The following is a 66,134-nucleotide window of genomic DNA, read 5'->3' on the forward strand; positions in this document are numbered from 1 at the left end:
GGAAAGGGATTAATTGATTCATCCAAACTGCAGACACACCAGCGAGTTCACACTGGGGAGAGGCCATTCACCTGCTCTCAGTGTGGGAAAGGATTCACTCAGTTATCCAGCCTGCAGAGACATCAGCAAATTCACACTGGGGAGAGGCCGTTCACCTGCTCTCAATGTGGGAAAGGGTTCCGTGATTCATCCACCCTGCTGAGACATCAGCGAGTTCACACTGGGGAGAGGCTGTTCACCTGCTCTCAGTGTGGGAAGGGATTCATTGATTCATCCGCCCTGCGGAAACATCAGCGAGTTCACACTGGGGAGAGGGCATTCACTTGCACTCAGTGTGGGAAGGGATTCCGTGATTCATCCACCCTGCGGATCCATCAGCGAGTTCACACTGGGGAGAAGCCATTCACCTGCTCTCAGTGTGGGAAGGGATTCACACAGTTATCCCACCTGCAGACACACCAGCGAGTTCACACTGGGGAGAGACCATTCACCTGCTCTCAGTGTGGGAAAGGATTCATTAATTCATCTGTCCTGTGGAGACACCAGCGAGTTCACACTGGGGAGAAGCCGTTCACCTGCTCTCAGTGTGGGAAGGGATTCACTTGGTTATCCAACCTGCAGACACACCAGCGAGTTCACTCTGGGGAGAGGCCATTCGCCTGCTCTGAGTGTAGGAAGGGATTTATTGATTTATCCACCCTCCTGAGACACCAACGAGTTCACACTGGGGAGAGGCCGTTCACCTGCTCTCAGTGTGGGAAGGGATTCATTGATTCATCCAAACTGCAGACACACCAGCGAGTTCACACTGGGGAGAGGCCATTCACCTGCTCTCAGTGTGGGAAGGGATTCATTGATTCATCCACCCTGCTGAGACACCAGCGAGTTCACACTGGGGAGAGGCCGTTCACCTGCTCTTAGTGTGGAAAGGGATTCATTGATTCATCCAAACTGCAGACACACCAGCGAGTTCACACTGGGGAGAGGCCATTCACCTGCTCTCAGTGTGGGAAGGGATTCATTGATTCATCCACCCTGCTGAGACACCAGCGAGTTCACACTGGGGAGAGGCCGTTCACCTGCTCTTAGTGTGGAAAGGGATTCATTGATTCATCCAAACTGCAGACACACCAGCGAGTTCACACTGGGGAGAGGCCATTCACCTGCTCTCAGTGTGGGAAAGGATTCACTCAGTTATCCAGCCTGCAGAGACATCAGCAAATTCACACTGGGGAGAGGCCGTTCACCTGCTCTCAATGTGGGAAAGGGTTCCGTGATTCATCCACCCTGCTGAGACATCAGCGAGTTCACACTGGGGAGAGGCTGTTCACCTGCTCTCAGTGTGGGAAGGGATTCATTGATTCATCCGCCCTGCGGAAACATCAGCGAGTTCACACTGGGGAGAGGGCATTCACTTGCACTCAGTGTGGGAAGGGATTCCGTGATTCATCCACCCTGCGGATCCATCAGCGAGTTCACACTGGGGAGAAGCCATTCACCTGCTCTCAGTGTGGGAAGGGATTCACACAGTTATCCCACCTGCAGACACACCAGCGAGTTCACACTGGGGAGAGACCATTCACCTGCTCTCAGTGTGGGAAAGGATTCATTAATTCATCTGTCCTGTGGAGACACCAGCGAGTTCACACTGGGGAGAAGCCGTTCACCTGCTCTCAGTGTGGGAAGGGATTCACTTGGTTATCCAACCTGCAGACACACCAGCGAGTTCACTCTGGGGAGAGGCCATTCGCCTGCTCTGAGTGTAGGAAGGGATTTATTGATTTATCCACCCTCCTGAGACACCAACGAGTTCACACTGGGGAGAGGCCGTTCACCTGCTCTCAGTGTGGGAAGGGATTCATTGATTCATCCAAACTGCAGACACACCAGCGAGTTCACACTGGGGAGAGGCCATTCACCTGCTCTCAGTGTGTGAAGGGATTCATTGATTCATCCACCCTGCTGAGACACCAGCGAGTTCACACTGGGGAGAGGCCGTTCACCTGCTCTTAGTGTGGAAAGGGATTCATTGATTCATCCAAACTGCAGACACACCAGCGAGTTCACACTGGGGAGAGGCCATTCACCTGCTCTCACTGTGGGAAGGGATTCATTGATTCATCCACCCTGCAGACACACCAGCGAGTTCACACTGGGGAGAGGCCGTTCAACTGCTCTTAGTGTGGGAATGGATTACATAGAACCATAGAAAATAAGAGCAGGAAGAGGCCATTTGGCCCTTTGTACCTGCTCTGCCATTCATTATGATCATGGCTTATCATCCAACTCCATTGCTTAATCCCGCTTTCCCCTTTGTATCCTTTGATCCCCTTCACTCTAAGTGCTATATCCAACTGCTTCTTGAAGGCATACAATGTATTGGCCTCAACTATTTCTTGTGGTAACAAATTCCACAGGCTCACCACTCTGGTTGAAGAAATTTCTCCTCATCTCTGTCCTAAATGGTCTACCTCGTATCCTCAAACTGCGACCTCTGGTTCTGTACAGTCCCACCATCGGGAAAATCTTTCCCACATCTATCCTGTCAAGTCCTGTTAGAATATTTTAGGTTTCTATGAGATGCCCCATTCTTCTGAACTCCAGCGAATACAATCCTAACTGATTCAATCTCTCATACGTCAGTCCCACCGTCCCAGGAATCAGTCTGGTAAACCTTCGCTGCACTCCCTCTAGAGCAAGTACATCCTTCCTCAGATAAGGAGACCAAAACTGCACACAACATTCCAGGTATGGTCTCGCCAAGGCCCTGTATAATTGCAGCAAGATATCCCTGCTCCTGTACTCGAATCTGCTCGCAATGAAGGCTAGCATATCATTTGCCTCCTTTACCGCCTGCTGTAGCTGCATGCATACCTTCAGTGACTGGTGTACAAGGATACCCAGGTCTCGTTGCACATTCTTCTCTCCTAATTTACGGCCATTCAGCTAATAGTCTGCCTTCTTGTTTTGAGTCCGTGTGGAGACAAATTCTCCCCGTGCCTGCGTGAGTCTCACCCCCATAACCCAAAGATGTGCAGGGTAGGTGAATTGACCACGATAAATTGCCCCTTAATTGGAAAAAAAGATTGGGTAATTTAAATTTTTTTAAAAATCATTAATATATCTTGTGAATATCTGGGGTCTGAGCACTGATCCCTGCAGTACCCCATTGGTCACTGCCTGCCAATTTGAAAAAGACCCATTAATCCCTACTCTTTGTTTCCTGCCTGCCAACCAATTTTCTACCTATCTCAACACACTACCCCTAATCTCATGTGCTTCAATTTTACACGCTAATCTCTTATGCGTGACTTTGTCAAAAGCCATATGAAAGTCCAAATATACCACATCCACTGGCTCCCCCTCATCAACTCTGCTAGTTACATCTGCGAAGAATTCCAGTAGATTTGTCAAGCATGATTTCTCCTTCATAAATCCTTGCTGACTCTGCCCGATCATGCCACTGTTTTCTTAGTGCTTTGCTTTAAAATCTTTGATGATGGATTCTAGAATTTTGCTGATGTCAGGCTTATTGGTCTATAATTCCCTTTTTTCTCTCTATCTCGCGTTTTAAATAGTGGAGTTACATAAGCCAACCTTCAATCTGCAGGAACTGTTCCAGAGTCTATAGAATCCTGGATGATGACCACCAATGCATCCACTATTTCTAGAGCCACTTCTTTAAGTACTTTGGGATACAGATTATCAGGCCCTGGGGATTTATCAGCTTTCAATCCCATCAATTTCCCCAACACCATTTCTCTACTAATATTGATCTCCTTCAGTTCCTCCCTCTCACTAAATCCTGCATTCCCCAACATGTCTGGTGTCTGATTTGTGCCCTCATTTGTGAAGACAGAACCAAAATATGTATTTATTTGCTCAGCCATTTCTTTGTCCCCTATTATACATTCTCCTGTTTCTGACTGTAAGGAACCTACATTTGACTTCCCCAATCTTTTTCTCTTGACGTACCTGTAGGAACATTTACAGTCAGCCTAATTTCCTGTTTTAGGCCATTCCCAACATCACCACTGCAGTTTGGGCGTCTATATACGATGCCCATTAATTTCCGTGCCCCTTGGTGTTCCTCAGCTCTACCCATACAGATTCCACGTTGTTGGAGCTAATATCCTTCCCCACTATTGCATTAATTTCCTCTGCCACTCCACTGCCTTTTCCTTTTTGTCTGTCCTTCCAAAATACTGAATATATTCAGTTCCCATCCCTGGTCACCCTTGGGCCATGTCTCCACAATCCCGATTATCTCACACCCGTTTATGTCTGTTTGCGCGATTCACTCGGTTATGCCGTCTGCAGTCACAACAGGGAGTTTATACTGGGGAGAGGCCATTCACCTGCCCTCAATGTGTGAAGGGGTTTTGTAATTCATCGCACTTTTTTTTAATATATAAATTTAGAGAACGCAATTAATTTTTTCCAATTAAGGGGCAATTTAGCGTGGCCAATCCACCTACCCTACACATCTTTGGGTTGTGGGGGTGAAACCTACGCAAACACGGGGAGAAGTCCCCAAACCCCACATGGACAGTGACCCAGAGTCGGGATCGAACCTGGGACATCGGCGCTGTGAGGCACCTTGCTGCCCACTTCATCGCACTTTCTGAGACGCCAACAAGTTCACAACTTATTACAGGGATTGGATTCTGCTGTTATTGTTTCTGTTCTCAATTACATCCAGGACTGCATTTTGTTCATTCTGTTGGTCAATGGGGATGGTCAGAGGGTTTCTTTCTGCTGGACTGACCAGTCGCACGACTTCGCCTCCAGTGGGCTGATTCTCTCTGAGCCTTCTTGCGAATATCTGGTTTCGCATTTCACAAGGATCAAAGAGTGAAAGGGTGTTTGGAGATTAGAAGATGTTGCATTACTATTTCTGTTTGGAAACCCCAAAATTCATGACACATTGCCATGAAGATGGGCTATGGTGGTTACATGGTTCTTTTGTTTAATTTATCTTGGTGCTTCTCACAGAAGGAAACTATCCGGGTATGAGGGGCAAGTTGTCTGAGGTGCACTGGGAAACTACATTAAATAGTATGGTGGGAGACAGACAATCAGTAATATTTAAGTAATTATTACAGATTTACACGGGGATCGGTTAGCTCAGTTGGCTGGATGTCTGGTTTGTGCTGAGTGACACCAACAGCACAGGTTAAATTCCCATACTGGCTGAGGTTAGCCATGGTCTGTCAGTATTTGTGCTCCACATGATCCTCCACTCACCCCTCTACATCTCCCCCATCAGCATCTCCTTCTATTCCATTCTCCCCCATGTATGTATCTAGCTTCCTGTTCAATGGATTCATGCTGTTCACCTGAACCACTCGCTGTGGTAGCAAGTTGCACATTCTCACCACTCGCTTTGTAAAGAGGTTTCTACTGAAATTCCTGTTGGATTATTGAATCCCTTCACAATCTTAAAGACTTCCATCAGGTCACCCATCAGTCTTCTCTTTTCCAGAAAAAAGCAGCCCCATCCTTTCCTGAGTGTTAAATGCTCTCAGTTCTGTATATTTTGAACCTTTGTTGCACCTTCTCCAGTGCCTCTATTTCCTTTTTCTAATGGAGATGACCAATGTTGACAGAGACTCTCAGTGTCCCCAGTGTAGTCTAACCCTGGCTCTAAACAGGTTGAACGTTTCCTCTGTGTTTTTCAATTCTATCCCTCTGGAATGGAACCTTATATATGGGCCCCACACTTTAGGAAAGATGTGAAGTTCTTAGATTGTGGAGGACATTTACAATAATAATCCTTATTATTGTCACAAGTAGGTTTACATTAACACTGCAATGAAGTTACTGTTAAAATTTACAAGAATGGCACCAGGGATGAGGGACTCCAGTTAGCTGGAGCGACTGGAGCAGCTGAATTTCTCTCCTGAGATCACAGCATCTGGACGGTGGGGAATGGGGCCATTCAGCCCTTTGAGACCATGTCGGCTCTCTGTGGAGCAAGCCAGTCTGTCCATTGTCCCGGTCTGTCCCCGAATCCCTGTAGGTTTATTTCTCTCAGTGCCCATCCAATTTTCTGTTAATCCTTTCCTCCTTTCTGCATCTCCCACCCTCATAGGCAGTAGGTTCCAGGTAGTTACCACTCGTTTTACATGTACACAAGGCTCCTAGAGCACGGAGGAGTCTATTTGGCCCATTTTCTCTATGCCAGCTCTTTGTACAGCGATCCATTTAATCTCATTGTTCGATTTTTTTTTTCAGAATGCATCAAATTCCCTTTTGGAAGTTACAGTGCAATGAGATTTCAGCACAATTTATAGACAGTGCATTCCAAGTCACAACAACACGCTGTGTTTCACAACAAAAGCTGTGCATATGATGTGTCTGGGGTTTCACAGAGTATCAAAATGGTGTCAACGATGTTATTACACAAAATTAAGACTCAATCTTTATCAATGATTTTGGTGAGGACACCGAGTGTAATATATCCGAGATTGCAGACAATTAGAACAAGTGTACATTTCTATAAAACCTCTCACTACCACTGGACCTCCAAAAGTGTTTTAAAGCCAATGGAGTACTTTTGAAACATATTCACTGTTGTAATGTAGGAAGCTGTAATCACATTTAGTTTCAAAATTGTTATTTTCATAGTGTATTCACTGTCATTAGTAACAAGGTCAAGACAGCCCTTTTATACCTCTAACACGTGGCTTCCTGCAGCCATTTCACCTTCTGTACCTTTTCTATATTGACTATGTATTGATTTCATAGCAAAAAACAATAATTAAATTAATTATTATTCAGTAGTGAAGATTGATTATCATTAGTGAATTGGTGTATTAATAAAGACTAGGGGCGAAATTCTCCGGAAACGGCGCGATGTCCGCCGACTGGCGCCCAAAACGGCGCAAATCAGTCGGGCATCGCGCCGCCCCAAAGGTGCGAATGCTCCGCATCTTTGGGGGCCGAGCCCCAACCTTAAGGGGCTAGGCCGTCGCCAGACGAATTTCCGCCCCGCCAGCTGGCGGAAAAGGCCTTTGGTGCCCCGCCAGCTGGCGCGGAAATGACTGCATTCCCGCGCATGCGCAGTGGAGGGAGTCTCTTCTGCCTCCGCCATGGTGGAGGCGGAAGGGAAAGAGTGCCCCCATGGCACAGGCCCGCCCGCGGATCGGTGGGCCCCGATCGTGGGCCAGGCCACCGTGGGTCACCCCCCCCGGGGCCAGATCGCCCCGCGCGCCCCCCCCCCCCCCCCCCCCAGGACCCCGGAGCCCGCCCGCGCCGCCTTGTCCCGCCGGTAAGGTAGGTGGTTTAATCTACGCCGGCGGGACAGGCATTTTAGCGCCGGGACTTCGGCCCATGCGGGCCGGAGAATCGAGCGGGGGGGGGGGGCCGCCAACAGGTGCGGCGCGATTCTCGCTCCCGACGAATCTCCGGTGCCGGAGACTTCGGCAACCGGTAGGGGCAGGATTCACGCCAGCCCCCGGCGATTCTCCGACCCGGCGGGGGGTCGGAGAATCTCGCCCTAGATCTTTATTTCAAAACATAACACCATCGACCAAAATGTTTCCAGAAACTGCAGAGCTATCAGAATTTGTTTGAAAAAATAAATTACTTTATAATTTTGAGAATTTACAAGACATCATATTCTGCCAAGTCTATGTGGGCTAGGCAGTGGTGTAATGGTATTGTTACTGGGCTAGTAATCCAGAGACCCAGGTTAATGCTCTAGGGATCTGGGATCGAATCTGGCTACGACAGATATTGAAATTGAATAAAAGCCTCAAATTAAAAGTCTAATGTTGACATTGGCGATTGTTGTAAAAGGCCGTCTGGTTCACTCATGTTCTTTAGGAAATCTGCTCTCTTTACATGGCCTGGCCTACACGTGACTCCAGATCCACTGTAATGTTGTGGTTGACTTGTAAGTGCCTTCTGAAATAGCCTCGCAAGACATGCAGTTCAAGGGCAATTGGAATGAGCAGTAAATGCTGGCCCAGCCAGTGACACCCACCTCCCATGAATGAATAAGTTTTAAGAAGGCTCATTGTTCAATCTGAAGACTAGGAAGAAACTGTCTCTTTGATTGGATTTAATTTATTGTCACGTGTATCGAGGTACAGCGAAAAGTATTGTACTGCGTGCAGTCCAGACAGATTGCTCCATACATGAAAAAACAGGACATTCAATAAATACACAGACATAGACACCGGGTGAAGTATACGGAGTGTGGTACTACTCAGTAGAGAACCAGTGTATCTTGCATTAATTAAATATATTAATTAGCTATGAGTCTGCAACAGATGATGAAATACGTGGTGATCCTTAATTAAGTTACAATTAATGAAACAATAATGAATCAGTAGTTATAGTAAAAGCCTGAGTTTTATTTGTTGTAAAAATGTAAAAGCTTAATTGCTGTGTATATAAAGAATGTGCAATGAAGATAAATGTACTGGCAAGAGAGACCTTCCAACTCTGATTAGCCTCAACATTTGAAACTGTATGAATAAGGAATTAAAGTAACTGTCTGAAACAGTTCAATTGTATTCCTGTCTAAGGTAATAAGAGAAGATGGTGTCAGTAATTGGGGTTCCAATTAAATGAAACTAGTGCCCAATTGGCCAATGGTCATGTTACAACAGGCCCAACGCCGACATGAGGTAATGGTCACTTTGGGGATAAAAGTCGACATTCCGAAGGTCTTCCTTGCTGGCCAAGTACTGAAGACTCTCGAGGCCGAGTTCCAAGGAAATTACTGTCAAAGAAGGAGCCAGGGAGGGTTACGCTTCTGCAGACTGATCACCTGCATAAAGTTGTAAACGTGTCTTCAAGTTGTTCAGTAAAACATTTTCTTTTAATAAACTTTTTAAATTTAATATCCAGAGAATTCTGCTTTTTCTTTCATTGGTTAAAATTCTTGTCCGAACCAAAGCAAATTTATTAAATGGTCAGTTGGGGATGGCTGAAATCTATTAAGGATCAGATAACATCAATTTTCAATTTAAAACATTGACCTGTCGCGCCTTTCACAACCACAGCATGTGCCAAAGTGTTTCTGAAGTGTCGTCACTGTTTTAGCAAACGCAGCAGCAAATTTCCACAAAGCAAGATCCCACACACCGCAATGTGACAATGAGCAGATGATCTGATTTTGGTGATGTTGATTGAGGGATAAATATTTGTCAGGACACCGGGGATAATTCCCCAACTCTTCACAATAGTGGCTGTGGGAACTTTTACAGGACCTGAGAGGGGCAGACACGGCTTCAGTTGAACATCTTATTTGAAAGAAGCTCTGACAGTGCAGCACTCCCTCAGTGCTGACACGAGTATTGGATGTGCTTTTTGTCCTCAGGTCCCTGGACTGGGACTTGATTAAATTGATTTGATTGGGACTTTAATGGGGATGGTTAGGAGGGGTTGGTTTGAGAGGGGCTGTAGTTTGTATCTGTTGTATGTTTGGGATTGAGGTGGCTATGGTTGGGGGGGGGTGGGGGGGGGGGGGTGTCAGGGCAACAGAATGGTGAATATATGATCCCCTGGGGGAGTTTTAAGTGTTGTCAGGGTGTTGGGTTTTGGTTGCTCATCCGTAGCCGGTATGGGTTGGAAGGCGTCATTTGTTTTTGTTCTTTGAGCATACACTGTGGGTGGGGGTTACCTTTGCTAGCTGTCAAGTTTCAGCTAGTGAACGGAGTGAGGTGGGGAGAGGGACTGCAGCTTGTTGTAATTAAAATATTTTTGGAAAAAACCTGTCCTTTAAGACCTCAAAACTGTGGACTCCTCAGTTCATGTGTGGGCTTCACTGCCTTTTGCTGAGAGATTTAAACATGAGGAACATCCCCGGCTCCTCCAGTCTTATAAGAACAAAGTAAATTACAGTAAGAAGTCTTACAACACCAGGTTAAAATCCAACAGGTTTGTTTCGATGTCACTAACTTTCGGAGCGCTGCTCCTTCCTTACAGCACAGGAACAGGCCCTTCGGCCCTCCAAGCCTGCACTGACCATGCTGTCCGTCTGAACTAAAAACCCTAATGCTTCCGGGGACCATATCCCTCTTCCCATCCTATTCATGTATTTTTTAAGATGTCACTATCGTATCTGCTTCCACTACCTCCCCCGGCAGTGAGTTCCAGGCTCCCACCACCCTCTGTTCAAAATGCTTGCTTCGTCCATCTCCTTTAAACCTTGCACCCCGCACCTTAAACTTATGCCACCGCCTAATTGACCCTTGCACCCTAGGAAAAAACTTCCATCCGCTCTGTCCATGCCCCTTATAATCTTGGAGACTTCTATCAGGTCGCCCCTTAACCTCCGTCGTTCCAGTGAGAACAAACTAAGTTTCTCCAACCTCTCCTCATAGCTAATGCCCTCCATACCAGACAACATCCTGGTAAATCTTTTCTGTACCCTCTCCAAAGCCTCCACATCCTTCTGGTAGAATTGATCATTATATTCCAAGTGCGGCTTAACTAAGGTTCTATAAAGCTGCAACATGACTTCACAATTTTTAAACTCAGTGCCCCGGTCGATGAAGGCAAGCATGCTGTATGCTTTCTTGACTTCCTTCTCCGCCTGCATTGCCACTTTCAGTGACCTGTGTACGTGTACACCCAGATCCCTCTGCCTATCAACAGTCTTAAGAGTTCTGCCATTTACTGTATATTTCCCACCTGTATTAGACCTTCCAAAATGCATTCCCTCACATTTGTACGGAATAAACTCCATCTGCCATCTCTCCGCCCAAGTCTACAACTGATCTATATCCTGCTGTATCCTCTGACGGTCCTCATCGCTATCTGCAATTCCACCAACCTTTTGTCATCCGCAAACTTACGAATCAAACCAGTTACGTTTTCCTCCAAATCATTTATACAATTACAAACAGCAAAGGTCCCAGCACTGATCCCTGAGGAACGCCACTAGTCACAGCCTTCCATTCAGAAATGCACCCTTCCACTACTGCCCTCTGCCTTCTATGATGGAGCCATTTCTGTATCCATCTTGTCAGCTCACCTCTGGTCCCGTGCGACTTCACCTTCTGTCCCAATCTGCCATGAGGTTCCTTGTCAAAGGCCTTACTGAAGCCCATGTAGACAACATCCACTGCCCTCCCCTCATCAATCATCTTTGTCTTCCTCGAAAAACTCGATCAAGTTCGTGAGACACGACCTCCTCTTCACAAAACCATGATGCCTCCCACCAATACGTCCACTTATTTCCAAGTGGGAATAAATTGTATCCCAATGAATCCTCTCCAATAATTTCCCTATCACTGACGTATTGCAAACCGGCCTGTAATTACTTGGATTATACTTGCTACCCTTCTTAAACAAAGGAACAACATTAGCTATTCTGCAATCCATTGGGACCTCCCCTCTAGCCAGTGAGGATACAAAGATTTATCTCAAGGCCCCAGCAATTTCCTCCCTTCCTCTCACAGTATTCTGGGATCGATCCCATCAGATCCTAGGGACTTGTCTACCATCATGTTTTTCAAGACCCCAGTACCTCCTTTTTGAACTTAATATGACCCAAACTATTTACACACCATTCCCCAGACTCATCACCCACCAAGTCCTTCACTTTGGTGAATACTGAAGCAAAGTACGCCACGCATAGATTTCCTCCCCTGTCCTTAAGTGGGTCAACCTTCTCCCTGGCTACCCCTTTGCTCTTTATATATGTATAATATATGGGGAGCATGGTAGCATAGTGTTAGCACTATGGCTTCACAGCACCAGGGTCCCAGGTTCGATTCCCGGCTTGGATGACCGTCTGTGCAGAGTCTGCATGCTCTCCCTATAACTACGTGGGTTTCCTCCGGGTGCTCCGGTTTCCTCCCACAAGTCCCTAAAGATGTGCTGTTAGGTAATTTGGACATTCTGAATTCTCTCTCTGTGTACCCGAACAGGCGCGGAATGTGGCGACTGGGGGCTTTTCACAGTAACTTCATTGCAGTGTTAATGTAAGCCTCCTTGTGACAATGAAGATTATTAAAATTAAAAAGCCTTGAGATTTTCCTTAATCCTGCTGGCCAATGACTTTTCATGACCCCTTTTAGCCCTCCAGACTCCTTGCTTAAGTTTCTTTCTACTTCCCTTGTATTCCACACTTGCTTCGTGTGTTCCCAGTGTAGAGTGAGGGATATGCCGGCCTATAAGGTTAGGTTGTGATTGAATATTAAGCTGCTGATGGCCCACAGCACCTCATGGGTACCCTGTTTTTATCGAGATGTGATCTGAATGTACCCCATTTAGCACAGTGAAAGTGTCACACAGGACAATGGAGGGTATCCTCCGTGTGAAGATGGGACTTCGTCTCATAAGATCACAAGAATATTGATTTTCTATTCTTCTTGCCAAAGTGGACAAGTGAAATACATCACATGGCTTGAGACCAGGACAAAGTTACACTTTAACGGTCTAATTACAGAGCAACTGCTGCAAATCCCATAAAGGTTGGATGAGCTAAGGTCTGGAACCGTTAGCTCCCCAGCCATTGAAAATTAAGTTACACTTCAGTTCGAGGCACTGTTGTGTGAAGAAAACAACTGAGTTTTCAAACCTTCAACCGTGTGACTTAAATTAGTTTAACCTTTAACTTGTAGTTTCTGGAAAGAAGCAGTCACTTTCTGTCACAGTATATAACCACCTTTGGTTTGTGAACTTAAAAGAGTTTAAGTTCTCCAGTCAGTTTTCATAGTTCTTTAGTTATTTTAACTCCTATTACTTACAAACATGTATTCATTGAATGTGTCATGCTGTAATTCGCTCTCTCAACATTTACACCCTGATCATCTTTATGCACTGAATTTATACATACGGATGATAAATTTTAATCTGAAATGACTGTAATTGCTGTATTAGTTTAAGGCTATGTGTCAGTTTGTGCCCATTTCATTAACTGTGTTGCAAGCTTTTGAAGCCACTGCAAAAACATAAACAAGTAGCTTATTTTTTCAAACCATATTAATAGGTGCCTGTCCCAGTGAGAACACCACAGGATTTCTATAAATCAATTCGACACTTGGGACAATGAGCCCAGTGATGAGTGTATTTCAGATATATTGTATTATAGGTATTTGGTGCAGTAAGGGTTAAAATCCTGGGTTAATGTTGTAATGATATGCAAGGAGTGTAAAGGGTTAACAAGATAATGTTCATGTATCTCAACACTAGATGGCACCAGAGAAGTCATATAAAAGGCGGTATCGCCAGGAATTCTGGGAGAAGGTTGAGAAGGTTAGTGAAAGGTCGAGGTAGTGTGTTAGCTGTATTAGAAAGATATAGATTTCTGTGCATAGATTTAATACTGTTGTTTTATTAGCTGTTGTAAAGTGTGTACACTTAGTAAAGTGTGGGAACCATTTGAAGTAGTGTAAAGTAAACTAGTTTTGTTTCAAATACATAGCCTGATGTTCTTTGTCAACACTATGACTTTTAGTCATCTAGGAGGACTACACAAGGATCATCACCGTAGAGTGGGGGCTAAGCCGGGCCATGAGGTTGCAGATTGTGGTTGAATGTAATTCTGCTGCTGGTGATGGCCCACAACACCTCCTGGATGCCCAGTCTTGAGTTACTAGATCTGTTTAAAGTCCATTCCATTTAGCACAGTGGTAGTGCCACACAACACAATGGAGAGTATATCCTCAATGTGAAGACGGGACTTGGTCTCCACAAGGACTGTGTGGTGGTCACTTCTACCGATACTGCCACGGACAGATGCATCTGCAGCAGGCAGATTGGTGAGGATGAGGTCAAGTATGTTTTTCCCACTTGTTGGTTCCCTCACCACCTGCTGCAGTCCCAGTCTAGCAGCTATGACCCTTGGGGCCCAGCCAGCTCGGTCTGTGGTGGTATTACCAAGCCACTCTTGGTGATGGACATTGAAGTACCCCACCCAGAGCATATTCTGGTTTAGCACAGGGGCTGGTTTAGCACAGTGGGCTAAACAGCTGGCTTGTAATGCAGAACAAGGCAGCAGCGCAGGTTCAATTCCTGTTCCAGCCTCCCCGAACAGATGCCGGAATGTGGCGACTAGGGGCTTTTCACAGGAACTTCATTGAAGCCTACTTGTGACAATAAGCGATTATTATTATTATTCTGGGCCGATGCCACCCTCAGTGCTTCCTCCATGTGGTGTTCAACATGGAGGAGTACTGATTCATCAGCTGATGGTAGCTGGTACGTGGTAATCAGCAGGAGGTTTCCTTGCCCATGTTCAACCTGAAGCCATGAGACTTCTGCCAGGTCTCCCAACCACGCCGAGGCCCTGGGCGGTATCACCGACCTCCACCCAAGCAGGACTCGCCTCTGAGCTATGAACAAGGAAATGGCCAACACGTCAGCCCTCTCCCTCAAGGAGTTCTGGGGAGTCTGACACCCCAAAGATCGCCTCTAGTGGACTCGGCTCCAGCTCCATCTCAACAATCTCCAACATGGTCTCAAAAAATTAGATCCAGAACCCAATTGTCTTGGGGCAGGACCAGAACATATGTGAGTGATTCGCTGGCCCCCTGAACAATGCTCACACCGTCCTGCACCCCAGGGAAGAACCCCCTCTCATGTGCATCTTAGTTACTCTCTAACTATTGACTTCCGGTTGCAGCTATGCCTAGTTAGGTCGCACGGTCGGCAGCTCCCACCGATCACAGACTTTTGGGCCCTTTTAAGGAGCTCCAACGGCACTTTGACGACAATTCCCGGTGTGGGAAGGAAACAGTGAGGGTCCCCCAGCACTGTATGGAGTGGACCAGGAGTGGGGCGGTTAAAAAAGCGGCTTTGGAAAAGAGAGAACGGGCGCGAAAAAGCAAGATGGCGGCTGGCGGGGATCAGGCAGCATGGGCCCAGTGGTCACGGGAGCAGCAGGAGTTTTTAAGAAACTGCTTTGCAGATTTAAAGGCGGAGATGCTGGCCCCCATGAAGGCGTTGATTGAAAGGTTGGTGGAGACACAGAAGATGCAGGGGACAGCGATCAAGGAGGTGCAGCAGACGGCCTCTGATAATGACGACGAGATTCTGGGCCTGGCGGTTAGAGTGGAGGCGCACGAGGCGCTGCACAAATAATGGCAGGAGAAGCTGGAGGACCTGGAGAATAGGTCGAGGAGGCAGAACCTGCGGATTCTGGGTCTCCCTGAAGGCGTGGAGGGGTCTGGATGCTGGGGCGTATGTGACCACGATGCTGGGTACGCTGATGGGCGCGGGGGCTTTCCCGCGGCCCCTGGAGCTGGATGGGGCGCACAGAGTCCTGGCAAGGAGGCCGAGAGCGAACGAGCTGCCGAGGGCTATGGTGGTAAGGTTCCACCGCTTCACCGACAAGGAGTGTGTCCTGCGCTGGGCGAAGAAGGAGCGAAGCAGCAAGTGGGAGAACACCGAGATCCGTATCTATCAGGACTGGAGTGCAGAACTGGCCAAGAAGCGTGTGGGATTCAACCGGGCCAAGGCGGTCCTCCACGGAAAGAGGGTGAAGTCCGGGCTGCTACAACCGGCGAGGCTGTGGGTTTCATATCAGGACTGACAGCACTATTTCGACACGCCGGATGAGGCGTGGACTTTCATCAAGAATGAGAAGCTGGACTCGAGTTAATGGACTGCAGTATGTTGTGGGGGTTGTTGGTGGGGGGGGGGGGGGGGAGGGGGAGGAGGAGGCGGTCTTATGTTGGGGTTTTCCCAGTGTTTTCTTGTGTTTTTGTGGCCCCTTTGCCCTGGGCCCTCAAGGCTTTGGGCGAGGTCGCAGTTGGGAAGAGCTGCGTCACAGGAGGTGGGGTCGGCCCAGACAGGGAGCGCGGTTTACCCGCGAAATGGTGGGGGTGGCACCTGAAGCTGGGGGTTTGGGTGTATGGTACTTTGTTTTGTTTTTCTTTCTCTGTTCACACGGGGTGTAGGGGGGGACTCTCTCTACCCCACTTACGTGGGGGGGTGGGGGTTGGAGATTGGTAAGGGGAACTCACAGGGGGATTGGAGGTGGAGGCGGGAGCGGCCAGGGTCAGCATGAGTCAGCTGACAGGAGTGCAATGGGGGGGGGGGGGGCTGGGATGTTGCTGTGCTGACTGAGGGGGAATAGATGTTAAAGGGGAGAGTCGGGGCGGGGAGCCTCTGCCTGGGCGGCTGGAGTGTGCAGGAGGCGCATGGCTGGCCTAAAAAAGGAGATGGCTAGTCGGCGGGGTGGCGGCACGGGGGCGGGGAGGGGGGGGGGGGGGAGGTAGCCCCCCGACCAGGCTGATCACGTGGAACATGAGAGGCCTGAATGGGCCGGTCAAGAGGGCCCGTGTATTTTCGCACTTAAAGGGGCTAAAGGCAGACGTAGCCATGCTACAAGAAACGCACCTGAAGATCGCGGATCAAACCAGGCTGAGGAAAGGATGGGTGGGGCAGGTTTTCCACTCCGGGCTGGATGCGAAGAACAGCGGGGTCGCAATCTTGGTGAGCAAGCGGGTGGCATTTGAGGCGGCGGGTATTGTGGCGGATAAAGGGGGTCGATATGTTATGGTGAGTGGCAGGTTGCGGGTGGCCCGGGTGGTGCTAGTGAATGTGTATGCTCCGAACTGGGACGATGCTGGGTTCATGAAGCGGATGTTGAGTAGGATTCCGAATCTGGAACAGTTACCATGTTGAAATCAGCAAATGGACATTCATAAGCTTGCAGAGATTCACACACATCCTGCTGTGATTGCAGCTTCTCCAAAACTAAAATCAAACCAAAAACCCACCCTGCCGCAAAAAGCCTAAAGCGAAAGTAAAAAGCTGACAGACAGCCCAGCTCCACTCACTCTCTGACATCACTGCAGTAAAACACCCATTTCTTAAAGGTACTCTCACTGCAGATATTTATGTACACACCCATTTATAAACACCCATTTCTTAAAGGCACTCTCACGTGACACATTCCAGATTCCTACCACCCTCTGGGTGAAAACTGTTTTTCTCAAACCCGTTTGAAACCTCATGTCTTTCACCTTAAAATTTTGCCCTCTTGTTATTGACCCTTCAACTAAAGGGAACAACTGCTTTCTATCCACACTGTCCATGTCCCTCATAATCGTATACACCACAATCAAGTTCCCTCTCAGCCTTCGCTGCTCCATAGAAAACAACCTGAGCTTATCAAGCCTCCCTTCATAGCTAAAATACTCTATCCCAGGCCACATCCTGGTAAATCTCCTCTGCACCCTCACTAGTGCAAACACATTGTTCTTATACTGGGGTGAGCAGAACTGCACACTGTACTCCAACTGTGTCCTAACCAAAGTCCTATACAGCTCCAACATAACCTCCTTGCTCTTATAATCTATGCTACAACTGCAGGGCAGCATGGTGACACAGGCATTAGCACGGCTACCTCACAGGTTCAATTCCAGCCTCAGGTGACTGTCTGTGTGGAGTTTGCACTTTCTCCCCATGTCTGCATGGGGTACCTCCCACAGTCCAAAGATGTGCAGGTTAGGTGGACTGGCCATGATAAAAAAAATTGCTCCTTAGTGTCTGAGGATGAGCAGGGATGAGGAATGGGCCTAGGTAGGGTCTCTTTCAGAGGGTTGGTGCAGACCAAATGGCCTCCTTCTGCACTGTAGGAATTCTATACAGGCCAGTGTCCCGTGTGCCATCTTAACTACACTATTAACCTGCCCAGTGTCTTCAGGGATCTGTGAACAAGCGCCCCAAGATCCCACTGAACTTCCTAGTGTCCTGCTATTCATTGAATGCTCCCTTGTTATGTTACTCCTTCCAAAGTGCATCATCATGCACTTTTCACGGTTAAATTCCATCTGCCATTGATCTGCCCATCTGACCAATCCGTTGATCTCCTCCGGTAACCTAAGACCTCCTTCTTCATTGTGAAGCACCTGGCCAAATCTGCCCCACATTTTCTTCTATTTTGTTTATATATAATCACAAACAATAAGGGACTCAGTATTAAGCCCTGTGGTACACTTGCCACCAGCCTTCAGTCATACAAACAGCCTTCTACCACCACCCTATGTCTCCTATCACTAAGCCAATTCTTTTGATCCAACTTGCCAAGTTACTCTGGATCCCATGTTCTTTTACCTTCTTTATCAGTCAAAGAGAAGGTGCAACAAAGATTCACAAGAATAATACCAGAACAGAGAGCATTTCACCCCCAGGAAAGGCTGGGGCTGCTTTTCTCTCTAAAAAAAAAGACTGAAGGGTGACCTGATGGAAGTGTTTAAAATGATGAAGCGTTTCAATAATCCAATAGGGATTTCATGAGAAACCTCTTTACCCAGCGAGTGGTGAGAATGTGGAACTCACTACCACAGCGAGTGGTTGAGGTGAACAGCATGAATATATTGAAGGAGAAGCTAGACACATACATGAGGGAGAAAGGAATAGAAGGATGTGCTGATGAGGGGTAGGTGGAGGCTCATGTGGAGCATAAATACTGACAGAGACCAATTGAGCCGACTGGCCTGGCCCTGTGCTGTAGACTCAATGGAACCGAGACAAATGTATTTATTTTAGATCTACTTGTAGTGGTAGAGAAACACTATTTAGTATCCAGGATAAAATAAATGTACTTCTTCACCATTTGTAGATCTTTTCCATGGAAATGTACTCTCCCAGGCTCAAAGAGCATCAGCCCACAGGAAGCAAAGTCGTGAGACGGGCCAGTCCAGAAGAAAGAAATCCTCTGACCCTCCCACTTCACCAAGTGTCAGAATGAAAAAGGTTCAGTCCTGGATGTGATTAACAGCAGCAATATCAGCAGAATCCAACCCTTGTCATCAATGTGAACTCAATGGTGTCTCAGCAGATGGGATGACTTAGTGAATCCCTTCCCATAGGTGAGAGCAGGTGAAAGGTCTCTCTCTGGTGTGAACTCGCTGATGTGCATGCAGATTGGAAGAATCACTGAATCCTTTTCCGCACACGGAACAAGTGAATGGCCTCTCCCCTGTGTGAACTCGCTGGTGTATCAGCAGGTGGGATGACTGAGTGAATCCCTTCCCAGTCAGAGAAGGTAAACGGCCTCACCCCGCTGTGAATTTGCTGGCGAATCAGCAGAATAGATACCCGAGTGAATCCCTTTCCACAGCCAGAGCAGCTGAACGGCCTCCCCAGTGTTTTTCCAGCACTGATAGGGACTTTTTACAGTCCCCACACTTCCATGGTTTTTCTATGATCTGGGTGTCTTCATGTCTCTCCAGCATTTTCCACAGTAAATGCACTGGAACACTCACTCAGGAGTATGTAGCAGGAGCTGTTTAGCACACTAGGCTAAATCTCTGGCTTTGAAAGCAGACCAAGGCAGGCCAGCAGCACGGTTGAATTCCCGTAACAGCCTCCCCGAACAGGCGCCGGAATGTGGCGACTAGGGGCTTTTCACAGTAACTTCATTGAAGCCTACTTGTGACAATAAGTGATTTTCATTTCATTTCATTTTTCATTATCTCATGTTTTTCCATTAACACCATGTTTCAAGCCATTTGAAGAGGACAAACTTTTCTTCCTTGTGCGTCAAGGCCGATGATATTCAGCTCCCAAGAATAATAATCTAATAATAATCTTGATAATTGTCACAAGGAGGCTTACATTAACACTGCAATGAAGTTGCTGAGAAAATCCCCGAATCGCCTCACTCCGGCATCTGTTTCGGTACACAGAAGGAGAATTCAGAATGTCCAATTCACCTAACAGCACATTTTTCGGGACTTGTGGGATGAAACCGGAGCATCCGAAGGAAAGATGCGCAGCCACAGGGAGAACGTGCAGACTCTGCACAGTGACCAATTAAGTGACTCTGTCACATCTTGACATTTTGTCTGTAAATTCTCCCCCTCTAATATCCTGTAAAAGGAGTTTACCAAAACCATCTCTATCATTGCAAGATAGAAATTCAGAACAGATTATTCTAGTAACTATGGAACACTGCAAAGGATGTCAATGTCTTTAAGAGAGAGAGAGACCTGGGCCAACCTTTCCAGAGTCTGCACCATCCCTGGAGTCACTTCCTTTCCCTTCAGTTGTGCAAGTCACCAATGTCCTCCCAGACTAAGAGAAAAGGAAAGGGGGAGAAAAGATGTTGCACAGAGGAGGAAGTTTTAGTCTGAAACCTGGTTGTTTGTTCCCTTCCCCCATCTGGACCAATAGGACGGAGGGGTGGGCCTGGAGGACTAAATCAGGCGGCTGGTCCTCCAGCCAATCAGAGTGAATGAGGGGCGAGACGTTTCGCCATTGTTTATTCCCAGCCGCCATCCTCCGTTCGCTGAATAAAGATGGCGATTGTTAACCTGGGCCTGGTACCGGGTGGGAGAAGCCCCGCAGCTGCGAACCAGGAAGTTGCCAATTATTAAATTGCTTTTGCGGAACTGTTTCCAAAGTCTCCCACCCACCTCGCCGCTGTCCTTCGATATGTCCGGGACGAACAGGCCCAATGTGCATGATCCAAACAATTCGACAACAGCGCTTGCGCACTCGTGTCCCAGCCCAGAAGCAGTGATGCGCATGTCCAAGGGAGGGATGAAGCTGCGCATGTGCAGGTATTAGCCCACCCCTGATCTTTCTGCTGAGGTCTTGACCAGTGGGAAAAGTTGGAGGTCCAGAAGGACTCTGGTCCTCCAGCCAATCAGCGTGGACGTTGTGTGAATGCGAATGTGTCACAGAAACTGAAACATCCTCCTGTCTCCAACATCTGTGAGTAAAACACTTTCCTTTCTCCCCCTTTCCGTTTATTTTCTCATTCTGACCTTTAATTGGTGACTTGCAGCAACTGAAGGGAAAGGAAGTGAATCCAGGGAGGGTGCAGACTCTGCAAAGCTTGGCCCAGGTCTCTCTCTCTCTCTTAAAGACATTGACATCCTTTGCTCCCTCAGCTTGACACATTTATTTGTTGGGCTAAAAGGATGATCTCTTTGCTAATGTTCAATGAAAGGGCTGATTTCCCCAGGAGATAGAATAGAACAGAACCATTGAATTCCTACAGTGCAGAAGGAGGCCATTTGGCCCATCGAGTGTGCACGGACCCAATGAAGAGCACCCTACCTAAACCTACCCCCCCGCCCTATCTCCTTAAACCCAGAACCTTACCTAGGGGACAGTAAATCAATATTGGACGGAGATATGTCCAGTGTTATATTGTACAAATGAGATATTTATGGTTGTGTAATAAAATATATTTATTATTTCGTCTTGTAATATAGTACTGTAGCTGCGTTATATATTTCCAGTTATAGAGTAATTGAAGAAGTCCATTGCACACCTCGAGTCGATGCCAACTCTGTCAAGCAATTCTGTCAGTCTCGAGTGGGCCCCATTCTGCAACCTTGTATCGACCATCCAATTTAATTGGGAAATTATTGATCGTCTTTGCTTGACTATCCTCATAGGCAACAACTTCAAAGTCGTGATCAATGACAATCCCTGTATCTCAACCAGCTGAAACAATTCTATACATTAATCATTTTAGTCCAGTAATATAGACATATATCTGTCTGGCTAGCCTGCGCAAAGATTTTCGGGTCTCTGTGTCCAGGATAGGAAGCAGGGATCTGTCAATCAGCCTGAATCAGCACCTTCAAGAGAACTGGAAGGGTGAATATTAGATACAGGAGAGTGAGAATGGAGGGAGTGTGTGTGGGATGGTGATTTATGAGAGAGGAAAGAATCTTCAGCAGAAACTAGAATTGTCTGTTCTAAATTTCTATCCTGTACTGACAGTGAATTAATTTTGAAAACTCCTTTTACAGGATATTAGACGAGAATTTCCAAACACAAATATCATCTCCTGACAGTGTCACTCAATTAATCGGGAACGGAATATTTGAACCTAGAAGGAAGAATATTTGTCAGTTCTGCCTGTCTCAAAAGATTTGTGTGTTTGGAAAAGCACTGAGTCACAGGAACCCAAGTGAGAGTGTTCCAGTGCACTGACTGTGGAAAGAGCTTTAACCAGTTACACAGCGTGAAAAATCACCGCACCATTCACAGTTGAGAGAGACCGTACCCATGTTTTGTTTGAGACTTCAACTGATTGTCTAACCTGGTGAGACATCAGGGCACCCGAACATGGCGAAACAGTGGAAATGTGGGGATTGCGGGAAGGGATTCAGATCCCCATCTGTGCTGGAAATTCATCGACACAGTCACACTGATGAGAGGCCGTTCGCCTGCTCCAGATGTGGGAAGGGATTTAAATCCCTATCTAACCTGGAAACACATCAACGTGTTCATACTGGGGAGAGGCCGTTCACCTGCTCCACCTGTGGGAAAGGATTCAGTACATCTTCCAATCTGCAGACACATCAGCGAGTTCACACTGGGGAGAGGCCATTCACCTGCTCTCAGTGTGGGCAAGGATTCAGTGTTTCATTCACCCTCCGGAAACACCAGCGAGTTCACACGGGGGAGAGGCCATTCGCCTGTTCAGAGTGTGGGAAGGGATTCACTCAGTCATCCAGCCTGCTGAGACACCATCGACTTCACACTGGAGAGAGACCGTTCATCTGTTCTCAGTGTGGGAAGGGATTCACTGATTCATCTAACCTGCTCACACACCAGCGATTTCACACTGGGGAAAGGCCATTCACCTGCTCTGAGTGTGGGAAGAGTTTCACTCAGGTATCTGACCTGCGAACACACCAGCGAATCCACACTGGGGAGAAGCCTTTTAGTTGCTTTGAATGTGGGAAGCAATTCCTTGATTCATCCCACTTGCTGAGGCACCAGCGAGTTCACACTGGGGAGAGACCATTCACCTGCTCTGAATGTGGGAAGGGCTTCACTCAGTTATCCCACCTGCTGTCACACCAGCGAGTTCACAAGTGATGACAGGGGTTGGATTCTGCTGTTCCTGCTGCTGTTAATCACATCTAGGACTGCAACTTGTTCATTCTGATAGTTGGCGACAAGTCAAAAATGTTGGCTCCGTGATTTATTTAACATCCCCTTGAGAGAGCAGATGGATTCTCTGCTTGACAACGCATTCATAAGACCATCTGACAGTGCAGCACTCCCTCGGTGATGGCACTCAGACAATTGGTTTTGATTTTTCTCCTCGGGTCCCCGGACTGGGATTTGAACCCACAACCTTCTGACGCCAAAGTCAGAGAGCGACCCACTGAGCCACGGCTGACACTATAGACATACAGAGTTAGGAAGGGAAGGTTACTCTTTGAAACCCCCACCCTTTGCCTCCAGTGCCTAAATCTCATAATAAACACCCCAGTATAAATAATATGTATTTGACTGACAAATGTGATGTGTTCTAAGATTGTTATATTGTACAACTGTTTTTAATTTTGATTAAAATGGAGGAATTAAAGGGGAGTCACGTGACCTTCTCTGAATTTTGCTGCTATCAAACCTGAAGTGGCCTGATTGGTTCATGATTAAAGGGAGCCTCAGGTTATTTGACTGGGAAGACTGTGTCGACAAGCGGAAAGGCTGCTCTGCTGAAAGTGGTTCGACTTTTGGTTTCCAATGTCCCAGGAAAGTGTTGAGAATATTAGAATTTGAAAATGGTGGGCAGCACGGTGGCGCAGTGGTTAGCCCTGCTGCCTCACGGCGCCGAGGTACCAGGTTCCATCCTGGCTCTGGGCCACTGTCCGTGTGGAGTTTGCACATTCTCCCCGTGTTTGCGTGGGTTTCACCCCCACAGCCCAAAGATGTGCAGGGTAGGTGGATTGAACATGCTACATTGCCCCTTACTTTGAAAAAAAAAATTGGGTACTCTAAATTTATGTTTAAAAAAAAAAAGAATTTTAAAATGGCTTTACTTTAATTGTATATTTAATTTCAAGATAGAATGAAGTTTGGAGTCTAAATGATATCTAATCAGCATGTCTACCTGGATATAAGGCCCACCTATAAGAACTAGGAGCAGGAGTAGGACACCTGGCCCCTCGAGCCAGCTCTGCTATTCAATGAGATTATGCCTGGAAACTGACACAAAATACATGTTCAATGCCTCAGCCATTTCCTCATTTCCCATTGTTAAATCCCCCTTCTCATCCTCTAAAAGACCAATGCTTACCTTAGCTACTCTTTTTGTTTTCTATATTTGGAGAAACGTTGCTGTCTGTTTTTATATTCTGAGCTGGTTTACTCTCCTAATCTATCTTACTTTTCTTTATAGCTTTTTTCATGGATTTCTGTTGACCGTTAAAGATTTCCCAGTCCGCTAGTTTCCCACTAATCTTTACCACTTTGTATGCCTTTTCTTTCAATTTGATACCCTCCTTTATTTCCTTAAATATCCATGGCTGATTTTCCTTTTTCCTACAGCCCTTCCGTTTCACTGGTATATATTTTTTCTGAGCACTGTGAAAAATCTCTTTGAAAGTCCTCCACTGTTCCTCAATTGTCCCACCACAAAGTCTTTGCTCCCAGTCTACCTTAGCCAACTCCTCCCTCATCACATTGTAGTTTCCTTTGTTTAAGCATAAAACACTGATTTTTGACTTTACCTTCTCATACTCCATCTGTATTTTAAATTCAACCATACTATGATCACTCCTTCCGAGAGGATCCCTAACTATGAGATCATTAATCAATCCTGTCTCATTACACAGGACCAGATCTAGGATACCTTGCTCTCTCGTAGGTTCCATTACATACTGTTCGAGAAAATTATCGCGGATACATTCGGTGAACTCCTCCTCAAGGCTGCCCCGGACGACTGGTTTGACCAATCGACATGTAGATTAAAATCCCCCATGATAATTGTCGTCCCATTTTTACATGCATTGGTTATTTCTTTGTTTATTGCCCATCCCACTGTGATGTTATTATTTGGTGGCCTATAGACTACGCCTATCAGTGAACGTTTCTCCTTACTATTCGCCTTACTCCTTACTATGGGCGGCATGGTGGCACAGTGGTTAGCACTATTGCTTCACAGCACCAGCGTCCCAGGTTCAATTCCCGCTTGGGTCACTGTCTGTGCGGAGTCTGCACGTTCTCTCTGTGGTCTGCATAAGTTTCCTCCGGATGCTCCTGTTTCCTCCCACAAGTTCCAAAAGACGTGCTGTTGGGTGAATTGGACATTCTGAATTCTCCCTCTGTGTACCCGAACAGGCGCCAGTGTGCGGCGACTAGGGAATTTTCACAGTAACTTTGTTGCGGTGTTAATGTAAGCCTACTTGTGACAATAATAAAGATTATTATTTTCTAATTTCTATCCAAATGGATTCAACCTTCTTCTCTATATCATCTCTCACTGCCACCCTGATTCCATCCTTACATATCAGAGCTACACCTTACCTTCCTGTCTGTCCTTCCGAATAGTCGGGGACCACACCGAGGCTCCCGTCTTTCCCCTATGCCGTCTCCACTGCCCCCAAATTTTCAGAGTAGCCACCACCACCGGGCTTCTGGTGTATTTCTTCAGTGAGAACGGCAACAGCGCCGTCACCATAGCTTGTAGGCTGGTCCCCCTGCAGGACGCCCTCTCCAATCTCTTCCACGCCGCTCCCTCCTCTTCTCCCATCCACTTACATACCATTGAGATATTGGCGGCCCAGTAGTACTCACTTAGGCTCGGTAGTGCCAGCCCCCCCCCCCTATCCCTACTACGCTGCAAAAATCCCTTCCTCACTCTCGGGGTCTTCCCGGCCCACACAAAACTCATGATACTCTTCTCAATCCTTTTGAAAAAAGCCTTCGTGATCACCACCGGGAGGCACTGAAACACAAAGAGGAATCTCGGGAGGACCACCATTTTAACCGCCTGCACCCTCCCTGCCAGTGACAGGGATACCATGTCCCATCTCTTGAAGTCCTCCTCCATCTGTTCCACCAACCGCGTTAAATTTAACCTATGCAATGTACCCCAATTCTTGGCTATCTGGATCCCCAAGTAGCGAAAGTCCCTTGTTACCTTTCTCAGCGGTAAGTCCTCTATTTCTCTGCTCTGCTCCCCTGGATGCACCACAAACAACTCACTTTTCCCCATGTTCAGTTTATATCCTGAAAATTCTCCAAACTCCCCAAGTATCCACATTATCTCTGGCATCCCCTCCGCCGGGTCCGCCACATACAACAACAAATCGTCCGCATACAGAGATACCCGGTGTTCTTCTCCTCCCCTGAGTACTCCCCTCCACTTCCTGGAACCCCTCAATGCTATTGCCAGGGGCTCTATCGCCAGTGCAAACAATAATGGGGACAGAGGACATCCCTGCCTCGTCCCTCTATGGAGCCGAAAATACGCAGACCCCCGTCATTCGTGACCACGCTCGCCATCGGGGCCCTATACAGCAGCTGTATCCATCTAATATACTCATCTCCAAAGCCAAATCTCCTCAACACCTCCCACAAATAATCCCACTCCACTCTATCAAATGCTTTCTCGGCATCCATCGCCACCACTATCTCCGCTTCCCCCTCTGGTGGGGGCATCATCATTACCCCTAGCAGCCTCCGTATATTTGTATTCAGCTGTCTCCCCTTCACAAACCCAGTTTGGTCCTCATGGACCACCCCCAGGACACAATCCTCTATCCTCATTGCCATTACCTTGGCCAGAATCTTAGCGTCTACGTTCAGGAGGAAAATAGGCCTATAGGACCCGCATTGCAGCGGGTCTTTTTCCTTCTTTAGGAGAAGCGATATTGTTGCCTCTGACATAGTCGGGGGCAGCTGTCCCCTTTCCCTCGCCTCATTAAAAGTTCTCATCAGTAGCGGGGCGAGCAAGTCCACATATTTCCTGTAAAATTCAACTGGGAATCCATCCGGTCCTGGGGCCTTCCCCGCCTTCCTGCTCCTAATTCCTTTCACTACTTCCTCCATTTCGATCTGTGCTCCCAGTCCCACCCTCTCCTGCTCCTCCACCTTAGGAAATTCCAGCTAGTCCAGAAAACACATCATTCTCTCCTTCCCATCCGGGGGCTGAGCTTCATATAATCTTTCATAGACTGCCTTGAACACTCCATTCACTCTCTCCGCTCCCCGCTCCATCTCTCCCTCCTCATCCCTCACTCCCCCTATTTCCCTCGCTGCTCCCCTTTTCCTCAATTGGTGGGCCAGCAACCTGCTCGCCTTCTCCCCATATTCGTAATGTACACCCTGTGCCTTCCTCCACTGTGCCTCTGCAGTACCCGTTGTCAGCAAATCAAATTCTACGTGTAGTCTTTGCCTTTCCCTGTACAGTCCCTCCTCCGGCGCCTCCGCATATTGCCTGTCCACCCTCAGAAGTTCTTGCAGCAACCGCTCCCGTTCCCTACTCTCCTGCTTTCCTTCATGTGCCCTGATTGATATCAGCTCCCCTCTAACCACTGCCTTCAGCGCCTCCCAGACCACTCCCACCTGGACCTCCCCATTATCATTGAGTTCCAAGTACTTTTCAATACACCCTCTCACCCTTAGACACACCCCCTCATCCGCCATTAGTCCCATGTCCATTCTCCAGGGTGGACGCCGTTCTTTTTCCTCCCCTACCTCCAAGTCCACCCAGTGTGGAGTGTGATCCGAAATAGCTATCGCCGTATACTCCGTCCCCCCTCACCTTCGGGATCAACGCCCTTCCCAAAACAAAAAAGTCTATTCGCGAATAAACTTTGTGGACATAGGAGAAAAACGAAAACTCCTAGGTCTGCTAAATCTCCATGGGTCTACTCCTCCCATCTGCTCCATAAGGTCTTTAAGCACCTTGGCTGCTGCCGGCCTCCTTCCAGTCCTGGACCTCGATCTGTCCAGCCCTGGTTCCAGCACCGTGTTAAAATCTCCACCCATTACCAACTTCCCCACCTCTAGTTCCGGGATACGTCCTAACATACGCCTCATAAAGTTGGCATCATCCCAGTTCGGGGCATATACGTTCACCAAGACCACCGCCTCCCCCTGTAATTTGCCACTCACCATCACGTATCTGCCCCCACTATCCGCCACTATGGTCTTTGCCTCAAACATTACCCGCTTCCCCACTAGTATAGCCACCCCCCTGTTTTTCGCATCTAGCACCGAATGAAACACCTGCCCCACCCATCCTTTGCGTAGTCTAACCTGGCCTATCAGTTTCAAATGCGTCTCCTGTAACATAACCACATCTGCCTTAAGTTTCTTAAGGTGTGCGAGTACCCGTGCCCTCTTTATCGGCCCGTTCAGCCCTCTCACATTCCACGTGATCAGCCGGGTTGGGGGGCTCTTTACCCCCCCACCCCCTTGTCGATTAGCCATCCCCTTTTATCCAGCTCCTCACCTGGTTCCCACGCAGCTGTGTCCCCCCCCTAGGCGGTGCCCTCCCGCCCCGCCCACCCCACCCCATATCAGCTCCTCCTCCCCAGCAGCAGCAACCCAGTAAATCCCCCCTCCCACCCCCCCCCCCCCCCCCCGGCTACATCCCCCACTAGCGTAGTTACACCCCCCATGTTGCTCCCAGAAGTCAGCAAACTCTGGCCGACCTCGGCTCGCACCGTGCGATGCCCCCTCCTTCCTGCTTCCCTATTCCCGCCATAATTATCATAGCGCGGGAACAAAGCCCGCGCTTCCCTTTTGGCCCCGCCCCCAATGGCCTACGCCCCAGCTCCTCCACCTCCCTTCCTCCCTCCCCCACAACCTGTGGAAGAGAGAAAAGTTACCGGGTCGCAGGATTAACAACATAAAAATCATCTCTCCCCCCTTTTTCCCCCCTCTACGCCCCCCATATTCGCCCCACCACTTTGTCTCAAACGTTCTTTTTTAATAACCCGCTTATTCCAATTTCTCTTCAACAATAAATGTCCACGCCTCATCCGCCGTTTCAAAGTAGTGGTGCTTCCCTTGATATGTGACCCACAGTCTTGCCGGCTGCAGCATTCCAAATTTAATCTTCTTTTTATGAAGCACCGCCTTGGCCCGATTAAAGCTCGCCCTCCTTCTCGCCACCTCCGCACTCCAGTCTTGATATACGCGGATCACCACGTTCTCCCACCTACTGCTCCGAGTTTTCTTTGCCCATCTGAGGACCATCTCTCTGTCCTTGAAACGGAGGAATCTCACCACTATGGCTCTGGGAATTTCTCCTGCTCTCGGTCCTCGCACCATCACTCGGTATGCTCCCTCCACCTCCAACGGACCCGCCGGGGCCTCCGCTCCCATTAACGAGTGCAGCATCGTGCTCACATATGCCCGGACGTCCGCCCCTTCTGCACCTTCAGGAAGACCAAGAATCCTTAAATTCTTCCTCCTCGCATTATTCTCCAGCACCTCCAGCCTTTCCTCACATCGTTTATGGTGTGCCTCGTGCATCTCCGTCTTCACCACCAGGCCCTGTATATCGTCCTCGTTCTCGGCAGCCTTTGCCTTCACGACCCGAAGGTCCCGCGCCTGGGTCTTTTGCATCTTTTAGCCCTTCAATCGCCTGTAATATCGGGGCCAACAGCTCCTTCTTCATCTCCTTTTTAAGCTCTTCCACGCAGCGTTTCAAAAACTCGTGTTGTTCAGGGCCCCATATTAAACTGCCACCTTCCGACGCCATCTTGGTTTTTGCTTGCCTTCCTTGCCGCTGCTCTCGAGGATCCACCGCAATCCGGCCACTTTCCTTTCCCCATCCATATCCAGGGGGGATTCCCTTCTGGTTTACCGCACAGTACTTTTAGCCGTTAAAATTGCCGTTGGGGCTCTTATTAAGAGCCCAAAAGTCCGTTCCACCGGGAGCTGCCGAAACGTGCGACTTAGCTGGTCATCACCGCACCCGGAAGTCTTCAAGCTGGTTATTGATGTCCCTCACCCTAGCACCGGTCAGGCAACATACCATGTGGGGCTCTCAATCCTGCTTTCAAAGGATGCTTTCTATCCCGTAATTATAGAATTCCCTACAACTACCACTTGTCTTTATGCTGCCCCTACTTGAATGGTATGTGCTTTGTAACTCCATAATTAATCTATTCTGTCACTCCCTTTACTTGGCCCTTCATTATATCACTATGGTATGTGTAGTTTGAAGAATTATTGAATTAAACTCGACCAAGTACTTTGTATGCTTAAGTAACTAGACAGGCGGCATGGTGGTACAGTGGTTAGCACTGCTGCCTCACGGCGCTGAAGACCCAGGACCAATTCTGACCCCGGGTCACTGCCTGTGTGGAGTTTGCACATTCTCCCCGTGTCTGCGTGGGTTTCATCCCCACAACCCAAAGATGTGAAGGTTAGGTGGATTGGCCATGCTAAATTGCCCCTTAATTGGACAAAAATAATCGGGTACTCTTAAATTTAAAAAAACAACTAACCAGTGAACCCTTGATTTCTGCTTAATACACAGGGGTGAGTGTGTCTGAGAAGTATCCAATTGAAAAACCGTTTCCATAATTTTCATTGCTACAGCGAGATATATTGTTTTGACAGTGACAGCTAGGTTGTGGAATTAATTGGATAGATCTTCCATAGACCTGGCACAGACATGATAGCCAAGTAACTTCCATCTATGCTGCCTCATTCTATAATGCAGTGAATTATTTTTATTTTGTCACAGGGTGTGGGAATCTCTGGCCAGGCCAGTTTTTTAAATTGTCAATCCCTAATTGCCCTTGAGAAGATGCTGTCAAGCTACCTTCTTGAACCACTGCAGTGTATGTGGTGAAGGTACAAGCTCAGACTGTTAGGATGGGAGTGCCAGGATTTTGACCCAGCGACAGGGAAGGAACTTGGTGTGTGGCTTGGAGTTAAATTGCAAGTCCAATGTGTTTCCCGCCCTTGTCCTTCTACCTGAGGAAGGAGCAGTGCTCCAAAAGCTAGTGATTTGAAACAAACGTGTTTAGCCTGGTGTTGTGAGACTTCTTACTGTGCTCACCCCAGTCCAACACCGGCATCTCCACATCTTGTCCTTCCAGGTAGTGGAGGTGGTGACTTTGGGAGGTGCTTTGAAAAAATATTCAGTTTCAAGGAATAAGGAGAGGAACCAGTTATTCTGATATTGAATGCAGCGAGACTCATTACTTTACGGTGAAGGGGAGCCGAGGGAAACCTTTAAAAGCTCAATGTTCTCTCTTAGGAGAGCAGCCATTTAAACCACATTGGTAAATAGAAGATAGCAGAATTATTTCAATTAGGTAACATTTTCTACTCCCGTTTTGGGGTTTCAATGGTGCTGTTATTACCCAGCATCCCCGGCGTATGTGAATGTGCCCTATTCAGCCCACTGGAGCCCTATGCGCAGGCGCAGTGCGAGGCTTTATCGACAGCATGCGCAGTGTCACTTTGCTCGGAACCCTGCGGATGCAGTAGATAGATTTTTCGGTAGGTGAGAGTCGGTGTGGCAGAGGGAGGAATGGAGACGGAGTCCGGGTGGGGAGGGAGCAGAGGCTTTATAAAATACTCGCTCAGGCTGCAAGACCCGGAAGAAACCTGCAGATCCCGTACTTTCTACGCCAGGGATTTGTTCCCGGGAACAGGCCCGAGTTAGCGCACGCCATCTTGTTTCGGTGGGCAGCAATGCGCACGCGCGGATTTGCGGGTAGAGTGGGCGGGGCTTCAGGGGGCCAGCGACCCGGATGATGACAACGCTCAAAACGAAACGGCTGGAAAGAGACAGCTGGAGAACATTCCACTGCCCAGATTGGCCTTTCACTGCCTTTATTGGTTGGCCTTTGGCTTCCCGGATTGGTTGCCCAGAAGGTTCAAATTAAAGCAAAATACTGCAGATGTTGGTAATAGGACATAGAACATACAGTGCAGAAGGAGGCCATTCGGCCCATCGAGTCTGCACTGACCCACTTAAACCCTCACTTCCACCCTGTCCCCGTACCCCAATGACCCCTCCTAACCTTTTTTAGTCACTAAGGGCAACTTATCATTGCCAATCCACCTAACCTGAACGTCTTTGGACGGTCGGAGGAAACCCATGCAGATACGGGGAGAACGTGCAGACTCCGCACAGTGAACCAGCAGGGAATTGAACCTGGGACCCTGGCGCTGTGAAGCCACAGTGCTATCCACTTGTGCTACTATGCTGCCCTAATGTGAAATAAAAACATAAAATGCTGGATAAACTCAGCAGGGCTGGCATCATCTGTGGAGAGAAACAGTTAATGTTTTGGATCTAAATAATAGCCACAGGGAATGGGGAACAAAGATTGGGGAAAGTAGATTGTGAGCGCGCAGGAGCAGTTGGAGTGAGCGGGGGAGCACTTCTGAAGAGAGGAACCTCTGAGTGAGAAGGGGAGGGGGTTTGAAGGGCTTCTGAGTGAGTGGTGAGGAAGTTTGATGAGAGGGACTTCTGACTGTGCAAAGGTAGTTAGGGTTAGGGAGGTAGGCTTCAGGGGAGTGGAGCTAGACAGAGGTTTAGTGTTTATATGTTGGGTACCAGCATGGAGTGTCTGGGAACGGCATGAGGTCCGATGGAGCTGTTTGCACACTGTTGGCAGGTAGAATAGGCAGAGTGTAAGTCAAATATTTATATCTGGAATGTTACAAGAGTATATTTTTGTTTTTGGACAACTCTTTGGCCTCCTCCACCATGTAAATGGTATCCACTTGGCACCCCTAAAACGCACATGGCTCCAGTTTCCACAATCCTTCCACAGTCCAGTCTCAAGAGATTTTTCCCATTTCCCCCTGTCAACGGTTTCGTCATTAAGACCTCCCACCATCTACCCCACCTCGCAAGGCAGTGGCAGGCATTCAAGCAGTAAAGAAGGCAAATGGTATGTTGGTCTTCATAGCGAGAGGATTCGAGTGTAGGAATAGAGATGTTTTACTGCAATTGTATACAGCATTGGTGAGCCCACACTTGGAGTATTGTGTGCAGTTTTGGTATCCTTATCTGAGGAAGGATGTTCTTGCTATGGAGGGAGAGCAGCGGAGGTTTACCAGGCCGATTCCTGGGATGGCGGGATTTTCATATGAGTAGAGAATAAGTCAGTTAGGATTATATTAATTGGAGTTTAGAAGAGTGAGAGGGGATCTCATAGAAACTTAGAAAATTCTAACAGGATTAGACAGGATAGATTCAGAATGTTCCCGATGGTGGGGGAGACCGAACTAGGGTTTATAATTTGAGGATAAGGGGTAAACCTTTTAGGACTGAGATGAGAAATTTCTTCACCCATGCAGTGGTGAATCTGTGGAATTCGCTACTACAGAAAATAGTTGAGGCCAAAACGTTGTGAAATTTTGAGAAAAGAATGAGATAGAGCTCTTGGGGCGGAAGGGATATGGGTGGGGGGGTGGGTGGGGGGGTGGGGGGGGGGGGGTGGGAGGGAAGGTGGGATCAGGGTATTGAACTTGATGATCAGCCATGATGATAATGAAGGGTCGAGCAGGCTTTAAGGGCCGAATGGCTTCCTCCTGCATCTATTTTCTATGTTTCTCCATTGGAGTTTGTCACTCCAGGTGCTGGATAAATAGGTATTAGTGTGAATACGCACACAAGCTGCAGAGTTTGGTGTGACCTTATGTGGAGTTGAATCTGAGAGGCTGGCAAGGGGAACATTAGAGTAGTTAAGGTTTGAGGTGACAAAGGAATGAATGAATTTCAGCAGCTGATGGGATGAGGCAGCAGCAAATCGGGACAATGTTACTGAGGTGGAAATAGACAATGTTAGTGCTGTGTAGTCAGTAACTCAATTTGGGATGAAATTTGACAACCAGATTATGAACAGACTGGTTCAGCCTCAGAGTTGCAATCGAGAGAATAACTAGGGAGTGGGGTTTGTAACAGAAACGGAAGTTGATTGCTTTCCTCTTCCCAATGTTTAAATGGAGGGCATTTCTGCTTATCCAGTACTGAGTCAGACAATTCGGGAAGTTTTCTGACTTGGAGGGACACTTGGAGATGATAGCATTCACATAATCTCCAGGTGAAGGGTTTTGGATGTAACATGAAAGCTCTGGTCGAGTTTAAGATATATAAAATCCACTCCCTCAAGTCTTCCCCCTCCCTGGGGCAGCACGGTGGCACAATGGTTAGCATTGCTGCCTCACGGCGCTGAGGTCCCAGACTCAATTCCGGCTCTGGGTCACCGTCCATGTGGAGTTTGCACGTTCTCCCCGTGTTTGTGTGGGTTTCGCCCCCACCACCCAAAAATCTGCAGGGTAGGTGGATTGGCCACGCTAAATTGCCCCTTAATTGGAAAAAATGAATTGGGTACTCTAAATTTATATTTTAAAAAAGTCTTCCCCCTCCCTCTTCCCCCCCCCCCCCCCCCCCCCCCCCCCCCCAGAGTCTTGTCTCGGCCCAGACCAGGTGGCAGCTTCCCTTCCCTGAGGACATTAGTGAACCAGTTGTGTTTTTATAACAATCCACCAGTTTTCGTGGTCACCTTTCCTAGTGCCGGCCCCACAAATGACCAGATTCATTCAGCTCAATTTCACAACCTGCCTTTCTGTTTTTGTGGGTTCTCTCTCACTCCCTTTTTTTCTGTTTTAAATCCATTTGACAGGGTGTTCGAAGGGGAGGATTTGCAGTCGGGAAACTTGAACTCACATCAGGATCTGACAGAGTCGCCCAATTCATCGTAAAGTCAGTATCATCAGATTTTTAACATGGAAGGAAAAAGCACCGTTAACAATGGGGAGAAACCGTACACGTGCTCTGAGTGTGGACAAGGCTACAGGCGATTTTCTGGCCTGTTGAAACACAAGCACATTCACACTGGAGAGAGACCATATAAATGTGGAGATTGTGGGAAGGTATTCAGATACCCATCTGAACTGCAAGCTCATCGGCGCAATCACACTGGGGAGAGGCAGTTCAACTGTCCCGTGTGTGGGAAGGGATTCACTCAGTCATCCACTCTGGTGACACATCAGCGAATTCACACTGGGGAGAGGCCATTTATCTGCTCTGAATGTGGAAAGCGATTCACTCATTCATACAACCTGCTGAACCACCAGAGAGTTCACAGCGGGGAGAGGCCGTTCCTCTGCTCTGACTGTGGGATGGGATTCACTCATTCATCCAACCTGCTGACACACCAGCGGGTTCACACTGGGGAGAAGCCGTTCACCTGCTCCGAGTGTGCAAAAAGATTCACTCGTTTATCCAACCTGCGGAAACACCAACGCAGTCACACTGCGGAGAAACCGTTCACCTGCTCCGAGTGTGGGGAAGGATTCACTCATTTATCCAAACTGCGGAAACACCAGCGCAGTCACACTGATAACCTGTTTAAACACTCACCTCCAGGGAGTGCTGTAGAGGTTCGGGAGAACTGATATCCCATCCACGTGTTCACACTGACAAGCGACCGTTCAGGTGCTCTCATACGGGACTGGGTTCAGGCGATCACCTCAACTCACCAGTGTGCTGATGCTGGAGAGAGGCTGTTCACCTGCTCAGTGTGGGAAGGGATTGATTGTTTGTCCAGCCTGTTAATACATCAGCGAGTTCACATGTAATTACTGTGATTGGATTCTGCAGTGGATAACATCCAGGACGCAATTGTGTTCATTGGGTCTGTTTCTGCTGATGCTAATATACTCCTGCTCAATTAGGGGTTAATATTCTGGATAAAGGATAAATAAATCAGCTTTATATTAAACATAGTGTGACATGTCTTTTTAATGTCTCCAACATAAGTTTGAAGTGCTGTCCCTCTCCTGTCTCCTCCATCTTCACCTCCAGGTGTGAGGAGCTCGTGGTGCTTCTTTGTCACTGAGACTGAGACAATCGATCAGCTGCCTCCCTCCCTCCCACTAACCCACCGGCTCAAACTGTCTCGAAACGTCATCCTTCCCTGAGCCTTGACCTCCCACCTTTCTTTAGATTTTCTCCTATCTCTCCTCTTGCCCTCTGAGCTCACCTTGTCCACGAGACCCACCTCCTGCTCCCTTGACCGTATCCTCACTAAGTTACTGAGCAGACATGTTCCCCATGTGAGCTGATTGTTTTCACTGTTCCCTCACTTCCTATCTCACTCTGCAAACTGCTAACATCACCCTCTCCATGAAGAACCAGCCCTTGATCCCACCCTCTCCAACCTCCCCATCTTCAACCTCCCTTTCCTCTCCAAAATCATTAAATGTCTTGGAAATTGGAGTCCGAGAGAAAGTGTGCATCAAAAAACAACAGCAAAAGTTTCCACAAACTTATAAAAAGGAAAAGAGCAACTGGATTGAGCAAGTAAGACAGAGCATTCACTAAGTCACCCGACCTGCTGATCCACCAGCGAGTTCACACTGGGGTGAGACCATTTACCTGCTGAGTGTGGGAAGGGATTCACTACTGCAATCCAATTGATGAGACACCAGGGAGAGGCCGTTAACCTGCTCTGAGTGTGGGAAGGGATTCGCTCATTTACCCATTGTGTTGAGACACAATGACACCCAAACCAATGAGAGATCCTTTAAATGCTCTGACTGTGGGAATGGGTTTGAAAGTTCTTCGGTACTGATGGAACATCAGTGCACGCACACCAGGAAGTAGCCCTGTGGGAAGGGTTTGTGGGAAGGGATTCACTCGGTCATCCGATCTATTGAAACACCAGTGAATTTTGAGGATACGGGGTGAACCACTGAGGACTGAGATTAGGAGAAAGTTCTTCACACCAGCGAATTCACAAATGATGACAGGGGTTGGACTCTGCTGTTATTGCTGCTGTTAATCACATCCAGGACTGAACCATGTTCATTCTGACACTTGGTGAAGTGGGAGGGTTGGAGGGTTTCTCTCTGCTGGACTGGCCGGTCTCACAACTTTGCTTCCAGTGGGCTGATGCTCTTTGAGACTGAGAGTATTAGGTAACCAAAGGTAGCTTTAAGGGATTTATTTTTGTATGGATAAACATTAGAAAAAAGTTATAGTTTTGTGCCTCGAAGGGAGCTGTAGTTAGATGTTAAAGGCTGTCTGCGTGGGGGTTAGCTTCATCCTGAGATACTGTTGTGTTTAGATAGCTCCACATAAAGGAAATATAATTGATTAACAACTAGAGAGGCCCTGTAAAGTAGCAAACAGCTTTCTTTTGTTCTTTAGTTTATAGCTGAAAGCTAGCAGTAGTTGCAGGCAGTTGGAATCAGATCACAGAGCAGTGAACAGCTCCCAACTCTGCTCGGAGAAGCTGGAGAGAGAAACCAACTCTCTCAGCTTTGCTATAAGAAAAGCTGTACATTGGAGTAATGTGCAGGAAAGATTCAGAGGAAACTCAGGGATAGCTGGGTCTGAAAACCTGGAATGAGAACAGGATTCTGTTCAAGAATCAGACAAAGCTGAGAAGGAATTGGTTAGTGAAAATACAAGACAAACGTTTCCTAAAAATAATCCTCACTGTTAAAATGTGTTAATACCGTCTATGAACAAATTGCAAAGTATTGGTTGGATATCAGAATTTGAGTAACAGTGAAAGTCAATGAAAGCAGTGAAATCATAAATGGGTTGATCCAAAATCCTGGCCCGGATGTACTGCTAAAAATAGAGTCAAAAGGCCCCTTTGGAAAAGTTGGACTGGATTTTGGAATGTGGATCACTAAATAAAGGTATTCTTATAAGGGAGTATTTTTAAAAGTATTTTGGGAGTGGAGTTTGGAAACTCTTATATGACAGTCATCTGGGGGGATTCTCAGGAGAAATCCGGAAACACTAACTTTGTGCCAATGAGATCCTTGGGGCTTCAAATGTATTTTGTCATCCATGTGAGTCTGAAAACTTGTGTGTATTGGTGAAGCGGAAGGAGGTGTAAAGGAGGATTGTATTATAATCCATTTTTATGTTTAATTTTTTTCTTATTGATAAAACTAATCAGTAGCCCCGTGATTCTGATTTTAAAAAGTTAAAGTCTTTTGAGCCAGGGTTCCATTATGGGATTTTCCTGTTCCGTTATAACGTCAACTGGGATCGGAACAGGAGTGCAAATTTCTACTGAAATGGAAACATGGAAAATAGGAGCAGGGGGAGGCCATTCGGCCCATCAAGCATTCTCTCCCATTCATTCTGATCATGGCTGATCATCCAACTCAGTAACCTGTTCCTGCTTTCCCCCCGTGTCCTTTGATCCTTTCAACCCCAAGATCTCTATCTAACTCCTTCCTGAAAACATACAATGCTTTGGCCATAACTGCTTCCTGTGGTAGCAAATTCCACAGACGCACCGCTCTCTGGGTGAAGAACTTTCTCCTGATCTCAGTCCTCAGTGGTTTACTCCGTATCCTCCTGGACACTAAATAGTGTTTTTCCCCAACTACAGACAGATCGAAAATAAATTCAGAAAGAACTGGAAAAACGCAGCAGGTCTGGCAGCATCTGTGGAGAGAGAAACAGTTGACGTTTCACATCCAATGTAACTCTACTTCAGAACTAAAGAGAGGGAGAAATGTGATGGGTTTGATGCTGGTGAGAAAGGGGGAGGGTCAGGTAGAACAAAAGGGAAAGTCAGGGATTGGTTAGAGGGTGGGTGAGATTAAAAGACAAAAATGTCCTGTTACAAAAGGCAAAGGGAGAGGTACTGGGTGCAGTAAAGAAACAAAGCATTGGGGCGGCATGGTGACACAGTGGCTAGCTCTGCTGCCCACGGCGCTGAGGTCCCAGGTTCGATCCCGGCCCCGGGTCACTGTCTGTGTGGAGTTTGCACATTCGCCCCATGTCTATGTGGGTTTCAGCTCCACAACCTAAAGTTATGCAGGTAGATGGATTGGCCACGCTAAATTGCCCCTTAATTGGAAAAAAATAATTGGAGACTCTAAAGAAATTTTAAAAAAGAAATATAGCATTGGTCCAGAGTAAGTGTTAATGGCAGAATAAAGGACAGCTCTGTCTGGAAGTAACAAAACATGTAAACAAGATGCAGACTGTCACTCGGTAAAAAAACAAATCAAAATGGAGGAGAGAGTTCAGGGTGTGAAGTTGTTGAACTCAATGTTGAGTCCAGAAGGCTGTAAAGTGCCTCATGGGAAGACGAGGGGCTGTTGGTCCAGCTTGTGTTGGGCTTCTCCGGAACATTGCAGCAGGCCGAGGACAGAAATGTGAGCCTGAGAGCAAGGCGGTGAATTCTAATGGCAGCAAGCGGACGGTCAGGGTCATGCTTGTGGACTGAGCGGAGGTGTTCCACAAAGAGGGCAGGGAACAGTCTGCAGATGAATTAAAGATAAACCATTTGGGTCCAGAACATTGTGAACATCCTTTTACTCTGGTTGTCTTTGATCCTCAAGTCATTTTCTGATTTTTTTAACCATGTTATGCTTCATTAATAAACATTTATCATTACAACATTTGATTTTTCATGATTAGATTGATGTCATTCAGGGAAAGTGGGTGAGAGGGGTTGACAGGCTCTTTAACAGAAAGTGAGTCCCTCTGAGGTAATTGGCAAAGGAGCCAGAGGGGGGAATGAGATTTTATTTTATTTATTGACACAGTGAGTTGTTCTGACATGTCTGAAAGCAGATTCAGTTGTATCTTTCCAAATGGTAAATACTTGTAAGGGTTCTGGGGAAAGAGCAGAGTATTTGGAGGAATGGGAGAGTCCTCTCAAAGAGATAGCGGGGACCCGGTGGGCTGAATGGTTTCCTCCCGCAAGCTGTGAATCTGAGCCTCCTGCTTTTGTGCAGGTTAAAAGGGACAGATTTCATTGCAGCCTCTTCCCTGTATATGTATTTACAGAGACAGGTTTCTCTTTAGCTCCGAGTGACCGATATAACAATTGGTTGGAGGCCCATTTCCCAGTCAGTCCTCCAGCACTTTCCTGTCTCTCTATTAGTGCGACGTCCATGGCATTTTCCCAACTGCGCACAGGCCCCGTTATTCTTAGCTAAATTCAGCCTCAGCTCTATTGCCTGGCTGTCATTGACATGAGCAATAGAGACAGAAAGGTGCCCGAGGCTCAAATGGGAAGTCAGAACTTGTGGCTCTAAACCAACACTTAAACATTTGTCAGTCAAATCCACGTTATTTATATTGGGGTGTTTATTATTAGATTTAGGCACTGGAGATAAAGGGTGGGGGGTTTTAAAGGGTAACTTTCCATTGCTAACTTTGTATTGTCTCGAGTGTCAGCCGTGGCTCAGTGGGCAGCTCTCTCACCTCTGAGTCAGAAGGTTGTGGATTCAAAACCCAGTCCAGGGACTTGAGGACAAAAATCACATCCAACATTCCTCGTCCCAGCACTGAGGGAGTGCTGCACTGTCAGAACAGCCTTCTTTCAAATAAGATGTGAAACTGAGGTCCTGTCTGCCCCTCTCAGGTGGGTGTAAAAGTTCCCACAGCCACTATTTTGAAGAAGAACAGGGGTGTTATCCCCGGTGTCCTGGTCAATATTTATCCCTCAATCAACATCACTAAAAACAGATCATCTGCTCATTATCACATTGCTGTGTGTGGGATCTTGCTGTGTGTAAATTGGCTGCTACTTTTCCTACATTGTAACAGTGACTACACTTCAAAAGTACTTCATTGGCTGTAAAGCACTTTGGGACGTCCTGTGGTTGTGAAAGGTGCTATAGAAATGCAAGTTTTTAATTGAAGATTTATCATAGATTATCATAGAATTTACAGTGCAGGAGGAGGCCATTCAGCCCATCGAGTCTGCACCGGCGCTTGAAAAGAGCACCCTACCCAAGGTCAACACCTCCACCCTATCCCCATAACCCAGTAACCCCACCCAACACTAAGGGCAATTTTGGACACTAAGGGCAATTTATCATGGCCAATCCACCTAACCTGCACATCTTTGGACTGTGGGAGGAAACCGGAGCACCCGGAGGAAACCCACGCACACACGGGGAGGATGTGCAGACTCCGCACAGACAGTGACCCAAGCCGCAATCGAACCTGGGACCCTGGAGCTGTGAAGCAATTGTGCTATCCACAAGGCTACCGTGCTGCACCAATGTTTTCTGAACTTGTTATTTGGAACTTTATTGATTTCAGCCACCCCCAACTTACCATTTAATAAATTCACTTTGGTTCAGACAAGGCAATTAAGGCAAAGGCAGAATTCTCTTGATGTTAAATTTAAAAAGTTTATTCAAAGAAACTTTCAGACATTGACTTTTACAACTTCATGCGGGTGATCAGTCTGTAGAAGCAAAACCCTCTCTGGCTCCTTTGACAGTAATTTCCTTGGAACTCAGCCTCAAGAATCTTCAGTACTTGGCAGCAAGGAAGACCTTCAGAACCTCTGCTTTTATCCCCAAAGTGACCATTACTTCACGTCAGAGTTGGGCCTGTTGTAACATGAGCATGTTGTAACATGTGGGGCAGCACGGTAGCACAAGTGGATAGCACTGTGGCTTCACAGCGCCAGGGTCCCAGGTTCGATTCCCCGCTGGGTCACTGTCTGTGTGGAGTCTGCACGTTCTCCCCGTGTCTGCGTGGGTTTCCTCCGGGTGCTCCGGTTTCCTCCCACAGTCCAAAGTCGTGCAGGTTAGGTGGATTGGCCATGATAAATTGCCCTTCGTGTCCACAAAAAAGGTTAGGAAGGGTTATTGGGTTACGGGGTTAGGGTGGAAGTGAGGACTTAAGTGGGTCGGTGCAGACTCGATGGGCCGAATGGCCTCCTTCTGCACTGTATGTTCTATGACAATTGGTCAATTTTGTCACTGGATCAATTTATTTGGATCCCCAATTACTGACACCACCTTTCATTATCTCAGACAGGAATACAATAGAACAGTTTCATACGACCCCTTTATCTGATTCTATACAATCCCTTATTCAAACAGTTTCAAATGTTGAGGCTAATCAGAGTTTGAAGGTCTCTCTTGCCAGTACATTTATCCTCATTGCACATTCTTTACAAGCACAGCAATTAAGCTTTTACATTTTTACAGCAAATAAAACTGAGTCTCTCACTGTAACTACTGATTCATTATTGATTATTTAATTGGAACTCAATTAATGCTCATTACTTAATCAGTCATCTGTTACTGACTGGTAGCTAATTAATACAGTAATCTTTAATTAATATATTTGGTTAATACAATATCCACTAGTTGAAAATTACAGTTTTGTGAAAGACAATACCTTTCTTTCTTACTAACCGAGATTGGATTGAACATTGAGTCTTCGACTTGAGCCAGACATTCGCAATATATGATCTTCTGTAGCTTTACAAAATTCTGGAACAATTTGTTACTGGAAACAATTTTGCCTCACTCAGCTTTGGTTTGGAACAGAATGAATTTTTAAAATAAAGGTCCAGTCACGTTTCAGAGTTTAACATGGTTTCCTTAACCTTGTTACTCATAACAGTGTAGATGGACGAGTGATTGATTTTTAAAACAAAATATTATCAATGAGGCATACCCAGAATTTCCGACATTATAATAATATAATCGCTTATTGTCACAATAGGCTTCAATGAAGTTGCTGTGAAAAGCCCCTAGTCGCCACATTCCGGCGCCTATTAGGGGAGGACATTACAACAGTGACTACACTTCAAAAGTACTTCAAAGGCTGTAAAAAGCTTTAGGAGATTGTGTTCATGAAAGTTGGTATAGAAATAGATACAGAATCCCTTGAGTGCAAAAGGAGGCCATTCAGCCCATTGAGTCGGCACCGACTCTTCCAAAGAGCACTCCACCCATATCCACTCACCAGTAACCCCATAACCTAACTTGCACATCTCTGGACACGGGGGGTGGGGGGGGCAATTTATCAGGGCCAATCACCCTAACCCATACATCTTAGGACTGGGAGGCAACCAGAGCACTCGGAGGAAACCCACACAGACACGGGGAGAATGTACAAACCACACACAGACAGTAACCAAGGCCAGAATTGAACATGGGTCCCTGGTGCTGTGAGGCAACAGTGCTAACTACTATACCGCTCAAATAAATGTAATTTATTTTTAGAACTAGTTTCCAAACTTGGATACATCACACTCGGTCCACTCACGAAGATCACTCATAAAGACTGAGACTTGATTTTATGTAACAATCATGTCTTTCACTGCATTTCAAATACCCTGTGAAACTCCAAACACAGTATCTCATGAAGGTATTTGAAATGAAATGAAAATCGCTTATTGTCACAAGTAGGCTTCAATGAAGTTACTGTGAAAAGCCCCTAGTCGCCACATTCCGGCGCCTGTTTGGGGAGGCTGGTACGGGAATTGAACCGTGCTGCTGGCCTGCCTTGGTCTGCTTTAAAAGCCAGCGATTTAGCCCAGTGTGCTAAACCAGCCCCTTTGCTATTTGATTTAAAACAGAATGACTTCTTGTGATTTGGGATTCATTGCCTGACAATGGTGCAGGGAGTAAATTCTGCTGTAACTTTCAAAAGGGAACTGGACAGATTCTGCAGGAAAATAAACTTGCAGGGTGATGGGACCAATCAGATTGTTCATTCAAAGAACTAGCATGGGAATGGTGGGCTTAATGGCCTCCTGCTTTGCCCTTTGATTCTCGTTTACATTTGAATCTTAGACTTGAACCAGAGTTTGGCAGTATTTGGGAAATACCTGAAACCCACTTCCGAGGAGGGGGGTAGAAGCGGAGATGATGAAATGTTTCCAAAAGAAAATGGGATGGGCTTTTGAGGGAAAGAAACCAACAGGGATACGGGGATAGAACAGGGCAATCATTTGATCTACAGAGACCTACAAGTTGTGAATCTTTGGAATTCTCTACCCCAGAGGGCTGTTGGAGCTCAGTCATTGAGTGTGTTTAAAACAGAGACTGACAGATTTCTAAACACCAATAACACAAAGGGATATGGGGATAGTGTGGGGGAAAAGACATTGAAGTGGATGATCAGCCATGATCGTATTGAATGGTGGAGCAGGCTCGACGGGCTGAATGGCCAACTCCTGATTCTATGTTCCAATGATACAAAGATGCGAGAAACACCCAGATAAATTAGACAAAAGAACCCTGTAACCACCATAGCCCATCTTCATGGCAACATGGCTGCTTTGGGAACTAAATATCTTCCAACGTGCAAACAACTTTTCATTCTGTGCTCCTCGTCAAACTTGGAACCAGGTAATCGCAACGAGGCTCAAAAATAGTCAGCCCACCGGAGGCAGAGGTGTTAGACCGGCCAGTCCAGCAGAAAGAAACCCTCCAATCATCACCATTTACCAGATGTCAGAATGAACAAAATGCAGTCCTGGATGTCAGTGAGAGCAGAAACAATAACAACGGAGCCAACATCTGTAATTTATTGTGAACTTGTTGGGAGTCACAACAGGTGTGATGAATCACATAACCCCTCCCCACATTGAGAGCAGATGAATGGTCTCTTCCCAGAAATAACCCGCTGGTGTCTCCGGATCATTGAATGCTCAGAGCAGGTGAATGGCTTCTTCCAGGTGTGAACTCGTGAGGGTTCCTGGAGGGAGTATCGATATCTGAATCCCTTCTCATTAAATGCAGGTTAATGTCTTCTCCCCTGTATGAACTCGCTGATGTCTCTGCAGGTGGGATAACCGAGTGAATCTCTTCTCACACTGAGAGCAGGTGAACGGCCTCGCCCCAGTGTGAACTCGCTGGTGTATCCGTAGTTCGGATGACTGAGTGAATCTCTTCTCACACTGAGAGCAGGTGAACGGCTTCTCCCCAGTGTGAACTCGCTGGTGTCTCCGCAGGCTCGATGAAGTAGTGAATCCCTTCTCACACTGAGAGCAGGTGAACGGCCTCTTCCCAGTGTGAACTCGCTGGTGTGACTGCAGGGCGGATAACTGAGCGAATCCCTTCTCACACTGAGAGCATATGAATGGCCTCTCCCCAGTGTGAACTCGCTGGTGTGTCCGCAGGTCAGATGATTGACTGAATCCCTTCTCACACTGAGAGCAGGTGAACGGCTTCTCCCCAGTATGTACTAGCTGGTGAATCTGCAGACTCCTTAAAGTAGTGAATCCCTTCTCACACTCAGAGCAGATGAACGGCCTCTCCCCAGTGTGAACCCGCTGGTGTTTCCGCAGGTCGGATGATTGAGTGAATCCCTTCCCACACACATAGCAGATGAACGGCCTCTCCCCGGTGTGAACACGCTGGTGTGTCCGTAGGTGGGATGATTGAGTGAATCCCTTCTCACACTCAGAGCAGATGAACGGCCTCTCCCTAGTGTGAACTCGCTGGTGTTTCTGCAGGGCGGATAACTGAATGAATCCCTTCCCACACACAGAGCAGGTGAACGGCCTCTCCCCAGTGTGACTGCGCCGATGAGCTTCCAGTGCAGATGGAACCCTGAATCCCTTCCCACAGTCCCCACATTTCCACCGTTTCTCCAGGGTGGGGTGTCCTCGTGTCTCTCCAGATTTGACAATCAGTTGAAGCCTCGTCCACACACACAACACGTGTACGGTCTTTCCAGACTGTGAATGGTGTGATTTTTTTTTGGTCTGTGTAACTGGTTCAAACTCTTTCCACGGTCAGTGCTCTGGAACACTCTCACTCGGGTGTGTGTGTCTCGGGGCTTTTCCAGTCACACTGATCTTTTGAAGCGGACAGAAAAGACAAACATTTCTCCTTCTAGATTCTAAGTCCGGTGATATTCAGTTACAAGGAATTGAGAGACTCAGTCAGATTGAGACGTGATGTTTGAGATTTCAGTCTGTAATTCCTCCTCTTCTAATATCCTGTAAAAACAATTTACAAAAGTTACTTTTCTTCTCCTCATTTTGGAGAAGGTATCCTGAGGGTAACGACAGTCTGGCCGTGGGGTTAATCCTCCGGGTCCTCAGTCTTATTGAGGAATGTCCCCTTGGGTCTATTGTGCTCGTGATTCTTTGTATTTTTGTTATTATGGGAGGGTTTATGTGTTGTTGACTTTATCCTACTCTGGTACAAACGGGGCTTTTATCTGTGAAAGGAGCAGTTTGGGGAGACTTTGGTGCCTCTGGTGTAAAGTGAGTTGGAGGAGGGGGTAATGGCGCACGCCCGATTGTGGTGTGAAAATCTGTTCCTGTTCTCTCTGTCGCCTAACTAATGGCGGCAGTCAATCTGCAAATTTTCTCAGGGAATGTACGGGGCATCCATCACCCTATCAGAAGGAAAAAGATCTTCTCCTTTCTTAAGCTTTATTACAGGAAACCCATCTGGATGATGAGGAACACTTTAAATTGAGGCAGGATTGGGTGGGCCACGTTTTTTGCCTCCATTTCGTCTAGTAGCAAGGGTGTGGAAATGCTTATTAATAAAAATATCACTTTTAAGGTTGAAACCTGCACCAAGGACAAAGGAGGTGGATATATGATCATTAGAGGTTCGGTGCATGGAGATGTTGTTTCAATAGTGAATGTTTCTGGAATACTGGATTACTCCCCGGAGTTAATTATAAAGGATTTTGCAGAGTTAGCTTCAATTAACTCGTTTGTGGTTGGTGACTTCAACTGCCACTGAAATCCTCTGGTAGATAAACTCCCGGTACCCCCACGCTGCAAGCTAGGGCGTTGGCCTCGGCTTGTAATTTGATGACTGTAGGAATTTCAGAGTTTTTGTATTCTGGGTATTTAGCGCAGTCAGGGTTAAAAACCTGAGTTAGTGTGTGTCACAGCGGCAGTCAAGTTTCTAAAAGAAATCCTAGTTTGAAAGAAAACTAAGTTTTGGTGCCAGAGGTGCAATTAAAGCATCGTAAAAAACATGGGCTAGTGGAAAGTTGTTTGGATGAAGGGGATTCCCTGTGGAGTTAATTAGATTTCATCTTGGTAAGATGATGTCAGTACTGGGAGGAGCCACGGTTTCAGGCTTTTTGCAGGAAAGCAGTGTTTTAGTTGAGAATTAGTTGAAGATATGAGCACAGGTCAAGCATCTCAGTTCAGTTGAAAAGATATGCCTGGAGCTAGATTAGCAGTTTCTTTCCAAGCAGAAGAGTGGAATTAGAAGGTGAGCTGTAATAAGCTGAAACATCTTCCGATGAAATACAGCCAGAGTTTCTGCATGGTTCTGACAAGATTCAGATCTTTTCTTTAACACAGTGACACAAGATCTCCCTTTCTCAAAGAACATCTCTGAGGGCTAACTGTTTAACGGTGGATTGAGAGCTGAGATGTGTTTTTGTTGTTTGAGTGGGAATAAAGGTAGCAGTTAAGGGTTACTGTATTCACTGTATTGATTAGCATTGTTTAAGGGCTAATTGTCAGCGGTTTTCTGGTGTGATGTTAAACTTATTTTAATATTGTGCCAGTAATAAAGTTTGTTTTCATACAGCATGGCCCTATTTTTCATAAAATCACTCCTGGAGTGAGGTATCCTTTCCTCACAGTCGTACAAAACACAAATAAAATATTGGGGTTTCTGGCCAGTATCCGAGCCACTGTTGGGGTCTTGTCCGGGATCATAACAGTGAGGAGGTGGGTTATGTGGATGTTTAGGGAACTTTGTACCCGAGGAGCAGAGATTTTACCTTCTTTCCAGCCCCACAGCAATGTCAGACTAGAATCGCCGACTTCTTTGTGCCGAGGACGATCCTCCACCTGGTGTCCTCTTGCACCACAGGGAGCATCGCAATCGCAGACCTTCCCCCTTTTGTCTGGAGTTTCTGCTCGAGGGCTCACCCCCAGGTCGAGAATGTGGAGGTTTGGAGCCTCCCCGAGTTCATTTATTATACACTTTCGGGAAGAGTTTGAGTTCTTCCTTTTGGTTAACTCGAACCCTGGGATTTCCCCCTCCATTTTGTGGGAGACGTGTAAAGTTTATGCTCGGGGCTGATCATTTCTCACACTGCTAATAGAAGGTGCAGGATGCTGGAGAACCAGCGGCGTCTGGAGGTTTGTTTGGTGAAGGTGGAGGAGAATCATATGGAGGGCCCGAGTAAGCTATTGCTGAAGGAGGTTAACGCAGCAAGAGTGGCTTTGGACTCCCTGTTGACTCAGCAGGCCGAGAAAAGTTGAAAGTTTGTGAGGTCGAAGTTTTCGAGTTTGGGAATAAGCCGAGCAAATACTTGCCTGTTTGACAAAGAAAAAAGCCGACTTTCGAGCGAATCCCTCGGAGTGGCTTGGGGGAAGAAAAAGGGTCATGAAGACGGAGGAGATAAACAGGGATTTGGGGAATTCTATGCAGGATTACACAAGTCTCAGCAGTCTGGTGATGTGTTGGTGGGTGTGGAGCATTTTCTCTCTTCCCTGAAGCTTCTGGAGGCCTCAGAAAATCTTAATGCTCCCTTTTCTTGGGAAGAAGTGTCAAAGGCCGTGAAGGAGTTGCAGCCGGGTAAAGACCAGGGACCGGATGGCTGTGGGTGTGAATTTTATCAGGGGGATTGAGGATTTGTTATTGGACCCGTTGGTGGGTATGTATTGTCATTCTTTTGGCTCTGGGATGCTGCCACCGACTCTTTGTGAGACTAATATCTCTTTAATTCTGAAGGCAGACAAGGACCCAGAGGAGTGGGCCTCTTATTGCCAAATCTCTCTTTTGAATGTTGACTTGAAACTGCGATCTTATGTTTTGGTGATAAGGCTGGCGGACATCCTTCCGACAATCGTGCGGGAGGACCAGACTGGGTTTATACGGAGAAGATTTTCCAGTAACAATGTTGGAAGGTTGCTGAATGTGATTCAGGCTTTTCAGAAATATGCACTGGATGGGCTGGTGATCTCCTTCGATGCAGAGAAAGCTTTTGCTTGAGTTGAGTGGAATTATCTGGTGTATCCGCTGTGAGGCTTTGGGTTGGGTGAGGATTATATTGAGTGGATTCAATTGTTACATCACAGACCAGCAGCGGCGGTGCTCACCAATGGTTTAAGAGCATCAAACCTTGAGCTTCAGAGAGGGACTAGACAGGGCTGCCCTCTGCCCCCCTTGCTGTTTGCGTTGCCCACTGAGCCCTTTCCGGAGGATATCAGATCGGATCCTCTGATATCGGGCCTGGAGGGTGGGGTGAGGCAGCACAAGATCACTGTGTGTGCAGATGACAGGCTGCTGTTGTGTTGAACCCCAGTCTTTCAGTCCTGGACATTATTCGAGCAGTGGATAGATTTAGTGGCTTCTCTCATATCGAGATCAATTTTACTGAGTTCGAGCCCATGCCGGTGGGGAGGGGTTGAGGGGTAAGCCCCCTCCTCTTGCTAACTTCCCCTTCAGATGCCCCACGCCCCCTCCAAGCCATTTACAAACCTGGGGATGTCAATGGCCCCTCTTTTAGGCAGCTATATGAGGTCAACTTTCCACAGCCGATGATGACTATTAGGTGGGACCTTGCCCGGTGATTGGCTCTTACGATTTCATGGTGAGGGAGGATTGCCTTCATTAAAATGAATGTGTTGCCCAGACTGTTGTACCCTCTGCAGATGCTGCCTATACTGCTGTTGACCAGAGTCGTTTGGGAAATTAATCAAATCAGGGCAGGACCCACTCAGTTAATGGTAGGATGTTGGGGAGAGTTACAGAACAAAGAGATCTAGGAGTACAGGCTCATAGCTCCTTGTAGGTGGAGTCGCAGGTGGACAGGATGGTAAAGAAGGCAGTCAGTATGCTCAGTTTTATTGGTTAGAATATTGAACACAGGAGTTGGGATGTCTTATTGAAGTTGGACAAGACATTGGTAAGACCGCACATGGATAGGCTGGGACTTTTCTTCCTGGAGCGAAGGAGGCTTAGGTGTGACCTTCTAGAAGTCTACAAAGTGAGGAACATAGAAAAGGCATATAGTCAACAGCTTTTCCCTAAGGTAGAGGAGTCTAGAACTAGAGGGCACAGGTTTAAGGTGAGAGAAGAGAGATACAAAAGAGACCAGAGGAGAAATTTCTTTACATAGAAATGAATGAAATGAAAATAAATTGAAAAACGCTTGTCACAAGTAGGCTTCAAATGAAGTTACTGCGAAAAGCCCCTAGTCACCACATTCCAGCGCCTGTTCGGGGAGGCTGGTAGAGGTGGTGAGCATCTGGAACCGCTGCCAGAGGCAGTGGTAGAGGCGGGTACAATTTTGTCCTTTAACAAGCAGTTAGACAGTTACATGGGCAGGGTGGGTACAGAGGGATATGGGTCAAATGCTGGCAAGTGGGACGAACTTTGTGATAGAAACTGGGCGGCATGGACAAGCTGGGTCGAAGGGCCTGTTTCCAAGCTGTAAACATCTGTGACCCTATCTGGAACAAAAATAAACCTTGCCTCAAGTTTGTTAAGCTCCAATCACCAGGAGCGAAGGGAGGAGATGGTCTCCCGAAAATCAGGCTTCATCAATTGGCCTCTCTTATGTTCATAAGGGATTGGATTAGGATGGAGCCAACTTTCATCTGGCTCAATACAGAAGCAGACCAGTCAGTTCACCCTCGATCCAAAACTGGGATAGGCTGATTATGGAATGCATCTCCATGCAATTTTTAATGTCTGTACTTCATTCTGAGTCTGATGCATTGGGTAAAGTGTGGGACTCCTATCTCAAATAAATAGGCTCCAATTTGACGGACTTGCTCCTCCTGGGCTTTCCATGAGTGAATTCAATTTAACTGAGGGCACAGTGGTTAGTACTACTACCTCAGCGCCAGGGACCCAGGTTCAATTCCATCCTTGGGTGGCTTTCTGTGTGGAGTTTGTATATTCTCCTTGTGTCTTTCTTCCGGGGGCTCCAGTTTCCTCCCACTGTCCAAAATGTGCAGTGAAAGTGGACTGGTCACGCTAATTTACCCCTTTGTGTCCAAGATGTGTAGGGTAGGTGGGTTGACCATGATCAATGCACCGGGCTACGAGGATTGGATGGGGAGTGGGCCTCAGTGAAATGCTCTTTCTGAGGCTCAGTGCAGATGTGAACGGGCGAATAGCCTTTTGCGCTACAGGAGTTCTATGTCATCTATGTTGTGTTATTCATTTTAATTTGATTATGCTGTTAGTCCGTTTGTGATATTTTGGGGTTTACAAACTGAATTGTTATATAATCTTACCCTCTTTCCCCACTCACTACTTTAACCTGTTAACTGGTTCTTCAATTGATCTGGCATTTCATCTTGAGGCTCTGGTCCCTCAAATATCCTGTTCCAAATGAATTCTGCAATGTGTTGCTTGGATTTATGTTGGCAATATCGCTTGTTCTGTTCTGTGCCCATTTGCCACGATTTTTTTTGTTATTCTGTTGTATTCAGTGTTTAAAAATGATTTAAAACATAACAATTTATTAAAAATCTGTCCAACTCATCCATGAGTATATTCAATGACCCCCACACCCCACTGGTCCCTGTGGAAGAGAAATCCAGAGACTAATAACCCTCCAAGGGAAGAGATGACTGGATTGTACTTTATTACAGAACCATAAATAATATATCTAATGTGTACCATATAACAGCACGAGAAATGTCTCTGTCTGGTATTAATTTACTGTCCCCTTCAATGTCAGCCAGCTCCTGGATAAACTAGCCCTTTAATTGTGAACATTAGGAAAGAGACCATCCTTTTAGCCAGACAAATAAATGTGAGAAGCTGAGGGAGCAAAGGATGCCAATGTCTTGAAGAGAGAGACCTGGGCCTAGCTTTGCAAAGACTGCATGCACCCTCCCTGGATTCACTTCCTTTCCCTTCAGTTGCTGCAAGTGACCAATTGAAGGTCAGAATGAGAAAAGAAATGGAAAGGGGGAGAAAATAAAGTGTTTTACTCACAGATGTTGGAGACAGGAATAAGTTTTCAGTCTGTGTGAGGCCCCAGATTTCCTCATTGTCCAGCTTCCACGTTCGAACAACGGGGGAGCTGATTGGATGGTGGAAGAGAGACCTTCCGGTTCACCAACTCTTCCCATTGGTCAACATACTTCCTCCGCCCCACTCATTGTTCCCCCTTGCTCGAGACAAGGTTTCCAGGCAACCGGCTGACAGCTCCGGCCAGACCGAGAAGCCTCACGTTGATTTCCCCTCCCCCCGGCCCAGGAATGCGCATGTCCGAGGGAGAGGCTAGATTGCGCATGTGCGAGGGAAAACTCTCCGCTGACCTTCCTGCTGAGGCGTTGACCAATGGGAAAGGTTGGACGACCGGAAGGACTCTGGTCCTCCAGGCATTCAGCGCGGGCTTTGTGTGAATGGAGATTGAACTTCACACAGACTGAAACTTCCTCCTGTATCCAACATTTGTGAGTAACTCTTTTATTGTCGTCACAATTATTACAGAAACCAATTTACAAGGCTCCAGGCCTCATTACACTTCAAATTGACGATTAAACAGTCACTGAACACGAAACAGCTGCAAGGCACAAGGCCCAATTACATTTCACAGTAACATTGTAACAGTCATTGAACACAAACAGCTGCAAGGCACAGGGCCGAAATACGTTTCCAGATACCAAATAGCCAGTCACTTATCACAACCAGCCGCAAGGCACAGGCCCTACGCATAGTTCAAGTAACAATCGAACAGTCACATAACACGAACAGTCGTGAGGCACAAGGCCTCGAAACCCAACGACCATTCCAAAGAAAAAAAGGAACAAAAAACCACAAGACACAAGTACATTTCGAGGTAACGACCTCTAAACACAAGACAAGCAGTCGCGAGGCACAAGGCCCCGATACAGTACGGCCGCTTCGGAAACAAATATGACCCACAGGGCCTCGATTCATTTTAACAGTATCATATCAAAAACCCAATCACCAGGCACCAGGCCTCAATTCACCCCAGAAAAGATTTAACAGGATAGAATCAATCACCAAACACTAATCCCTGCTCACCCACCCCCATTCACCCCGCCCTGCAGCCGACACCCCGGAGGAAAGGCCCCTCCTCGCTAAGAGCACAGACCTCCGGAGAGCCAGACCCGGGCGCGGCGGAGGAGAGAGGGTTCCCCCCTCCTGGACCCCACCCAAAGGCACGGGACCATTCGGAGGGAGAGCAGTTTCGCACCAACTAGCGTTCCACCACAAATACTAAATACCATTTCGGAGAAACCGAAATGAGTTAAATGTCATAGGCTGCTAAATAAAACAAAAGCAAAGAAAACAAGAAAACAAATCCCTCAGCACACATAAAAAAAGTCTGTAAAAAGAGTCCATTAATTTTGCACGTTCCACATCATGACCCCGGCACTCCTGCCGAAATTTCACAAGGAACAACATGTCCTCAAAGTCCTCCAATGGCAGCGGCCAGAGTCGCTCCAATGTTGGCAACAGTCGACAACGGGGAAGAAAGTCCCAGAGTCAGTCCCAACCGCCCACAGGGCGTCCAGGGGGGCCGAACCCCCGGAGACCCCAGGAACGGCAGCAACCCACCCCGGGCTGCAGGCTGCGGGCCGCCCATCGGACAATCTACACCCCGGTTCCGACCCGCCGCTTCCAGCAGCCTATCCAGCTGCCATCCTTCCTCCATTCCTTCATCCTCCATTGGGCAAACTCAAAACCGCCGACAGCAAACCTCGCAGTCTGAAGCAGCGTCTCCGCAGCTCAACCGCTGACTTGAAACACGACTGGTCGCAGTACTCCGAAACCGGTCTTCTCCCCTTCCCTCCGGGACCAGGAGCAATGGGCGCCGAGTTGCTGTTTCACCCCATCCAGGAAGCTCCCAGAGGCGGCCTGCCTTTCGAATCGGCCCGGGGGCGGACACCAAGCTCGCACACAACCGCCCAAGCCTCCTCCACTTTTCACCCCAGGAGTTTGGACAGTGTCTGCCGTAGCTCCCACAATCCCCCGCGCTGGGGAACCCGCTCTATCCGCCGCACGGGCGGGTGATCAGGTACTGCACATGTCCAAGGGTGAGGGGAAGCTGCGCATGTGTGGAGGAAAGCCCAGCCCAGCCCCTGACCTTCCTGTGAGGTGTTGGCTAATGGATAGAGTTAGGACCGGAAGGACGCTGGTCCTCCAATCAGCGCGGGCTTTATGTGAAAGGAGATTGGGCTTCACACAGACTGATACTTCCTCCTGTATCCAACATCTGCGAGTAAAACACTTTCTTTTCTCCCCTTTCCATTTCTTTTCTCATTCTCACCTTCAATTGGTCACTTGCAGCAACTGAAGGGAAAGGAAGTGAATCCCGGGACGGTAGAGACTCTGGAAAAGTTGGCCCAGGTCTCTCTCTCTCTCTTAAAGACATTGACATCCTTTGCTCCCTCAGCTTGACACATTTATTTGTCGATACTCTCTCTCAAGCTCAAATATGACAACTATAAACCATCCATGAGCCCTGCCCCGACCAGCCTGTAATATAACAGACAACAAGATTTAGCTCAATTGGTTGGACAGCTGGTTCGTTGATGCAGAGCGAGGCTTCAATTCCCAGCTGAAGTTATTCATGAAGATCCCACCTTCTCAACTTTGTCCCTCACCCGACATGTGTTGATCGTCAGGTTAAATCACCACCAGGTCAGCTCTACCCCTCAAAGGGGAAAGCAGCCTATGGTAATCTGGGACCTTGGTGACTTTACCTTTAATAGAATAATTGAATCCACTTGATATCCACGGAAGCTTCAGGGAAGAGAATAAATGCTCCATATCCAGCAACACTTCACCAGACTTCATAATCCTGCACAGAATTCCCCAAATCCCTGTTTATCTCCTCTGTCCTCACAACCCTTTTCCCTCCCCCAAGTCGCACAGAGGGAATTGTTCCAATGTCGGCCTTTTTCTTTGTCAAACAGGTCAAGTATTTGCGTGGTTTCTTCCAAAACTCGTACACCGCCTGCCTCGCAAACCTTTCTCGACCTGCTGAATCAATAGGGAGTCCAAAGCCACTCTTGCCGCATTAACCTCCTTCAGCAATAGCTTATTCGAAATCTCCTTATAATTCTGCTCGGCCTTCGTGAAACAAACCCCCAGACATTGCTGGTTCTTCAGCATCCGAGCATAAACTTTACATGTCTCCCATAAAATGGAGGGGGAATACCAGGGGTCGTGTTAATCCAAAGGAAAAACTCAAACTCGTAAATTAAGTATCTCTTATCAGAGAGGCAGCAAACCTCCACATTCTCGACCTGGGGGTGAACCCTCGAGTAGAATTCCAGAGAAACGGGGATGGTCCACAATCGATGTTCACTATGGTGCAAGAGGACACCAGGTGTAGGATCGTCCTTGACATAAAAATGTTGTTGATTCTAGTATGACATTGATGTGGGGCTGGAAAGAAGGTAAAATCTCCTCCCCTCGGGTGCAAAGTTCTCCAAACATCCACATAACCCACCCCCTCAAAGGTAAAGGCCGACGCCCTAGCTTGCGGGGTGGTGGTGGTGGGGGTGGGGGTGTTCCTGGTAACCGGGAGCTTATCTACCAGCGGATTTAAGGGACAGTTGAAATCACCAACCACATAAGAGTTAGTTGAAGCTAACTGCAAAATCCACAAAGGCCTTAGTAATGAACTCCGGGAGCAATTCGGGGAGCCATAAACATCCATTATTGAAACAACATCTCCATGCACCAAACCTCTAATGATCACATATCTACCTCCTTTGTCCTTGGTGCAGGTTTCAACCTTAAAATGGATATTTTTATTAATAAGGATTGCCACACCCCTGCTACTTGATGAAAAGGAGATGAAAAAACCTGCCCCACCCAATCCCGCCTCAATTTAAAGTGCTCATCATCCAGATGAGTTTCCTGTAATAAAGCTATGCCGACTTTCTCCTTAAAGAGAGGATAACCATAGATTTGAGCCAGGGAAGTGGGATTGGAAATTTTCGGAGATGGGATTGAAAAGGAATTAGGACACTAAAAGACGTATTTCTTGGGGGTCGTTTTGTGGGATTGAAGGAGCTGGGAGCAAAGTATGGGCTGGAGCAAGGGGAAATATTTAGATATATGCAGGTTCGAGACTTTGCCAGAAAGGAGATACAGAGCTTCCCAGTAGAGCCGGGGCGACAGGGGGACTGGGGAAGGGGTAGTATTGGTGGTTTACGGGGCTATTTTGGAGGAGGAGAAGGCGCCTTATGTATTTATGTTTGCCCTATGTATTGTTCTCATGTACGGAATGATCTGTCTGAACTGTACGCAGAACAATACTTTTCACTGTATCCCGGTACACGTGACAATTAAATCCAATCCTCACCATTGAGGTGATAGTATTTTTAAATCAGTAAGGCTACTCCACCCACTCTGCCATATTCTCTGTCCCTCCTGTAAACTTTATAACCGGTATATTTGACCAGTGCAGACCATCCTGCTACTTGTTTTTGGAACTGTATTGAGTTCCCTTGAGGCCTTTTTTGTACTCACAGCTCCGAAACTCCATCCCTCCGAGTCCACTCCCTGGAGACTAGGTATGGGGAATAGGTATTGGAGAAGAGGTATTGGGGAATGAGAGGAAGGAATGTTCCATAGAAACTAGAATTCTCTGTTCTGAATTTCTATCCTGGACTGAGTGTTGACTTTTGCAAACTCCTTTTACAGATATTACAAGAGGAGGAATTACAGACAGAAATCTCAATTGTCACGTCTCGGTCTTACAGAGTCACTCGATACCTTGGGATCTGAGTATCATCGGCCTTTGAATCTAGAAGGAGAAATGTTTGCCCGATCTGTTGGCTTCAAAAGATTTTAAACATCAATGTGACTGGAAAAGCACCGAGACAGACACACCCGAGTGAGAGTGTTCCAGGGGACTGACTGTGGAAAGAGCTTTAACCTCTTACACTGCCTGAAAAATACATCACACCATTCACAGCGGGGAGAGACCATACACGTGTTAATAATAATCTTTTATTGTCACAAGTATGAAGTTACTGTGAAAAGCCCCTCGTCGCCACATTCCGGCGCCTGTTCGGGTAAGTTGGTACGGGAATTGAACCCGCGCTGCTGGCCTTGTCCTGCATCACAAACCAGCTGTCTAGCCACTGAGCTAAACCAGCCCTTCACCAGTTTGTGTGTGGTCAAGGCTTCATAATTGTCTGTCTGACCTGGGGAGACACGAGGAGACCTAAAACATGGAGAAACCGTGGAAATGTGGGGATTGTGGGAAGGGAGAAAGAGTCCCATCTCAGCTGGAGATTCATCGACGCAGCCACACTGGGGAGAGGCCGTTCACCTGCTCTCAGTGTGAGAAGGGATTCGCTCAGTTCTCCAGCCTGAAGAAACACCAGTGAGTTCACTCTGGGGAGAGACGGTTCACCTGTTCCCTGTGTGAGAAGGGACTCAACTCAGTTTTCCAGTCTGACGTCACACCAGCGAGTTCACACTGGGAAGAGGCCGTTCACCTGCTCGGTGTGGAAAGAGTTTCACTCAGTTATCTAACCTGAAGTCACATCAGCGAGTTTACACCAGGGAGAGGCCATTCCCCTGCTCCCAGTGTGGGAAGGGATTCATTGAGTTATCCAGCCTGAAGAAACATCAGCGAGTTCACACTTGAGAGAGGCCGTTCACCTGCTCTCGATGTGGGAAGGGATTCACTCAGTTATCCAGCCTGTGGAGACACCAGCGAGTCCACACTGGAGGGAGGCCATTCATATGCACGGTGTGTGGGAAGGGATTCAGTGATTCATCTACCTTGCGGACACATCAGCGAGTGCACACCAGGGAGAAACCGTTAACCTGCTTCCAGTGTGGGAAGTGATTCAGAGATTCACCCACCTGCGGATACACCAGCGAGTTCACACTGGGGAGAAACCTTTCACCTGCTCTCAATGTCGGAAGGCATTCACTCAGTTATCCAGCCTGAAGTCACACCAGCGAGCTCACACTGGGGAGAGGCCATTCACCTGCCCTCAGTGTGGGAAGGGATTCAATGAATTATCCAGCCTGAAGAAACACCAGCGAGTTCACACTGTGGAGGGGCCGTTCACCTGCTCTCAGTGTGGGAAGGGAACCCATGATTCATCGCACCTGCTGAGACACCAACAAGTTCACAAGTGATTACAGGAATTGGATTGTGCTGTTATTGTTTCTGCTTCAATTACATCCAGGACTGAATTTTGAGAGTAACGAGGCCGCTGAATAGCGGGAAATGCCAAAAACGAGATCCGCGCCAGGCGCCAAACAGTTTGCGATGCAACCGGCCCGTTGCCCTTGGTGAAATCAAGATCTCGCCGTAGCGAGGTGAGAAACCAATAATCACCTCTTCAGCCCCATTTCCATACAATTAACGAGAGCTACCCCAGATCCAATGGCCTCCCGTCATTCAGCGGCCTCCCCAGCAAGCGCTCACACTGCGGCGATTAGTATTTCTTTTGTAAAGCTTGAACCAGTCAGAAGAATTCCTGTGGTGAGCCGAGGAGGTGAGTAGCCATCTTTGCTCACAGGCAAAGAGCCCGGGGGCACTGGGCATGCTGCCCCAGTATTTGGGGGGGGGGGGGGGGGGGGGGGGGAAGAGACTCTGGGGGTGACAACCACTCGGGCACCACCATGCCAACCCCTGGATCATGTGTTCCAGTTCCGGGGGCAACCCTTGTCCCTGCCCATCTGCCCCAACCGCCACCCGTAACCCCCACTGACTGCTGAGGCCTCTGGCTATGTGGCTGAAGGCTATAGCTGATACGGAATTGGCAATTGTGAGCCCTTAAAGCGAGCCCTTCACAGATGCCAAGTGGATTCCCGTGGGTGGGCAGGCCTTGTAGCATGTGGGAGTCATTGCCTAGCATTGCAATCAAACCTTGATGCCTGGACACTGCGGGGGAGAAGAGCCTACACGCAGTATCCGCACACCCAGGGGATGGGACAGAGCCTCAGGGGCATGTCCACGGCCAGAGGGTGGGTGGGTGCCACGTCAGGTGGTGGGGGCGGGGGAGGTGGGATGCCTGGAGAGATGGGCAAAGGGACCGGGGGTCAGCCCGCATTGCAGAAGAAAGAGACAGAGGCATCATAATGTCATAATGTTTGTGCAAAGAAGTATTTATTGTGCTGTACATTATCCCACTCCTGGTGGCGTGGTGCCCCCCCACCCCTGCACCCAGTACCCTCGGTGATCCTCGACATGCCTGGCCCTCCTAGCTCTAACACTATGTCTGGCTGTGACCAACGTCGACGAAGCTGCACAGGCGTGACTGACACTCATTCACGTGTCTATCTGAAACCGCGCACCAGGGAATGAACGCAGGCGGACCATTCTGGTTGAAGCCACGCTAACGTGACTGACGGGTTTGAAGCCGCGGAGATGGGCCAACGTTCACTCGAGCGTCTGGTTGAAGCTGCACAGGTTGTTGAAGCCATGCAAGTGGGCCAATGCTCACTCAAGTGTCTAGTTGAAGCCGCATAGTTCACTGCATTTTCTTTCCCTTTGTCTATTTGTTAGATTTCTTTCTCCATCGCATCAGAAAATAAATAAATAAATATTGCCGAATACAAAAAGAAAGAGAATGTTCCGGGTTCTGATTGAGGAGCCGTGAGCTCCATCACAGGGTTCATAGCGGAACATCAATCTCAGTTAATGCAGAAAGATGGTTGGGACCCACACCTTACGGCTGGGGAACAGGAAAGCTGGCGGATGGGTCAGAAGAAGGATAGAGAACAAAAGGGGTAATAATTCTGAGCAGCCTATATTTAGTGAATAATTAGACAAAGGAATGAGACAATCCAGTCCAGCCGGTGGCTGCAGTTTGCAGCAACACAGTTGGGCAGATAGGGTGGGGCCGCCCCAGTGGATAAAACACAATCACCAATCGCCCTTGGGCCGAGGATACTGAGCCTCATCTCCCTGTGGCCAGAACCAATAGATATTGGGAATTGAAGGAAAAGGAGAGACATTTAGTAAACCCACAGGGTAAGACTAATCCTGAAGGAACACAAATTTGCTGAGGAATGCAATGGTGTCACTTTACCTGCCTGAAGACACAGGAAACTGAGCGATAAAATGAAACAATTCAGCTGGACAGCTGGAAACGAAATACAGGCTTGTGTCTCAAAGAAAAACTCCGTCTGTGAAAAAGCATTTTTGCAAACTTTAAACCAAGGCCTTTCAGAGCAAGTAGATAAGGACAAGTACAGCTCCTCCTGCGATTACCAACGGGGAGGCTGCCCTCAACATTCCAGTCATATATTCTCCCCTCCCTTGTTCTGGCAGTTAGCAACAGTTATAGTTAAAAATGTAACATTTGAATTTACTGTTCTATTTGAGATGCTAATAAGAGTTTTTTTATTGTGTTTAGTTCTAAAAAAATGTTTATAATTAGTTTGGATAGGAAACTAAACTTCATCTAATGTGAAACTCTGATTTAAATAAAATTCCAACCGCTTGGATTTAAGAGATAGGTTTGAAAGTAAGTAACCCATGTTTAGGTCAGTCTGTTCCAAAACAAAGATAAGACGAGTTTGGCAGCAATCCAATTTTAACTCCCCAGTACATTTGGGTGATAAAAAATGTTGAGAGTGAGTTTTTAAAAATATATTTTTTCATTCTCTTTTCTCACATTTTCTCCCAAATTTACACCCAACAATAATCAATAACAAATATGTCAATCCCCATATCAATAACAACGATCCCATCCTCCCACCAAACCCCAAACATTAGCTCGCATGTTCACATAAACAAATGACAAAAAGGAATCAGGAATCACCCATAGTCGCCATTAATACACACAGCCCCCCCTCCCCCAACCCTCCCACCCACCACCCCAACTAATGTTCGATGTTATCCAGTTCTTGAAAGTGCATAATGAATAATGCTCATGAATTGTAGAACCCTTCCATCCTTCCCCTCAGTTCAAACTTAATCTTCTCAAGAGTCAAGAATTCCAACAGGTCCCCCCGCCACGCCAGGGCACAGGGTGGAGAGGCTGCTCTTCAACCCATCAGGATCCGTCTTCGGGCGATCAACGAGGCGAAGGCTACAACATCTGCCTCCACACCTGTTTTCAACCCTGGCTGGTCCGACACCCGAATATGGTTGGAGTTCTGTAAACATCTTCCATGACCAAAAGGGGGAAGTGTTGGAGGGCAATTTGTGATACTGGACTATGATATAAATTATAGGTGGCCCTGTAACTACATCCGTGCTCCCATATTACTTTTAAATAGTTCTGATGAAACAAAAGGTACTCATTGGCTTAGATGCCTGTTTAGAAGAGGCAATTTGTAGAAATAGATAGTGTATACACAATGCTGTTAACATCAGAAAAGACACAAAATGGCTGTTAGCTATTTTGGGATATAAAATAGCTGAACAAGCCACATCCCCTGTAAACTGTCTCATGAGACCCAAGTGTGGGTATGTATAGAGAGTGTCCCAACAGCCGCTGATAACAGCTTCACAGAACAAGACTTGCAATGTGTCCTTGATAAGCTCAAGGTCTAAGGCTGTAGACAGGGCACATTAGTTAGTTTTGAATGACTTCTGTATGAAGTTAGGGGCGGGTAAGACAACACCCGCTTTAACCATATATGTGATAATTGGGTATGCCAGGAAAATTGATTGACTGCATGTAAAAAGTGTGACGTGAATATAGTTGATTGATTGTATGTAAATGAGAAAACAACTAATTCCGCCCCTTGAATCTGTATATTATCCCATGTGAGCTTTAGCTCAAGTGAGAGAAGGTGCTGTCACAGGCTGTGGAGCCTGAGACCTTCCCTCCCAGAATTCTGACATAATAAACTGCTTTTTTTTACTTATACTAAGGTTATTGTGTGAATATTTTCACCCCTAACATTGTCATTCTTTTATTTAATGATGTGATATTCCCAATGAGAGAGTGACCTCGAGGAATTGAGCTGAGTTCTAACTGTACCATCAAGCAACATTGCATAATATTATGTATTAAAACCCCATTCCTGTTTGTTTCAGTCTGGTCAAGGAACTTAAACTATGTGACGATGGAGCAATATCGGAAATGATAGAGGCAATGATTCAATAACAGTCCTGCTGATATTGTCTCTTTAAACATTTCAAGTTCTTTTTTAAATACATTTAGAGTTTCCAATTATTTTTTCCACCTCCCCAGCGCGCTGGCTTCATCCGTCACAGCTGGAGGTCTGAGTCAGGCCGTCATCGGCGGCGAGACCTTCCCCCCCTCACCGCTCCCGCTGTCCGATCTCCCGTGTCTCGCGTTCAGGGAGCGAGCAGCCAGCTTCCGTCCTCCTCCACCTCCCTCGGCACCACCAGCAGCAGCTCACAGGGATCCTGGGCAATCTGGTCCTGCAGGAACTTCCTCAGTTCCTCCTCATTCCCGATTGGAACCGGGGCCTTTAGTTTGGAGTCCAGGTTGTAGTAGGCCCGTTGATTTGCCTGACTGCCACCCAGTGCTTGCGCTGGATGGGGAGCGAGACAAAGCCCAGTGTCATGTTGGAGGGAATGTTGAGGATGAAGCCATGGACCCGGCACAGCACCAAGCTGCTGAGCGAATTGCGTTTATCCCACCAAATTGCAGTGAGACCTTGAGTTAGCAAGGCGGCCATGAGGACGTTGACATCATAGTTCCCAGTTCCTAACAAACTGCGATGTGGATTCACCAGTGAGTCGGGAGCCAGCTGGCCGCTCAGCCCGTCCAGCTGCTGCTGGGTGCAGAGCGGCAGCTGCAGGAGGTTGCTGAGGGCGTGGAGGGCGCAGAGCTCCAGGCGCTGCCGCTCGTGGTACAGCGGAGGGGGGGGGGGCTCCGACATCCCCACACCCGGGGGGGGCTCCGACATCCCCACACCCGGGGGGCGGGGGGGGGGGGGCTCCGACATCCCCACACCTGGGGAGGGCTCTGACATCTCCACACCCGGGGGGGGCTCCATCATCCCCACACCCGGGGGGGGCTCTGACATCCCCACACCCGGGGGGGGCTCTGACATCCCCACACCCGGGGGGGCTCCGACATCCCCACACCCGGGGGGGCTCCGACATCCCCACACCCGGGGGGGGGGCTCCGACATCCCCACACCCGGGGGGGGGCTCCGTCATCCCCACACCCGGGGGGGCTCCGACATTTCCACACCCGGGGGGGGCTCTGACATCCCCACACCTGGGGGGGGCTCCGACATCCCCACACCCGGAGAGAGAGGACAGGCCGCCGGGTGAGTCACTGCCAACCCCGAGGAGGCGCCATTCCCGACCAGGCCCGGACGGAGAGCCCTTTTTGCATCTTTTAACGACTTATTATTTTTCTTTCTTCAATCTAAAAACAAAAAAATTCTTCAAAAATAGTTTTTTAAAATATTCCTCAAAACGTCCCCTGGGGCCGGACTTCCGACCACTTAAAAACACACTCTAGGCGGGAGCCACCCGGTGTGGAACATCTCCACTACATTGCGTCCTGGCTTCGGGCCTGCCGCCTCATCCTCAGTTTGGCTCCACCCCCGTTGCTCCAAATGCGTGCGTCCCGGGCCCGATACCCCAGCTCCGGCCAGCCAGACACTCGAGTGGGGTTCGTCGCCGGTTCTCAAACCGGCCCGGCTGGACGCCCGGGACAGCCCCAAAGGCCGCCGAAAATCGGAGGGGGGAGACCAAAAAAACGTGGAAACCCCCGAAAGCGGCGTAGACAGTGGCCACCGGCGGGAGCTCCTCAAGGACAGAGACTTGGACTCTTTCCACAGTCAGTCCCCTGGAACACACTCACTCGGGTGTGTGTGTCTCGGTGCTTTTCCAGTCACACTGATGTTTAAAATCTTTTGATGCCGACAGATCGGGCAAACATTTCTCCTTCGAGGTTCAAAGGCCGATAATACTCAGGTCCCAAGGTATCGAGTGACTCTGTAAGACTGATACGTGATCATTGAGATTTCTGTCTGTAATTCCTCCACTTGTAATATCTGTAAAAGGAGTTTACAAGTCAACACTCAGTACAGGATAGAAATTCAGATCAGAGAATTCTAGGGCGAAATTCTCCGTTATCGGCGGAAAGTCCGCCGATCGGCGCAAAAAACGGCGCAAATCCGACTTGCGTCACGTCGGAAAAATGGGCCGATAATCTCCGGCCCGAAATGGGCTAGCAGCGACGTAACGGGATTCGCGCTTGCGCAGTGGTTCACGCCGTGCAGCGTCATACGCGCTGCACGGCGTGACGGCTCATAAGGCCGCGCTGCTCCCCCCACCCGACCGGAACACCCGACTGGATGGCTGGCCGTCGCTCAGCCCCGAGGTTCGAGTCACGCGATGTGGAGGCGCTCCTGGACGCGGTGGAGCAGAGGAGGGACGCCGTGTATCCCGGGCACGGCCGCAGAGTTGCCCCACGCCACAGCCGGCGTCTGTGGAGGGAAGTGGCAGAGGCCGTCACCGCTGTGGCCCTGACACAACAGACAGGCACCCAGTGCCACAAGAAGGTGAACAACCTCGTCAGAGCAGGCAGGGTGAGCCTCCCCATATCCCCCATATCCCCCCTCCCCATATCCCCCCTCCCCCATATCCCCCCTCCCCCATATCCCCCCTCCCCCATATCCCCCCTCCCCCATATCCCCCATATCCCCCCTCCCCCATATCCCCCCTCCCCCATATCCCCCCTCCCCCATATCCCCCCTCCCCCATATCCCCCTCCCCATATCCCCCTCCCCCATATCCCCTCCCCCAGATACCCCCCTCCCCCATATCCCCCCTCCCCCATATCCCCCCTCACCCATTTCCCCCTCCCCCATATCCCCCCTCCCCCAGATCCCCCCTCCCCCCATATCCCCCCTTCCCCATACCCCCCTCCCCCATATCCCCCTCCCCCATATCCCCCATATCCCCCACATCCCCCCTCCCCCATATCCCCCTTCCCCCTTATCCCCCCTCCCCCATATCCCCCCTCCCCATATCTCCCCCTCCCCCATATCCCCCCTCCCCAGATCCCCCCTCCCCCAGATCCCCCCTCCCCCATCTCCCCCATATCCCCCCTCCCTCTTATCCCCCTCCCCCAAATCCCCCCTCCCCCATATCCCCCCTCCCCATATGCCCCCTCCCACATATCCCCCCTCCCCCATATCCCCCCTCCCCCATATCCCCCCTCCCCTATATCCCCCATATCCCCCCTCCCCCATATCCCCCCTCCCCCATATCCCCCCTCCCCCATATCCCCCCTCCCTCATATCCCCCATATCCCCCCTCCCCCATATCCCCCCTCCCCCATATCCCCCCTCCCCCATATCCCCCCTCCCCCATATCCCCCCTCCCCATATCCCCCCTCCCCCATATCCCCCTCCCCCATATCCCCCCTCCCCCATATCCCCCTCCCCCATATCCCCCCTCCCCCATATCCCCCCTCCCCCATATCCCCCCTCCCCCATATCCCCCTCCCCATATCTTCCCCTCCCCCATATCCCCAAGTGAATCCAGCCCTAACCTTAACCTCTGCAATGCACGCGCAACCGATGGCGTGCATTCATATACCTGCCTAACACTGTTGCCTTTTACTCCTGCCCCCCCCACCCACAGGAGAAGCGCGCACACAACAATAGGGAGCATGTGAGGACTGGAGGAGGGCCCGCTGATGAGAGGCCACTGACCGTACACGAGGAAAGGGCCCTGGAACTGGCTGGCGGACCTGAGGACCGGGAGGTTGCTGATGCAGAGGTCGGGGGCGTACTAGTGAGTGAGCCACCGACAGCCCGTCCCCATATCCCCCCTCCCCTATATCCCCCTCCCCCGTATCACCTGATCACTGCCTGATGTCTAACCATGAATGCTTCATTGTGTATCGCAGGACCAAACGTCCAGGCACCCATCCCCGCAGATGCAGACCACCCGCAGGATGCCCCTCGGAGACCACGGGAGACGGAGAGACCCGCACCCTCCAGCATGCGACGCCCGCAGGATGCCCCTCGGAGACCACGGGAGACGGAGAGACCTGGACCCTCCAGCATGCGACGCCCGCAGGATGCCCCTCGGAGACCACGGGAGACGGAGAGACCCGCACCCTCCAGCATGCGACGCCCGCAGGATGCCCCTCGGAGACCATGGGAGACGGAGAGACCCGCACCCTCCAGCATGCGACGCCCGCAGGATGCCCCTCGGAGACCACGGGAAACGGAGAGACCTGGAGCAACAGGGAGACGACACCCCCGTCACGTGCGGGAGCGACCACCCAGCGACGAGGGGGGCAGCCACAGGCCCCCGTCACATCCGAGCCAGGACACCACTACCCAGGACACCACTACCCAGGACACCACTACCCAGGACACCACTACCCAGGACATCCCTACCCGGGACACCCCTACCCGGGACAGCACTACCCAGGACACCCCTACCCGGGACAGCACTACCCAGGAAGACGAAATACCGGACAGTGACTCAGAGTGGATGGGTGGAGACGAACCCCCACCCCAAAGTGCCATGGACTCAGAGTGGGACGAAGAGCACGACACAACGCCACTGCTGTCACCAACACCCTCCACCATCGCAGAAACACTCACCACGGATGGGCACTTTAGTGATGAGGCGTCTGGTACACTCACTGGTGCGCACAACACAGCCGTCCCGGTACAGAAGGTGGAGGTAGGAGCAGCAGAGGGACCGGGTGGTCGGAGGGCAGCCCAGCCCAAGTGAACATCTGCCGCCCAGATGGATCCTGGGTTTCTGCAGTTACCACACCCACACATAGATCCGATGCAACCACCGACCCGGAGACGAGCGAAGAGGGTGACGGGCGGCTTGCGGCGGCTGCGGTCGCAGGTGGAGGAGTCCACCCGCG

The 66,134-nt window shown here is 48.3% G+C and overlaps 4 protein-coding genes across 4 annotated transcripts in view; 3 read left to right on the plus strand and 1 right to left on the minus strand.

Annotated features, from left to right (window-relative positions):
* The window catches only part of LOC140420267 (uncharacterized), a 14,147-nt gene extending 7,362 nt beyond the window's left edge, over positions 1-6,785 (plus strand). Inside the window, exon 2 of the mRNA XM_072504303.1 lies at positions 1-6,785. This exon is cut by the window's left edge and continues 1,914 nt beyond it. The gene's annotated coding sequence lies outside the window, so the exon portion shown is untranslated.
* LOC140417996 (uncharacterized) overlaps positions 1-6,785 on the plus strand; it is a gene marked incomplete at its 5' end in the record, with an annotated part of 6,788 nt that extends 3 nt beyond the window's left edge. The window contains one exon of the mRNA XM_072501426.1: positions 1-6,785. This exon is cut by the window's left edge and continues 3 nt beyond it. Within this exon, the coding sequence (XP_072357527.1) occupies positions 1-921 (921 nt within the window).
* A 13,290-nt stretch (positions 6,786-20,075) lies between these two features.
* Positions 20,076-35,396, plus strand: LOC140417997 (uncharacterized). Its single transcript, XM_072501427.1, has 4 exons — positions 20,076-20,637; positions 21,690-22,755; positions 22,841-22,959; positions 34,377-35,396. Exons 2-4 carry the CDS (start codon positions 22,009-22,011, stop codon positions 35,068-35,070), a joined length of 1,560 nt encoding a protein of 519 aa, XP_072357528.1. The 5' UTR covers positions 20,076-20,637; positions 21,690-22,008; the 3' UTR covers positions 35,071-35,396.
* Positions 35,397-40,789: 5,393 nt separating this feature from the next.
* LOC140417998 (uncharacterized) lies at positions 40,790-47,747 on the minus strand. Its single transcript, XM_072501428.1, has 2 exons — positions 47,672-47,747; positions 40,790-45,151 (listed from the first exon to the last, which is right to left on the minus strand). Exons 1-2 carry the CDS (start codon positions 47,745-47,747, stop codon positions 44,154-44,156), a joined length of 1,074 nt encoding a protein of 357 aa, XP_072357529.1. The 3' UTR covers positions 40,790-44,153.
* Between the last annotated feature and the right edge of the window lie 18,387 nt (positions 47,748-66,134).

Source organism: Scyliorhinus torazame, chromosome 5 (genome assembly GCF_047496885.1).
Source record: "Scyliorhinus torazame isolate Kashiwa2021f chromosome 5, sScyTor2.1, whole genome shotgun sequence".
Lineage (NCBI taxonomy): Eukaryota > Metazoa > Chordata > Chondrichthyes > Carcharhiniformes > Scyliorhinidae > Scyliorhinus > Scyliorhinus torazame.

Coding starts and splice junctions, on each gene's coding strand:
- LOC140417997 (XM_072501427.1), top strand. CDS start 22,009: ATGGCGAAACAGTGGAAATGTGGGGATTGCGGGAAGGGATTCAGATCC. Junction 22,756..22,840: donor ACCTGCTGTCACACCAGCGA/GTTCACAAGTGA, acceptor TCATTCTGATAG/TTGGCGACAAGTCAAAAATG. Junction 22,960..34,376: donor GACAGTGCAGCACTCCCTCG/GTGATGGCACTC, acceptor TTCATCGTAAAG/TCAGTATCATCAGATTTTTA.
- LOC140417998 (XM_072501428.1), bottom strand. CDS start 47,747: ATGACCCTTTTTCTTCCCCCAAGCCACTCCGAGGGATTCGCTCGAAAG. Junction 45,152..47,671: donor TTTCTTTGTCAAACAGGCAA/GTATTTGCTCGG, acceptor GACCGTGGAAAG/AGTTTGAACCAGTTACACAG.